The 72,089-nt window shown below is 40.9% G+C and overlaps 1 protein-coding gene across 1 annotated transcript; it reads left to right on the top strand.

Annotated features, from left to right (window-relative positions):
* Positions 1–24,547: 24,547 nt before the first annotated feature.
* Positions 24,548–54,367, top strand: LOC307167887 (uncharacterized protein; the record flags this gene model as incomplete). The annotated part of the gene is made up of 5 exons (XM_079887193.1): positions 24,548–24,853; positions 24,946–24,952; positions 28,255–29,198; positions 39,765–39,934; positions 53,338–54,367. The coding sequence occupies 5 exons, from the start codon at positions 24,548–24,550 to the stop codon at positions 54,365–54,367; spliced, it is 2,457 nt and encodes an 818-aa protein (XP_079743319.1).
* Between the last annotated feature and the right edge of the window lie 17,722 nt (positions 54,368–72,089).

Consider the following 72,089-nt stretch of genomic DNA (forward strand, 5'->3'; position numbering starts at 1 on the left):
AAAATTGTCTTCCCATACCGGGAGTCGAACCCAGGCAGCCTGGATGAAAACCAGGAATCCTAACCGCTAGACCATATGGGAGACGTTGATATTTCCCGCGGCAGATTTGAAAGGCTGCACTGCAGGGTACAATATAATGCAGGATCATAGTTATGCCGAGCCACAGGAGAAGTTTTAATTAAATTCAAATTTAATTTATCGGTATGTAAATAAATATCGGGATAGCTTTTCCCAGGTGGAAAGAGGGACGCAGTAGACACCTACTTTCTTCTCGACGGGTAAGTCAAAGGTACGGTCTATTGCTTGGTTGTGTAAATCATTATATAGAACGGTAGAACATGTACGGTAGAACATGTAAGTACATCATAACGGTAGAACATGTACAATTAAACTCGATGAAGCGCTATCAGAAGACATGTTGTCATAGATTCTTGACACATTTACCAAAGTTGAAAAAGCGATTAGATGGGAGAACCGCTAGAAAGCACTATTCGTTTAAATGCAAAATAGAATTTCACCGCTAGATGGGAATCTTTTTAAATCTTTAACAAAAAGGCCTGCAAAATCGAGGAGGTCAAAGGGCATGCTTCCTGCTATAGCTCCCCTACAAAGTCTGTTCATACGGCCACCATCAACAAATGCTAACATTTGAAACTTCTACATGTATTTTGAGTAGATGGCCGGTGGTATATTCTCAGTAAAGGGTTTCACCCTAGTTCGGGAGATACGAGTAAAAATGATCTTATACGATCTTATACTTATACTTTGAATTAAGACGATGTGTGATTTTTACTTTGATTTTCCAAATGATACAACTCTGTCTAAATAAGAGCAATGTAAAGTCCTAGGATTTCTTAAAAAAACATTGTGACAAACTTTGACAACATGTTTCATGTTGTATGTTTGTATGTAACAATCTAAAGTTTTTGGACAGACGCTGCTTAGTAACAATAATACATAAATCTTCTAAGAAGATATGATTTTAATAAAACTTTAAAGATTTGATTTAAACTTTTAAGGTTATGCTTTTAAATGAAATTAGTGTAAACTATGGATGTACTCTGAAACCCAGACTAGATTTACTGCGACATTGTTCGCCGAGACTCATTTTTTTATCTCAGAGTTTATCTCTGGAGGATTTTTGTTTTGTTTTGTTCTGTTTATGACAACTTAAACTATTTGCTTTTTTGGATCAGTGCATAAAGAACTACTTCGCCTCTCTGGAAATGTAAGGTGTTTTTATTTAGCTAAAACTTTGTTTACATTTTATTTATTACATTTTGAAAATGTAGTTTTCTGTGATGGTCGTGTTTAGGTGTGCGGGATAGCTATGGAAAGCCTCCCACCATAAAAATTGAAACCACCAGATGGACAAAAAATGCTGATTGAATCTTTTTCATATTAATGAGATTTAAGACGACCAAGTACAGTTTTTGAACAGACATTGTTTAATAACAATTATACTTTAGGTCACCGTTAAGCAAAAAAATAATTTATATCATACATAAGTACAGATAAATAGAAGATGAGTATGTATTGAAACTTTAAAGATTTAATTTAATCAATCTTTTAAAATATCTAATGCAAACTTTTTAAGGTTATACTTTTAAACGAGAGAGAGAACCACTCTGTTATTTTGTATTATATTATATTATTTTAGATTATATAATTTATATTATATAAATTATATAAAAGGATAGAATATAAAGAATATAATGTTTTATGTAAGATGGATTTTATTACTTTTGTTTATCTAAAACAATTGGTTTCAGCAGATATTTTTTATATACTTATAAAGAACAGAATGTTTTTTAACTTTAGTTAGTGTGAGATAGACTTCACAGTGTCACTGTTACCTCTGGAAATGGAAGGAGGGGATGTCAGAATGCAGCATAGACACAGAGACACACGCGCGCCGCCGTCGGCCTGCTGACAGACACGAGCGAGGGCCTATGTTTGAGAGACTTTTTTATTAAGACTTTTAATAATGTATTGAATTTAATTTAAAAAACATTTTATAAAGATATCATTTAAACTTTGAAATAAATTTAGCCCTAACACAATGTCTCATTCTGATCGCTGAATAAACCCTAGGAGTCAGAGACGCTGGTGTGAGAGAGAACCACTCTGTGATTTATAGCTCTCAACAGCTTCTTGAACACATAAGTTCAAGAGTCGTAACTCTCTAAACATGTGAGATGAATTTTATTCTTTTTACAAGCATTTCAGTAGATTTCTAGCAAGGTATTTATTTTATATTATTTTTGTGAAATTTAAAACATTATTATCACTTTCACCGTGCTCAGGAATGCGAAGGAGCAGAGTCAGGAAAAAAACAGTCTTTTCTATTACAACTGCAATCTCATTCATAGGATGTATGGACATCTATATGTTATGAAACAAATATTTTTTAAAAAGATATAATTTAAACTTTGAAATCAATTTAGCCCCAACACAGCATTCAAAATGCCTCATCCCATCACTGAATACAACCCTCTGAGTCAGAGACGCTGGTGTGAGAGAGAACCACTCTGTGATTTATGTTTAACACATGCACACACACACACACACACACACACACACACACACACACACAGAAACGCGCACAGCTCCTTTACTTTTTGGCCCCGTTTACACTGCCAGTGAAATGTGACCCAATTCCGATTTTTTGCTCACATGTGACACAGATCGGATGTGTTCTATGACAGTGTAAACAGGAAAAAAACGCATGCATTCGGATATTTCCAGATCGGTTTCAGGCCTCATTCATATGTGGAAATAAATCGGATATGTGCCAATGCGACTGTCATGTAAACAGGCAGATCGGATTTTCTGAGGCATTAGGCAACGTCTCCGCGGTTTAATGACGAGAGAAACCCCGACGCACATCTGCAAAGGGACGGATGGCCCGACGAAACGTGTCATCGTAGGAGAGGAATGTGGAGAGGGGCACGGGAAGTGTTTTCACATGATTGTAAATTTAACGAAAATTTTTGTTCATTTACATTTATTCATTTTAAGCAATTAATAATTTATTTGTAATAAACACTTTAAGTGGGCTATTTAAATTTAAAAAGTGCTAGGACTATTTACATTTTCAATTATATTTTTAAAACATGCGCGCAGATTGTGATGTAATATTGTGTGTGCATAGAAAGAATTTGTCCGCAGCCGCTCAAAAAAGAAAAAGAAAATTGTCCATAGCTGCTCTACTCCTGAGCGCAACTCCACTGTCAGTGTTGTGTAAGTAGTAAAGGCTCTAGACAGTTTTTTTGTGTTAATTTCTATTTCTTGTCGCTGTGCGGGCTCTTTATTGTATAACAGTGAACAGCCCTTAATGTATGTGCCGTAGATCGGTCCGTTGCATTACGAATGAAAGCAGTATCAGTAATCTCAAATATGTGATGTGCAGTCAAGTTCGGGTGTGTGTATGTTGTTTTAACGAGTGTTCTCACCGATACGCTTGTGATTCGTGGTAGTTTTATAGACATTGTTTCTTATTCAAAAGTGGTGTTTGGCAACTTTGCATATCGCAGAGCATGAAACATATTTTGTATTCGTCCATTTGTGCAAGAGAATTTAACCCTTTAAGCATGCGCGATATGTTTCAGATAGTAGCCTAGGCTACTAGCCATGGCAAGTGTAAACATATGAATCGGATATGGGTCACAATTTAAAGAACGTGTAAACAGACAGTCAAAAAAATCGGATTTAGGCAACAAATCAGAATTGGGCATCAAGACCTGCAGTGTAAACGAGGCCTTTGACACACATACATTAGACGCGCTATGTTTTGAGAGTGTGAGGTCATTCAGGAATGACTAGATGAATTCAGTTGTGTAAAACAATTTTGAACCCATTCATACATTGCATTTTTGTGGACATCCATGGTAGGACATACTTTAACTCTCTCTAACATGTAAGATGATTTTTATTTTTAGTAAGATATATTGTATAAGCATTTCATTATATACTTTTAAAGGATAGAATGTTTTTCAACCTTAGTTTAATTGTTTTAGATTATATCATTTATATTATATAAATGATAGAATATAAAGGATAGAATGTTTTATGTAATTTTTATCTAAAACTAAAACAATTGGTTTTAGTAAGCCTTTTTAAATGCTTTTAAAGAACAGTATGTTTTTCAACTTTAGTTTAATTTGCAAGATTTCATTTAAACACTTTTAAAGGATAGAATCTTTTTTCAACTTTAATTATTTTAGTGAGATATTATTGTATATTATTTTTATAAACATTTATATACTTTTAAAAAGAACAGAATGTTTTACATATGAATGTGAAATAACTGAATGTGACATATATGAAATAACTGACCCCATTTATATATACTGTTCAGGAATGTGAAGGCAGGAGGGACCTGCGACTCCGTTTCATACATTGCATTTTTATGGACATCCGTGGTATACTTTACCTCTAACATGTAAGATGATTTTTATTTTTAGCAAGCTTTTTTATTTTATATTCTTTTATTCATCTAAAACTAAAATAATTGGATCAATAAGATATTTATATTATACTTTTAAAGGCATGTTTTCAACTTGTTAGTCTGATATAGACTTCACCGTGTTTCAGATGTCAGAGCTCACAGGAATAGGGGGGCGCGCATAGACACACACACACACACACACACATACACACACAGACACGTGTGTTTTACTTTTTGACACACATACATTAGAAGCGCGCTCCTTATGTTTTGAGAGTGTGAGGTCATTCAGGAATGACTAAGTGAATTCAGTTGTGTAAAACAATTTTGAATCCATTCATACATTGCATTTTTTGTGGACATCAATGGTATACTTCAACTTTCTAAAATAAGGTAAGATGATTTTATTCATCTAAAACTAAAACAATTGGTTTTAGTAAGCTTTTTATTTTATATTCTTTTAAAGAATGTTTTTCAACCTTAGTTAAATTGCTTTAGATTATACACTTTTAAAAAGAACTTTAGCATGATAATTACTATATCATTTATATTATATAAATTATATAAAGGATAGAATATAAAGAGCAGTATGTTTTATGTAAGACGATTTTATTTTTATCTAAAACTAAAATAATTGTTTTTTAAACGCTTTTAAAGGTATGTTTTTCAACTTTAGGTTAATTATTTTTGTGGACATCAATGGTATGGACATTGATGTGTTAATTTTAACTAAAACTAAATCTAAAACTAACATAATTGGTTTTAGTAAGATTTTTATTTTTTATTCTTGTATTCATCTAAAATAATTGGATCAGTGAGATTATTTTGTGTGACATACGCTTCTCACTTTCACTGTGGAGGGGGCGCAGGCACAATAACCACGCACGCACACACATATAACTGGGACAAAGTTCAAACAAACGGCAAAAAACATCTGTTCTATTAATATAGGACAAAACTACCCGTCAAAATTATGATTCAGTCCTAGCTAGGTCATAGTTCAAAACTAACTGTCAAATAACATGATCGATAGGCTAGCAGGGTCAATAGGTTAATCCCATGACCTCATACCAGGAAGTTCACCCATCAATCATAAAGGTCACCGGAAGTTCAACCTGTCACAAAGGTCAAAGGTCAAAGTCGTAAATCATTTTGACACAAGCTGTCCCATAAGTACTACTCACACACATCCACTTCTCTGCTCATTATCTCTTACAGCTGTTTCCCCTTTTGTTCCCATCTCCTCACCTGTTCCTTTTTTCTCTTGGTTGTCTCAGCTTCTTATTCCCTCTTCCTAGCCCTGTCTTGTTGTCGGATTATCCAATGACCTCACGTGAGAAACGTCTGTTCTCAAGTCCTGTCCTGTCTTGTCTGTGGAAAGTGAAACCATTAATTCTGCTGTGAGTAATACTGCCATCAGACTGTGTATTATCCAGCTGTGCCTGTTTGCAGAGTACCTGTTCTGTGCCTGCTCACCCTTTCTGCTGTCTCGCAATCCCTGACTGGCTGTTTGCATCTCTGGGTCCCTGCCTCCGTCCTCGTGGAAGTTGATGCTGATTTTCTAAAGATCCAGTCGTCTGGCGGTTTCTGTTCTGGCTCTGATTAATGCCTGTGATTTGTGTTCTAATTATTCATTGATGACTATTTCCTTTATGCATTAAAGACTGTTAACTGCATCCCGCCCTGATCTTCCATCATTCTTACCATAACAATGACATACAATTATAGGTTTTGTTATCTCTGACAGGACTATTCTTTTAAAGCATTTTCTGTTTTTTCTCTTACCCTCATGATGGCGACACCAAGCCCATATTCACGGCCGGCACCGGTCGCTGCAGATGTGTGGCTGTAAACCGGACCATCTTCAGAACAGATGACGGAAAAATAACGACTTCATCAATTACAATCAGAACCACTAGTGCACTGAGTGACGGACAAGCTGTATATCTGTCGACAGCCAACAGTGGCACACCAGTGCAACACACTTCTTGAACAGTATAACCATAAACCACAAATATGGCCGGCAGAACACATATTTTAGCCGGTCGTCCTGTGAACTCAGGGCGGCTCCACTAGTGCTAACTTTAGGGTTAGGCCCTGTGTCCTCCATCTCAGTGCTCGGGCGATGAGGCGGACATCTTCTCAAGGGGTACTATCCGAGTCTGCAAGGGCGAGTGGACAGAGTTATTTTAATAACATTTAATAACAGACATTCGTCTCAGGCTATCCTTGCTCATAAACAATTTGACCATGTGGTTTGTGCTTTAATCTTCCTCTGCATCACAGTGGCTCTGGAGAGACCCAGAATCCACCAGGGCAGTCCGGTATGGCGTTATTTTCCTGTCAAATGTCGAGAGCGCATTATTGTAGCGCGAAAGTACATTAATATAATGGGCGAGCGCCAATCTCTCTGCTCGCGCGCAGAATGTAATGTGCCGAGTGCGAATACACGCTGCTCTTGTAAGAATTTCCTCTGGGCTCGCTCAGAGAATATGCCTGCACTTAAAACGTGTTCAGTGCAATCGCGAATCTCTCCTCTTCACTTAAAGCGTGCGTGTGCGTAGACTGTGTCCCGTGCGTTCGCGCATGCCTAAGTACTCCTCTCTTCAATTTCTTTTTATTTGTTTTATTAATGCCAAGGTATCAACAATATAACTTTTCCTCTTTCTGCGGTTAAAAACAACGATTGCTCGATATTATGGATGAGGGATATGTGGATATACATTTCGATAAGTTGTAGTGTATCTTTCAACATACCTATGGTTCATTCGTGTTTATTTAGGCTAATAAACTGAGATGATCGGTTCACATGCCGCTTGAACTGAGGCACGTCACATTTACAAACGCCAAAACGGTATTATTTATTGATTGAATTTCGAAATAAAATTGACAGAATCTGAGATTTAGTTTCATGTTAAAAGTAACCTGCTCTGTCTGTCCGTGTCCTCTTTGCTCTGTGATTTTTCTCTGCGTGAGAACATGTGTGGCGAGAAGGGCGTGTGAGTCTCAGTCTCAGTCGGCACTGGCAGCCCTGTTAACAGCAATAATACAAACGTAAATGATAGCTACATTAAAATTTTGCCTTCAGTTTTTAATGACGGTAATTCTGATGTGTCGCTCACTCATCCGCTCAACAGGCTTCTCTGTGATTGGCTACAGTGCTCAACAGTCTTCTCTGTGATTGGCTACAGTGCTCAACAGGCTTCTCTGTGATTGGCTACAGTGCTCAACAGTCTTCTCTGTGATTGGCTACAGTGCTCAACAGGCTTCTCTGTGATTGAGCGCTGCAAACAGGAACGCTGTAAACCTGGACCGTCTGAAGGCAGCCGTCTATCTGCGTGTGTCTAATGAAGTGTGTCTGTACTCAGCAAAACCAGTACTGCAGAAAGACTGGTTTCCTCACATTTACACAATTCTTCCTACTTCTCATGCACCCCCGTCCTACTAGTTCATCGAGGAAGAGATTCTCGGCCGGGACTTCGTGTGCATGCCTTGTTTCACCGTGAGTTTTGTGATTCACAGTGTCTATTGTTGGAGTGAACACGTGTGAATTCTTGAAGTGTTGTGGGAAATGCACGAGTGTTGGATTGGTCTTGTTGCTTTCCACTCGTAGTCTCAGCTGACAGACTCTCTGATTCCGCTGAGCCTTGTTCTAACTCGAACTTGAAGTGTGTTTGTGCAGAGAAATACCTCTCATCATCTGAAGTAAGCTCCTGTGCGATTACCCACCGTCTACTGCCTGAGTTCTCACCGAAGAGGAACTGCTGTGTAATTACTCACCTCTCATCATCTGAGAAGAAAAGGGCTTGTGCGATTACTCACAGCCCACTGACAGGGTTTTCACCGAAGAAGAAGCCATTTGCCTGTTGATTTAATAAGATTTACTTTTAACTCAATAAAAATAAACTTGTACATTTCATTCTTGTTGTCCAGCCTAGTTGTGTTCTGCGGTTGGCTCCTCGAGGTGGTACGTCAGTTAGGGCTGGTAGTTCGTTGGCTGGCACCCACACCACCCCGGCCTGTGACAGACGTTTCAAGATATTGGTATTAAATGCATTTTCTGAGAATTTATATTTCAAGTTTTGGCTGCAATGTCACGTTCATAATGCTGGAATTGCCCAATTTTAAAGAATTTATCCTCAACAATTTTTTTGGTGTTGGTCTACGTATTTTATTATGTAAACTTCAAATAATACTAACAGTAATTTAAAGATGTGATAGCCCTACATCTTACACATCACACTCCACTGTTATGGTGGCCATTTCAGTAGATTTACTCACTAACATTGATGTGGAAACACAATAAGCATGGAAACTAACATAAGGTAGTATCGCGCTACAGCGCTCATTCTATCAGCTGCAGTTCTGGCGCCTCAGTCCCAATACTGTAAAACTCAACGTACAGTCACATCACATGTTAATGTCAACGCGATCTCATGAAAATATGTATCTATTTGTACGTTTTATTTGCACATTGCAAATGTATTAGTGATGGGAAGTCCGGTTCTTTTCCGCAAACCGGTTCTTTCGGACAGTTCGTTTCAATGAACCGGTTCAAAAAACCGGTTCACCAGTTCTTTTACGTTATCACGTAATGACGTCAATTCTATCATCCCGGCGTATAAATATACATTAAAATAAAGGCATTTGTAATCATAACTTCAGTTAAATAATAGTACTCATTGTCATAATCATCTTGGATAGGTTTCTTACATTTACGTTTTGAAAATGAACCCTGTAGTAGGCCTAAGGCGATGCGCAAAATATCTTAAAGTGAATAAACTGGTCTTCATCAATTTTATTTTATTTGTAATTAAATAAACTTACATTTCGCCGAATTGGCCCCTCATTCAAGTCCTTGGTTCACCCGTGCTCATGTATCAGCACAGCACATAGTCATAAACAGTATATAAACACAGCATCAGTTGGCCAAAAGAAAGTTCGGTTCAGAGACGGTGCGATCACGCATGCGCAGTCTCTCCAGCTCATCGGTTCTCCGTATCGAACGTGTCCGAAAGAAACAGTTCTCGGTTCTGTGCTGGTGATCCGAGAACTGCTGCAGCAACCAGTTCTTGATTCGAGAACCGAACCGTAGCATATGCCTGTGTGTGAGCTGAAAACTACTGAAACCTTACTAGGCTAATTCAGTCGACAAAACTAAAAACTCGATGCATGTCTCCAGTATGTTTAATACGTTATGTTTTGATTAACACTTTATAAACATTTAATGCACCCTTTAAAACCTTGGCAAGAGTTTACATCAAAAATGTATATCACCTTACTTAGAAATTAAATTATATGTTCCTGAAAATAATGTTTTAGTATAATAATAAATGTTTAGTTTTATAATCCATTCATTGTTTCCAATCTTTAAAATAATACAGTGAAAAGGCAGTAGCCTATGTGAGAAACATGTTTCTAACATGTTTTATTTTGTTACACTTATTGATGTTCAATAAAATAAAACATGCATTTCGTCCCTCTGAAAGAATTGCACGCATGCTCAGCTCATCAGCTCATCGGTTCTCAGCATGTCGAACGTGTCCGAAATAAACAGTTCTCGGTTCTGTACTGGTGATCCGAGAACCGCTGTACCACGTTCGGTAGTGCGCGCATGCTCTGTATCAACTGCTCGTGCTCATCACTTCTCTCAGCACAACATGTCTCAGTTCGGTGAACTGTTGGATTTACTGGAGTACCATATATGCCTACTCCGGGATATTGGTTTATTTTGAGTCGAAGGGACTGTCAGGAGTCAGGATTCAGGCATGTCCGAAAGTGAGTAACTTAACTTGTGGATCAGCGCTGACGCAAGACGCGAACTGTTTCGAACGATTCAGTCCGATTTAGTGTACTGGTTCAACCAGTTCACTAAAAAGAACCGGTTCAAAAGAACGATTCGTTCACGAACCGGCCATCACTAAAATGTATGCATTTGACGTTTGAATAGACGACTATACGTACAATACACGTATGTGGGTTTTATAAACATATAATTCTAACTTATTTTCACAAAAATTACGTATAAATGCTTACCTATGGTCTATAATTTAAAGTGCATGGGGAGAGCATGGCAGGGAAAGGTCTGCATTTTATAATGAGTGGTTGACTACCAAATTAGGATGTTTCTCAATCTTTTGAAATAATAATTATTTTAATAATACATTAGGGCGTCCAAATTGGTCATTCACTTTCCTTTAACCCACATGCACCACGCCGTTTCGTTTTAGTTTTTTTTTTAACTAAAGTTCCATAAGTAACATTATATTACATTATAAACAGTATATTTTGGAAGATTATGCCGACTAATTCATGTCAAGTAATAGTGTTTGCAAATGATTCATAGTTTGGGTACAGGTAGTGAAAATACACTGTATCGTTAATATGATTCATATTGCATCATTGCATGTTATTTATTGTTATTATATTGAATAGGCTATACATTAGGGTGATTGCAATAACAACCGATTATTATTCTGCTTGTTTGGATACTTGCCACATAAGTACATTAAGTTATAGCATAACTGGTCAAGAAGATCCAGATGAGCGGATTTTGGTTGGCGGAAAACCATAGACTGTATAAAAATAAATTTAAAACACAAGTGTGATGTCGCGACTGACCATTCAGAATCAAGTAACTATTTCAGGGTGCCTAAATAAATTAAAAAAAGTGGTTGTCAGGGATCACAGAGGATGCAGACAAGATGGTAAGGTTATTAGTTTTATTGCAGATAAAGCGGACATGCAGACAGATGGTGAGTAATAGCAACACAGAATAACAGTGAATGCTTAGCTGGTTTGTAAAGTCTTTCTCTTTCGTTCTCTTTGCAGATGAAGACGGGCTGAGGGCTGAAGGCTGAACAGGAATGCAGGCAGGACGGACCGGAGAGAATAATCAGCAGGTAGGTGATCAGGTAAGTGTTCGGGAGTCTGTGGGTCATGTATTGACGAGACCAGACACTGAGTGAAGGGAGACTGTGGGTTTTATGGGGAGTGCTGGTGATGGGACACAGGTGACGGTGATCAGTAATCAGGGGAGAGTGAACGGGTGACTTAATGACTGGGCGGAGAGAGAGAACGAGTGGGCGGAGGTGAAGATGAGCGTGGTAGTGAAGATGGAATCCTGACAGTACCCCCCACTCCCGAGGCGTCTCCTGACGCCTGAGAAGAGCGCTGCCGGCGGCGAGGTCGACCCCGACCTCTGGGTGCTGGACGATCAGGATGGTCTTCGTGGAACTGGGATAACAGGGCAGGATCCAGGATGTCGTCACGAAGAACCCAAGAACGTTCCTCTGGCCCGTAGTCCTCCCAGTCCACCAGGTATTCCAGTCGGGGACCTCGCCGCCGGGAGTCCAGGATGGTGTGGACGCGGTAGACTCGTTCCTCTTCTACAGGAACGGGAGGAGGAGGTATGTCCGAGGAAGAGCCATCTGTGGGGACAGGAATGACAGGGTCAGTGAAGGGTTTGAGCAGGGAGACATGGAAAGAAGGGGAAATCCGATACTGAGGAGGAAGGTTGAGCCTGTAAGTGACTTCGTTCAACTGCCTCTGGATGGTGAATGGTCCAATGTATCGAGGACTCAGCTTACGGCAAGGCAGTCGGAGGCGGATGTCCCGGGTAGATAACCAAACCTTCTGTCCAGGCTGATACTGAGGTGCATCAAGATGACGACGGTCCGCATGTTCCTTGTGCCTCCGAACAGCCTGTTGGAGGTGCACGTGAGCTGAGTCCCATACCCTCTCGCTCTGATGGAACCAGAAGTCGACAGCTGGAACCTCCGAGGGCTCACCCGACCAGGGAAAGAGTGAAGGTTGATATCCGAGGATACATTGGAAGGGGGTGAGCCCGGTGGTGTTCTGCCGCAGGGAGCTCTGGGCGTATTCTGCCCAGGGGAGGTAGCGGCTCCAGCTGTCCTGGTACTGGTGGCAGTATGATCGCAGATATCTTCCTATCTCCTGGATCTTCCGCTCAGTCTGGCCGTTCGTCTGAGGGTTGTATCCAGAAGAGAGGCTGACAGTGACCCCGAGGAGCTTAAAGAAGGCATGCCATACCCGAGAGATGAATTGGGGTTCCCTGTCCAAGACGATGTCCTCAGGGATACCGAAATTCCTGAAGACATGATTGAAGAGGGCTTCGGCGGATTCCAAGGCTGTGGGAAGACCAGGTAGAGGAATTAGTTTACACCCCTTGGAGAACCGGTCCACAGCGACGAATACGCAGGTGAAGCCTTCAGAATTGGTTAGATCAGTCATGAAGTCTATACTTATATGAGACCATGGTCGCCGAGGAAGAGGTAATGGCACTAGTTTGCCTTCGGGAAGTCTCCTCGGGGTGTTGGTTATAGCACAGACTGAGCATCCGCGGACGAATCTGGATACATCCTGGGAGATGGATGGCCACCAGTACCGTTGACTGAGGAGCGAGAGGGTACACTTGCTACCCGGATGTCCAGAGCCCGGAACGGTGTGAGCTGAGTCCAGAAGGGGTGTCCGAAGATGTGGAGGTACGTAGAGGCGCCCTTCTGGACCTCCCGGCAGAGCGGGCTGGCGAGCTGCCTCTTGGGTGATCTGCTGGTCGATATCCCAGAGGATGGGACTAAGGATCATGGCTGGAGGGAGGACGGGTTCAGGATGAGGGTCGGCTTGAGATGCGTGATGGAGCCGGGATAGTGCGTCCGCCTTACAGTTCTTGCTTCCAGGTCGGTACGAAAAATACAAAATCACTACAAAATCAAACCGGGTAAAGAAGAGAGCCCAGCGGGCCTGACGAGGGTTCAGTCTTTTGGCTTTTCGGAGGTATTCGAGATTGCGATGGTCAGTTATTACCTCAAACTGGTGGTTAGCTCCCTCCAGCCAGTGTCTCCATTCCTCCAGAGCCAGTTCGATGGCCAGCAGCTCCCGGTTGCCGATGTCATAATTTTGCTCCACCGGGGACAGCTTTCTGGAGAAGAAGGCACATGGAAGGAGTTTACGTGACTCGCCCTGCCGCTGAGAGAGGACAGCTCCTACCCCAGTGGAAGAGGCGTCCACCTCTACCACGAATGGAAGATCTGGATCTGGGTGAACGAGGATAGGAGCTGTAGTGAAGGCTTCCTTCAGATGCTGGAATGCTTGAATGGCACCGGGGGATAAGGACAGAGACTTGGGCCGGCCTTTGAGAGCTGAGGTGAGAGGAGCACTGATCTGACTGTAGTTTTGGATGAATCGTCGATAGAAGTTCGCGAAGCCCAGGAATCTTTGAAGATCTTTAATTGTAGAAGGTTGTGGCCAGTTCTGGATGGTTTCCACCTTCCTCTGGTCCATTTGGATGCCGTTTTGGTTAATGATGTAACCCAGGAATTGAACGGTAGAGATATGGAATTCGCACTTCTCCAACTTCAAGTATAATCAGTGCTCTCTCAGTTTCTCCAGGACTTGAATGACGTGATGACGGTGCTCTGACATGGAAGAAGAGTAGATGAGTATGTCGTCGATGTAGACCACTACGAACCGGTTGAGAAACTCACGAAGGACCTCGTTCATATAGCCCTGGAATACCGCAGGAGCGTTGGACAGTTCGAAGGGCATAACCCGGTATTCGTAGTGGCCTGAGGGGGTCACGAAGGCGGTCATCCACTCAGGCCACTAGTCGAATACGAATCAAGTTATAAGCACTTCTGAGATCCAGTTTAGAAAAGATGCTCGCACCACGAAGCTGTTCCAGGGCGGCTGGGACCAGAGGAAGGGGATAACGGACCTTGATGGTCTGGGAGTTCAGTTGACGATAATCAATGCACGGCCGCAAGCCTCCGTCCTTCTTGGCCACGGAGAAGAAACTCGAAGCGGCAGGGGAGGTAGATGGTCGGATGAACTGCTGCTCCAGGGCTTCCTTGACGTACTCCTCCATGGCCTTCTGTTCCGGGATGGACAAAGGATAAATGCGGCCCTTGGGAAGGATGGCTCCGGGTAGCAAGTCGATTGCGCAGTCCCATGGCCGGTGAGGTGGTAGTTTCGTTGCCAGGACCTTACTGAAGACATCCTGGAACGCCCGGGACTCCACTGGGATCTCGACTTGAATAGGTGTCTCGGGGCTTTCCAACGAGGTTGAACAGACAGGGAAACTGAACTCACCCATGGATGACTTGGAACGGACTGAAGGTCGAGTTTTCCTGACAGAACTAAGACAGGATACGTGACAATCCTCACCCCAGCGAAGAACCTCTCCGGATTCCCAGTGGAGTGTTGGCTGATGTTGTACTAACCAAGGGCTTGGATAAACCATGGATTACTGGATTAGATTCTCTAATTCCATGCTGTCCTCATACACCACCAGCAGATGGCGGATGTTAGGGTTCAGGCCATGGAGAAACGCGGTGATCAGGGCGGTTTCGTTCCAACCACTGGATGCGGCAAGGGTTCTGAACTGTAAAGCAAATTAACTCACCTATGAATTTCCTTGACGAAGATTATACAGTTGATCGTGAACTGATAGTTCAGAAACAGTTTGTCCAAAGACCTCCTTGAAATGCCGTGTGAATTCAGTTATGGATTTTACCACTGTAGATTCTGAGTTCCAAAAGGACTGAGCCCACTGAAGTGCTTGGCCTGAGAGGAGAGAAATCATGAAGGCGACTCGGGCTGCATCGTTGCAAAACTGGTGTTCATTCATGGTGAAATATAGCGATGTTTGAAGAAGAAACCCACTGCAGTTCTCCGCCTCACCGGAGTAGGTCGCTGGCCGGGCCATGGGACGCGAATCGCGGAGGCAGTGAACGAAGTAGTGGGTGAATGCGGAAGTGGACGTGTTTACATGGAAGATATGGATGGAACAGAATCGGCTGGGAAATCTGTGTACAGGTCTTCAGAAGACTCCGCTTTCTGCATGTTGGGTCTGGTCTTCTGTCAGGGATCACAGAGGATGCAGACAAGATGGTAAGGTTATAGGTTTTATTGCAGGTAAAGCGGAGATGCAGACAGATGGTGAGTAATAGCAACACAGAATAACAGTGAATGCTTAGCTGGTTTGTAAAGTCCTTCTCTTTCGTTCTCTTTGCAGGTGCAGATGGGCTGAAGGCAGAACAGGAATGCAGGCAGGACGGACCGGAGAGAATAATCAGCAGGTAGGTGATCAGGTAAGTGTTCGGGAGTCTGTGGGTCATGTAATGACGAGACCAGACACTGAGTGAAGGGAACCAGTGGGTTATATGGAGAGTGCAGGTGATGGGACACAGGTGACGGTGATCAGTAATCAGGGGAGAGTGAACGGGTAACTTAATGACTGGGTGGAGAGAGAGAACGAGTGGGCGGAGGTGAAGGAGAGCATGGTGGTGATGATGGAATCCTGACACGTTCATTATAGGACAACCATACTCTTTTATTTCCTGACATTCTTTTAATCATACCCCATACTCTATCTAATGGTGTACTTCTTCCTAGAGATTCACAATACTTCCCCCAAAAGTTTTTCTTAACTATCTTCATTGTCTGCCTTACTATAGCCTGCTTCCTCTTATATTCAATTAAATTCTGAAAGTTATGTGTTCTTTTCAGGATTTTAACCTGTTAAGCTGCAACCCCACTTTTGAAAAATCCCCAGAAATGGCATACCCAAACTGAAACAGATACAGTTCATGAACCCTTTGTACTAAAAGCACAAGTATGATCTCATTTGAAAGCTGACACCTGGCAGTTTATTGTAAATGTAGAATTAATTATTGTCATAATGACAAAAATTGTTATAAATAGCTTCAAAGTTTTGTAAAGTTATTAGAAATTAATTTTTATGAAACATCCTCATGAAAATAAAATTGAAGTTGGCACTGTAGCAATCTAGAAATGCACTACAGCTAAAGCCACATGTGTAAACATTTTATGTTTAAAATCTGAAGATAATAAGTCCAAAACTCTGTATTTAGTTAAATGTTTTTCAAGACCATGTCAATGACTTTATTTTGATTTGACGCTAATATGCTTCTGATGTTCATTGTTATCTTCTAACCATCTATTCAGTCTTTTGTCTCTATTGTTTTGTGGTGCAGACGAGCCCCATTCAGTCTCAGTCTCCCCCTGCACACATTCACACCTCTCCAGCCTGGTTATGGCCCTAAATATGCATTTCTTATGTCTGCATTATAGCTACTAACGACTGGCTATTCACATGCTATTCATAGGGTTTCAGTCCCTAATTTCTTTTCTCAAAGTTCACTTCACCTTTAAAACTGTATCAAATGCATTTCTTGAATAAGGAAACATTTCAGAAAGCATTCAAAAAGTCATAAAAGTATAACTTTTAGGTTGCAGGTGCACCTAGGGCTAGCTAGCATGTTAGCTTAGCACACCATCAATACACGACAATTTATGATATTAAAACCATGTTTGTGCTTCAAACTTACTTTATAACACTTTATAAGTGTTTTAAATAATCTTCTGTGATCTAATTTGGCTTCAGATAAAAAAATCAGACAGAAAATATACTATTGTATGGTATTCTGCACAATGACAGTCTATATAGATTAGCATTACATTATAAATATAATCTTTTATTATGGAAATACCTGGCATGGCTTGAAAAACACAGGTAACTCAAATATCATTGCAATCATGTTTATAGTCTTCAAAACGTCTGTATCTGCATGTAACAGCGATCTCTGTAGCTTTGTGTGTATCAGTGACGTCCTGGAATGTCACATGATCATGGCTCTTCTTCATGTTCCATATATGGACTATTATTGTGCATAATAGCGCCCTCAGGCTATTGGTATGAATTGAAAACACAGTATCAGAGATTCTAAGCATTTATAATGATTACATTGACGCATTTGGGTATAAATTCAATAAATATTATTCCTGTCTATAGAAATCTGATGTAAATCTATGAGAATCTATCAATATTTCTCCAAATCTGCACATTTTTGAGCTAAAGCCCTGAAGGACGTTGTTTTGTGTATCGCTGTCATGACGACAGCACGGAGTTTTTTTTATGAATGAAAGCGGCTGACGCGCATAATTCATATTAAAGGTATCGACTCATTTTTTCATTTCATAACTCCTGACACAAATTAAGAAATAACTGTCGCTATAAGTTTCTCAGAATACAATAGTGGTCAAATACTGAAACTTGAGTCTTATATCTTTTTAATGATGTATAGTTTGTCAAGGTATAACATTAAATCTGATAGTAACTTTGAACTATATATAAAAAAAAACGCTTCAGTGCGCCCGCGCACTGGTGAGGCTTAACAAGTTAAATGCCTTATTTCTCTCTTTAATTACCTTTGTGCATTATTGCGTCCACCACGGAACTATTTTCTTTCTGTTACTGCCTCCTCTTTTTGGTATCGACTCTTTTGCTGCACCTAAAATAATACTACTTATTTATTCATTCAGATCTTCTATTCCCTGATTTATACTAATCTTCTTTAATTTTTCTTTGGACAATATTCTAAACTTTTTCCCATCTACTTCCTCAAATTTCCACCTACTTACTCTCTCTTTCTTTTGCATGTCCCTTTCTCTTCCAATTTCTGTAAATATAGGATAATGATCACTCCCTATAGTGCTTTCCTTATTTACTTCCCAACTACTTATCCCTACCAAAGACTGGGACACCAACATGATATCTATTGCGGATTCTGTACCCTTACTTAAGTTTATCCTTGTACCAGATCCATTATTTAGACATACTAATTCCCTTTCATCCATTATCTCTTCTAAAATTTCTCCATTCAAATCTTATTTTCCACCCCACACCTTACTATGTGCATTAAAATCCCCACACCAAATAATTTTTCTTCTCCACTCCTCCAGTATTGATTCTAGTTGTACTCTCTCTAATTTCTTACATGGGTTATAGAAGTTAATCACTTTAATCTTTTCTTTCTTGTTCCATATTTCAATAACTATTACCTCTAATTCTTGTATTGTTTTTAACCTCCTATATACTATACCATCTTTAATAAATATTGCACACCCTCCTCCAATTCCATTTCTTCTTAGCCTGGGAAAACCCAGACAACTTCCGGCAAATTCAGATTTGCTCGAGAAGTAAGTCTGGCAAAGAGCTCATTCAAGCCCATTTCCATGGCCTAGAAATCGCGGCACCAATCAGAAACGTTGAGGCGGGCTTTACACAATGACGATCTCTCTGATTGGTTTTAGGTCTATCCAATTGCACCCAGAGGCATTTGAGCAACGTCCGTTCAACTTTTAAATGCATTATTATATTCAAATTGCAAACACATGAGGACAGTCTCCATGAAAGACACAGATGAACGTGCTACTACATTTCTCTCCGAAACGGTAGGAAATTAAATTAGATTTAATAGAGGATTTTAACTGTGACACGATGATTGACAGGGCAGTTTGAGTGACAGGATGCACGCGACAGATCCGTCCGATAAAGATGACGAAGTAGTATGTCCCAAAGCTTGCCTACTTTTTTGCTACACATTCAAAAGTAAATACCTTTTCTTCACAAAAAGAGTTCATACTTTTATGGCGTAGCTAGTGTAGCTTAGGCGAATTGGGACGCAGCATATGGCTTTACACGATGACGATCGCTCTGATTGGTTTTAGGTCTGTCCAGAGGCATTTGAGCGACGTCCGTTGGTGACGCCCCTTTGGAAGTGATTTGTCTATGGAGCTTTGCCAGACCATAACTCAGTTACTACTGAGAATGGTCTGGTTTTAACCAGGCTAATTTCTTCTATCTTCACGTATGGTATTATATCCTTTAACCCTCTGGGGTCTGAGCTGTTTTCTGGGCCCTGGAGGTGTTCTGACATGCTCTGACATTTGTGATTATTTCTGTTACTTGTGACATTTTCATGGCTAAAGTCTAATTACAATGTATTCAGCACAAACTCTGCTACAATAATATATCAGCAGCATGTATGTAAAAGTTTGTAGTTTTGAGATAATGACATTTATGCGTGGTTTGTGAAAATACAAAAATAATTCTCACTGAAATAAGGCCATGAAACCCAGACTGATTATTTCTTCACAAGACTTTTGAAAATTGTATGACGTAGCCTAGAATATTTGCTCTAAAACTATGTGAAAATCAACCTGACTGCTCATTTAGAGAAGACAATATATTGATTTAAAAATGTTACGACGTGTTTTGTGTGAGAAAGCTTTATGCGGGAGGTCATTAATATGTAAGCCTTTCACACCTGAGAAAGACAAAGACCCTCCCCTAACGGCCCTATTAGGAGCTATCAGGCTCTGTCATTCTGAGCAACCTTGCACAAAGAATGAGGAGATTTAAAAAATAAAGGATTTTAGATTGTTTGGATTTATTTACAACACAACATAATCCAAAGATACACAACAAATGACAAAAGAGCACTTATTAAAAACAATGATCCAAAGACAGAGACATTTGTGCCATTCCTAAAAACATTGTACATATCTTTCATTTCCAAGGTGTTTGATTTTCACTTTACCATGTTCATGTACAGAGACTCGTGTGAATGTTGAAGTCAGCAGGACTTCAAAAAAGAAAGAAAAAAGTGAACATACTGATATCAAGAGAAAGGCCTGCACGATTTTTGGGAATAAATTTTAGATTTTTCTGGTTAAAATTGCTTTTTAAAATTCACAGAATACACACACACACACAAATGTTTCCAACAATATATAATATAATAAACACCAGGTTTGTTGTGCCTTGTAGGCATAGGCTATGCGCAGTGCTGGATAAAATAATAATAACAATAACCTATAGCAGCCTATAAATCTTCCAAAAGATTTCAGTAACAACTAAGCTAGAGAAAAAAATATATTGATTATCATGTTACTTCAAATGTTTCCATTCGTTATGATGATATGAAATGAGCTAATAGTAAAAACATGAAGCCATTTGGTGCGTTTTGCTTTTCAAACGCGATCGCGATCCAAAATATGATACATTCAAACGCGATCGCGCTCAAATATAAAACATTATGGTTACCATGGTTACATATCTACGTTTGAGCAGATATCCACAAACACAGTAACAGTAAACACGGGTCTAAATATTATAATATTCACCATATATCGAGCAACAGTTAAACTGCAATGTGAAATTTATGCAACAATAACAAACTAATATGTAAGAATTTCTTACCTTACATCTTTCTTGTCTTCAAATCGCGTTCTTCTTCTGAGGTAAATCCAATGTAAGCTCACGGTGCGCCTTTCAAACTCGACGAAAAGCAGAGACTTGTGAAGTGTTTTGGTGTTTTGTTTTTGAGGTAATAAGCGCGATCGCGTTCCATGTGGAGATTAGCATGTGAATCTCTTTTGCGCTCGTGGGCGTGGTCAAATAAAAAATAATTAGGAAGCATTTGAGAAGCTGGACATCTTGTTGGTTTTATACAAATTACTTAAACAGAGAATATTTGTTTTCAGTTTGAATCCAATCATTTAAAAGTACACACTTAAATGATTATAAAGGTATATGGCTCATAAATGTGTGACAAGTATTTGCTGAGTTTGCCGACCTCAGAGGGTTAATAATGAAATCCAGATTAGGTTTGAGCCATGTTTCCTGAATACATATGATATCCGGTTTATTTCCTAGTTTATCAACATATCCCTTAAACTCATATCCATTTGCTAACAAACTTCTAGCATTCCATTGAATTACCAACATTAAGTTATGCTTTGAGAAGCTGTATCTGCATTCCCTTCTCCATGGCTAAGGTCAGCATGTATCTTTTCCCATGACAAATCTTTCATGTTTAGGAACTTAGCTGCTGCCTTAACTATGATTTTAATCTTCTCTGTCTTTGTTTTTACTTGTTCTGAGCAGTTTATGACATATGCTACAAAAAGCACTATCCTGTCCATTGATATTTCTGTGTTTTCCTGTCCTGACCCCATTCCTTCTTTAGTCGTACTAATGACTTCTTTCCCTCTTTCATTATTACATATTTTCACAGCCTCTGCATATGTTACTTTCTGATTTGATTTCACTTTTTGAACTTCTACTGCCTTTTTTCTGACTTCACAGCCCCCATACGCTGCTGTATTGTTCCCTCCACAATTACAACACTTTATTGTAACATTGCTCCCACATTCTCCATAGCCTGTTTCCTGTTTGCATCAAAGTTGCAGGCAGGAAATCCGCAGACAGGAAGAGAAAGCGTAAACAGCGTACAGAATGCAAACTCAAACAGGGTGACGGAGCCAAAACATATTTTACACTGGCACAAATATCACATCACGGTAAGTCTTCAGGAATTAATCTTCAGGATTATAATGATATCGAGCTCTAGGGATTCTGCTTTTAGTTTAGATTAATTTACAGACTGTTTTCAATCTGAAATATACAGAGGTGGAAAGTAAACATGTAAATGTTCCACACTTCCACTCTTCTGTAAGGCTAGGCGTTGGTTCACAGATGATCAGCTTTAGTGAGAACATTAGATATTAATAAGCAGTTTATAAATACAGCAATAAATGCTTTGTTCTTGATTTATAAGCATATCTATGATGCGTTTAATAATTGTATTTTCATACTTTATTAATGATCAATTTATCATTTCTAAATGAAGTATTGGATTATTTACAAATCAGTTATTTAGGAGTTGTCAGTGGTTCATAAGATCACTTAGAAAGTGTAAGTAAATGATTAATAAATGGTTTAAATACATATTATTATTAAGACATATAGTAATAGTTACTTAGTGTGTTAATAAATGCTTTATTAACATGTATTTCTACTGTAATTAAGGGTTAATTCAGGAAGTTATAAAGCATTTAGTAGTGGTCTGTTAACTATGTTTGTGAGCTCATCTAAAGTGAGGACTAGTTATGCCTTGTAAAGCATTTACAAAGGAGATTTAAAGATGGTTAAATACTTTTATGTTCTGTATCACTGTGTGTTTGTTTCCTTTATCTGTTTAAAAGATTAATGAGCCTTTAAATCTCCTTTATAAATGTGTCACAACGCACACACAGGGAAAAGGTAAGATCCAATCGCAAGTAATTTATTAGGGTAATCCGTACTCACAAACTAGTCCAGGCAAGGGTCAAAATCCATACAAAAGCAGTCCAACAAACAAGAAACAAACAGGCATGGAACACAGAGGTGCAATGACATTAAACAAGGAATCCGCCACAATCACAGAACAGACAGGGTATAAATAGACAGGTACAAACAATGTGACGAGAAACAGCTGTAAGCAATGATGAGTGATAAGGGACAGCTGAGTGCAATGAAAAGACAAGAATCATGGGGAATGTAGTACGAGAGTGTGCTGGACACCGTGAGGAAGGAGGACATCTAGTGGTGACCCAAGGAACATAAACCAGACACTGTGACATAACCCCCCCTCTATGGAGTGGCTCCCAGACACTCCAAGACAAGACACGGAACAAAACAAGAGTTCAGGAGGGAGGTGGCACGGTGGAGGATCAGGGGGAGGGACGGGGGGCCAGGTCCATGAAGGGAAACAGAAACAGGGGGTAACAGACTCAAAGGGGGCCAGGGTGACACAGACAATACATCAGGGGAACAGGGCGAAGCAAACAGTCCATCCGGTGGCCGGGGCGAAACAAACAGTCCATCGGGCGGCCATGGCGGAGACTTTCCCTCGGGCGGCCAGGGCGGAGACAACAGTCCATCGGGCCGCCAGGGCGGAGACTTTCCCTCGGGCGGCCAGAGTGGAGATAACAGTCTATCGGGCGGCCAGGGAGGAGACTTTCCCTCGGGCGGCCAGGGCGGAGACTTTCCCTCGGGTGGCCAGGGCGGAGACTTTCCCTCGGGTGGCCAGGGCGGTGAAGACCCCTCGGGCGGCCACGGCGGTGAAGACCCCTCGGGTGGCCACGGCGCAGGAACTGGAACAGACACCAACGGCTCAGGCACTGGAACTGGCACCACCGACTCAGGCACTGGAACTGGCACCACCGACTCAGGCACTGGAACTGGCACCACCGACTCAGGCACTGGAACTGGCACCACCGACTCAGGCACTGGAACTGGCACCACCGGCTCAGGCACTGGAACTGGCACCACCGGCTCAGGAACAGACACCACCGGCCCAGGAACAGACACCACCGGCCCAGGAACAGACACCACCGGCCCAGGAACAGACACCACCGGCCCAGGAACAGACACCACCGGTCCAAGTGTGTGCGTAGCCCACACACACCACATGGCTGTGGCCATAATGGCCAGTGTCGCGGTCACTGAGGGCTCAGGAACAGACGCCCCCGGCTCAGGCTCAGGAACAGACACCACCGGCTCAGGAACAGACACAGAAACAGACACAAGCACAGGCACAGACTCAGGAACAGACACTGGCTCTGGCTCAGGAACAGACACTGGCTCCGGCTCAGGAACTGGAACAGACACAGACACTGGCTCCGGCTCAGGAACAGACACTGGCTCCGGCTCAGGAACAGACACTGGCTCCGGCTCAGGAACAGACACTAGCTCCGGCTCTGGAACAGACACTGGCTCCGACTCTGGAACAGACACTGGCTCCGGCTCAGGAACAGACACTGGCTCAGGCTCAGGAACAGACACTGGATCCGGCTCAGGAACAGACACTGGATCCGGCTCAGGAACAGACACTGGATCCGGCTCAGGAACAGACACTGGCTCCGGCTCAGGAACAGACACTGGCTCCGGCTCAGGAACAGACACAGGCTCGACGGCGGCCATCTTGTCAGGGAACACAGGCTCGGCAGACGTGACATGAACACTCTCGGCGGCGGCCATCTTGTCTGAAGATACAGACTTGGCAGACGTGACGTGAACACTCTCGGCGGCGGCCATCTTGTCTGAAGACATAGGCTCGGCAGACGTGACGTGAACAGTCTTGACACTCTCCAGGATTTGATATAACCTCTCGAAGTACTCCAACAGAGTTTCAGCTGCTCTGTCAATCTCTGACTGCACAGGGACCTCCGAGACTGGGACCACCAGAACTGGGACCACCGGACTCGGGATCACCGGAACTGGGACCACCGGAACTGGGACCACCGGACTCGGGACCACTGGAACTGGGACCACCGGCACTGGGACCACCGGCACTGGGACCACCGGAACTGGGACCACCGGACTCGGGACCACCGGGACAGGGACCACCGGGACAGGGACCACCGGGACGACAGTGGCCTGCTCGGATGGGACGGCCTCCGGGACGACAGCGGGCTGTTCCGAGGGGAAGGCCTCCGGGACGACCGCAGGCCATTTGTGGACGACCTCCAGGGAGACAGCGGGCTGTTCGGGAACGACCTCCAGGTCTTGAGGAACAGAGGACGCCTGCTTCCTCCTTCTCCTCCGCCTACGACGGCAAGATGGTGGTATCGAGTCCACCGCCTCTGGAGGCCCAACAATCTCCGCAGGCCTTCGCACACACATGGAAAAATACTCCAGCAGTGAAATATGAGACCCTGAATCTCCTCCAGATGGAAAAACCTCACTCCGCGGTATCCACATATTGGTCAGTCCATTCTCTAATTCCGCCGTACTTGCTGGATCTTTATATTGGCGGATTCCTTCTGTCACAACGCACACACAGGGAAAAGGTAAGATTCAATCGCAAGTAATTTATTAGGGTAATCCGTACTCACAAACTAGTCCAGGCAAGGGTCAAAATCCATACAAAAGCAGTCCAACAAACAAGAAACAAACAGGCATGGAACACAGAGGTGCAATGACATTAAACAAGGAATCCGCCACAATCACAGAACAGACAGGGTATAAATAGACAGGTACAAACAATGTGACGAGAAACAGCTGTAAGCAATGATGAGTGATAAGGGACAGCTGAGTGCAATGAAAAGACAAGAATCATGGGGAATGTAGTATGAGAGTGTGCTGGACACCGTGAGGAAGGAGGACAACTAGTGGTGACCCAAGGAACATAAACCAGACACTGTGACAAAATGATGTTTACAAGATTAATGAGCCTTTAAATCTCCTTTATAAATGCTTTACAAGTCATAACTAGTCCTCACTTTAGATGAGCTCACAAACATAGTTAACAGACCACTACTAAATGCTTTATAACTACCTGCATTTGCTACATTTACTTACACTTTCTAAGTGATCTTATTAATCAATGACAACACCTAGTTTGTAAATAATAGTATACTTCATTTAGAAATGATAAATTGATCATTAATAAAGTATGAAAATGCAATTATTAAGCACATTATAGATATGCTTATAAATCAAGAATAAAGCATTTATAGCTGTACTTATAAACTGCTTATTAATGTCTATTAATGCTTTAAAATTGATGAATTAATGGTTTAGAAATGCTTATCTAATGATTAATAGCATGCAGTTATTATAAAGTGTTTATTGATTTAAAAACGATTGTATTGCTTCCGCTAAAGAAAATAGTCCGTTCCGTGTCCATAGCAACGCTGTTTTTCATGGCAACGGTCTGTTATACTTCGCAGCGTCTGTTATCAAGAAATAACAGCATTCTACATTGGAATTCAACCAAGCCATGTAATAATGAATATTAATGCTTTATAAATTATTAATGAACTGTTCATGGATGCTTAACTAGTGATTACTAGCATGGAGTTATTATAAAGTTACCTTAACTATTTTTTTTTACTGTATTTTTATATTTTCAAAATAATAAAAAAGGAAAATTTGCATGAGGCAAAAGTTTGGGCACCCTGCATGGTCAGTAGTAGTAATGCCCCCTTTTGCATGCATCAAAGTTTGTAAACGCTTTTTGTAACCAGCTAAGAGTCTTTTAATTGTTGTCATTTCCTTCTCTCTGGGCCTCGAGTTGGTTCACGTAGTGGTTTAGCGCAGCGCTTCTGAGGCCAAAGAGAGAAGGAAATGAAAAGTGGAATAAAGTCATTCTTTTTTTATTTATTTTTTGCGCACAAAAAGTATTCTCGTCACTTTATAGCTATAAAGTATAGTTACTTTATTTTAACTTAAGATTGAGCAACTGTAGTCACTTGGACTATATTAACAATGTCTTTAATACATTTTCTGGGCCAGCAAGTTATAATGTCTTAGAAGCCTATGGAGGAGTGAGCCAGCTCTCAGATTTTAATAAAAAATATCTTAATTTGTGTTCCGAAGATGAACGAAGGTCTTACGGGGTTGGAACAACATGAGGGTGAGTAATTACTGACAGAATTTTCATTTTGGGGTGAACTAACCCTTGCCGTTTTTAAGAGGAGCAGCGCCACTTCTTCTCCTGTGTTCAAAACTCATTCACTTCTTGGAGGGAGCCCGGTCTACAGGGTGTCACGTGATTTTCGTGCATCTAACCTGAACATTGCCATTGCCAACATCAGACCGAAAATATGGCAAAATGATTTACTATGGTGATAAGCATATGGTGATTTTTCTTAAGTATTTAAGTATTTGAAATACTCTAAATACACTCCCTCAAAATATTTTGTTACAAACTACATTTTATTTTTTCCACACCTGCAAAATACAAATTACAAAATACACTAAAGTAATTAAATACGTATTTAAAATACATTTAATTGAAATACTGCCCATGTCTGTCACTTCACAATTCAGTCCACAAGAATATATCAGACGCTGAAGTTTGTGCTGTGGACAGAGAAAGGTTTTCTTCTCATATTTGTTGCATGTCGCTGCACAGTAGAACAGTCCAGCACTCCAGAGTCTGCTAAATCCTCTTGTAGGTCTTCTATGGTCAACTGGTGTTTTGATTTGCCTTTCTAGTAATACGTCTTCCAGACTTTAACTTGACATCCACTGTTTCTGTAAGTTAATTTCTTAATTATATTATGAACAGAGAAAAACACTTTTCTATATTCTTATAGCCTTCTCCTGCTTTGTGAGCATCAATTATTGTAATTTTCAGAGAGGAGCCCATGGCTGCAGATTGTTGGGACAGGATTTGTATTCCTATTTTCGGGTGGGATTCTCTCTGAAATTTGTCCGAGAACTCTCCCGGCCGTGATTAAAACATGTGAAGGACATTGTCTGAAGTCTGTCTGGTTATTATTGCTGTGCAGCAAGTTAGTTAGTGAAACAAGTTATTTAGCGAAACACTAGAGACCTTATTCCCAAGTGATAGTGTTCAATAGGGGGCGAGACGTCGTTCGACTCTTTGTGAGACTCTTAGGCGGGGTTAGATTGCAGTCAGGTAACTCTAGTTCTTGGTCATTTTATTTATGCGGTAAGAATAGCTACGCTTAGGCGTCAACCCGCGCATTCAGAGGCAACTCAACTGAGTATAATATTTTCAGGTGTCAAGGACACTCGGTTCAACTTAAGTCAGGTGCGTAGAGGAAAAATCTACCACAACACAAACCAAGTTTCGTCACAATCCATAAAAGCTTTGCTGAGAAACAGCCTTAAATCTATTTTTGTGTGCTGAAATAGTTATTTCAAGAACAGTTTGACGAATCAACTTGAATTCCAGAAATTTTTGTCAGCGGGGTCTGTAGATGATCGGATTCGATTTTGGTGAAAATCGGATAAACGGCTTATATTTTGCAATCAAATCGTCTTAAGACCAGATAAGAAGAGAAAAATGTGTTTCAAATTTAGTCTCTAGGGCTCATGGTTCAAAAGTTATTAGTCAAATATTGACCTGTTGGTGGTGCTAAGCGGATTGAGCAGGAGACTCCAGATTTGCTTTGTTATTGAGTTAGACAGTCCTCTTGTCTGTGTGCAATATTTCAAAATGTTCTCTTTTAGCACCTAGCCCTTTGTTGACCAGTGTGGGACATTAATACTGTATGAAAGTTAACCCACTCAGGCTTTGGTCTTCATCGGCAGAATAAGTTTGATCGGTCAATGCTCAATTATTAATTGAAGAATAAAGCGAAGTGTCTTCTCATCTGTCCTCTGTCTTCCTTCTCAGGTTTCTGCTCTCTGCTCAGAGGATCAGGAGGACACAGAGGACCCATCATGGCCATCGCTGACCAGCTGGTAGAGCTGATTTTCTCCTGGATCGAGGAGAAGGAGTGCGTTGCAGACGAGCTGGTGAAACTGGCTAAGAAGCTGGAGTCACTCAGGGAAAAATGCAATGCCAGTAAATGTGTTGGCAGCACATTGACGGTGATAGGAGGTGCAAGTATGATCGGGGCCGGTGTGGCCACTTTTTTTACAGGTGGAGCAGCTGCTCCACTTATGAGCTTGGCAGCTGCATATACAAGCATAGGTACCACTATTTCTGTAACGACTAAAATCACTGAGGGCTTCTTATCCAGCAGAACCATGAAGAAGGTGCAGAATAAAGAACAGAAGAGCATCCAAATTGTAAGAAAAATATCGCAACTGTTCCAGAAACTGAAGTCCGAGATGAGGGAGGAGTTAAACTCCTTTGCAGAACCAGATGAATTAGAGTATCACATCATGGCTGACATTCTGAGAGCTATTGCGAGACGGAGTGGTCTGAATGATGAAATCATCAATGACTCAATCCTCAATGACATGCTCAAGCTCAAGCTTCACAAGTTTCCTCTGGAGATGATCAGTGATATGCACAGTTGCGGGGCTGGAGCGGTACGACGTTCATGGGCGGAACAACGATCAGGGGCGGGGCGACGATCAGGGGCGGGACACTCTGGAGATTGGTCGGGCACTTTTGACTCAAAGGGCTCAAGCCCACAGAGCACCCAAGAGATGGAGTTCAGCCGTGAACCTAAAATGCTGCCAACATATGCGTGTGCGGTCCTAACCGTAACCCTTTCCGTTTTCAGTTTGAGTCGTTCTAAACCAGGGATGGAATCTAAATTGTTTGAAATAGGTTTAAGGTTAATCTCTACACCTGGATTTAAAACAGCCCTGCGAGGAGGTGCCATGGTAAGATCCTGTACACATGTAGACATTAGATCACACATATAATTGCATTTTTTGTGAATATCATTGATTATTAGTGATTATTGGGTAACACTTTATATTAAGGTCCTTCTAATAAGCATAAGTTAATAGGTAATAAGGCCCTGTAAGAAAAAATGATGTGGACGTCGAAGATCTCAAAAATGAAGTTTATTACAGCATAGCAGTGGCAAGTTACACAAAGCACCTTGGGTTCACCGGCGTCAGAATGAACCCAGAACATACCCAATCCTAAACCCTTTATCCTGGTCTTAATGTAAATGAAGTTGCTCTTCTTGCAACAGCTGTGGTCTGTATGTTAATGAAATTGAGACACCCCATGGTCCCTAGTGTCCCACAGAAGGCTCTCTGTTGTTCTTTCAAATAAGAACAGTCAAAGGTTAAAGTGATAAGATTGTTTGAAGTCCCTTTAATCAAGATGTTTCTCGATTGCCCTCTGTCACTCCCAAACTATAGGTGACACCTGTGCCTCTGTGATACTATTTTCATATTACTGAGATTGGATGTAATCGTCTCTATATGATAATTAAGCTCTTTTAAATGTGAAAGGAACATTTGATATATATATATATATATATATATATATATATATTGGAGAGGAAGTTGTTGGGAACAGAACAGAATTTCTTATAGCCCTTATAGGATGTTTAATAACAGATTTGAAAACACATGTATTGTTAGATAATAAGACGTTCATAAGGACTTTTAAGAAACTTGTTAACAGTTTAGACTGTTTAAGAATGTTTAAAAAAGCCTTATGAGTTTCTTATAAATGTTTATATTACTATTAGAAACACATTTAAGGTTAACCTAGGCTTTCTTTGTTGTTATTAAGAGTGATGTATTAGGTACTACATGTGGTCAAGTTTGCTAAAATGTAATTTTGTGGTGGAGCACAAAAACACTTTAAGAAAGCTCTTAAAAAGTCTTTTCTACTTTCCATTATTTTGACCTAAATCAATTTTCTATGAAGGGGCCTCAAACATTTATTGTAATTTATTGTTATTCTTTCAATATTGAGGTAAATTGTATATTGAACAACATTCTTTCACAATCAACATAATAAAAAAAGTGCATTTATAACATAAAAATGTAGGTCTTAAAAAAATCATTAAACAATGTTTAAACATTTATTTTGATATATTTATAATATGTCAACGTCTAGCAACCGCTGTTTTGCACATATCTCTTTCAGCATTCACATCACCAAATATATTGACTAACAATCATTACTTTCTACATTCATTTGATTTATATTTTAAATGATTTCCCTTATTTTAGTGTATTGGTCACAAACGAAAATGTACAGATGTGTGTATGTACAGATGTGGCCATTAAGAATGCGCATCACAGCATTGCCTGCCGTGGCCCTGGTCAAGTTCTCTGGCACATGCCGTACATCACCAGTAGGGGGCAGTCCTGTTTCTTTCTCAGTTATAGCGTGTACTGAAGACAATAATATGCAACGAATGTGATAACTTCTTTCAGGCGCGCATTGACAGCAAGTGACAGAGCTCATAAACGAGTGAGAACCAAATTAAAAATACTTAAACTTAAAAAGTATATTGTTGATGTACAGCTCAAATAGAAATTAAATATTAATAAAATATTTAATATAAAATATTAATCATTCGGTTATTAATGGTTTTTACATGCATATCATGGGCATTGCAACGAGTATGAGTAAAAGAGTGTTACAATAGAGGGCACAACAATGGGCCGAAAGGTGGCTTGGCGGTAACACTTTATTTTGATAGTCCGTTTGTTGAGACTTTACTAGTTATTAGTAGCCATTCAGTAGCTTGTCAACAGTGCATCAGTTGACATTCAACAACACTGTTTCAACAGACAAGTAACATACGTTCAACTGACTGCCTATAGACTATAAGGTACAATTCAAGTGTTAATCTACAGATTTTACGAAAAAAGTGCCTGTTGACTGTCGATGTTATTTTGCAACAGGTTATTAACCAATTGTCGACTAACTTTCAATTGTCAACTAACTTTCTGTAGATTGAGTACCAACAACTCAAGATCAATCTGTCAGTTAAATGTCAACAGTCATGTCAGCATATGAAGTACATGATACTGTATATCCTACTCAATGGGTCTCATGTGCAACAAATTAATGATTATTTTAGCTGATTTAAAACTGTTTTTAAAAAATTGTTAACCATTTGTAGATCTGTTGATAGTCAACTAAAGATTAGATCTGTTGCTTGTCAACAAATAAATTGTTTATGATCAGTAGACTATTAATAGACATTCTCAACTAAGCGTTAGTAGATATATTTTAGGACTATCTAATTAAAGTGAAAGACAGTTGATATCAGTAGAACGTCTATAACCTATCAACAGATTGCATACCTAACCTGACTGAAGTAGAACAAACATGGCCAGCACATCAGAGGAAAAAAAAAATCACTTTTATTAAATAAAAAAATAAAAATAATACAACCCATTATTTACTAGGATATCACGATCACATCTGAACCATCTGATTATGTGAAAAAAATGATATTGAGCATTCCAAATGAGAAAACTCTCAATAGTCTACATCATTTCAAATGCCGAGGCCAAGATCAAAAGTTATAAACAACAAATAACAATAATTATTAACTAATACATTTAGCCTTAAGTTTTACAGAAAATCGCATTTATTAAATGCAGTTTAACGTTATAACAGTTACTCATTTAAGAAATAATCTCTGTTCCTGCTGCAAACTCGCTTCGGAGGATTAACAGACAAGACCATAGTTTAAACCCTTAACAATACCTTCTTTAATCGTTTAACCATTTTGTAACATTTAGTTTATTTAACATTACGGTGAGACGCAAAAGGTGTTTTCTCCTATAGAACCATAATACACCAAAACACAATATAAATTAACAAAATACATCATTTTTATTAGCTAACGTAACGTTAGATGTAATCCAAATCTTTATAATCCATACGCAAGCAAGAAACAGATCCAAATTCAGCCCTTCATCCACACCCAGCGATCTCCATCTCGTAAATGTCAAAGCCCGCGCTCGTGATGAATTTAAATTCAAAAATTGCGCCCTCGAGAAGCGTTACGACATGTTTTTACGGCAGTGATATCAAACGCTCATTGGCTCTCGCCTGCTTCGTCACAGATTGCAGCATGCCGTGTTTCAGTTGAAACAACATTGAAATGCAGAAGCGTCTTCACGCAGAGGGAAGCTCGGTTAACATTTTCATGGATTAATAACTTAAATTCTGCTCTGTCCCTTATACAAAACTATTATATACTGCCAGAGAGGACTGCAACACATCGTCATTTGAGCGACTTTTGGTACCGATTTACATTTTCGCAATAAATTATTATGATTACACATCTGTTGTTTTTCTTCATAATTTTAGCCTGCATAGTTTTAAGAAATGGTTATGGGTAGGTTTAGGGGCAGAAGTAGGATTAATAGTGGCTTAAAATATATTTTAATGCTATTAATAAAACTGGCATTTCCCTACACATCTCTGTCCATAAAGTGTTGTATTCTTTTTATATTCTGTATAAAATGAGTAATTTATATTTAGGTTTGGGAGTAGGGTTAAGGGAAGTTACATTTATCTATAAAACAGTATAAGGGAAATGATACAGATATCTTTATGATTCGTAAACGTTTTGTAGCTGTGAATTCGTAATAATTCTACGTTGCAGACATGTCTGTATCATACGTTTCAGCATCTATCCAAAAAAAGTATGTTTACGATATGTTGATAGGTTATAGACTTTCTACTGATATAAACTGTTTTTCACTTTAATTAGATAGTCCTAAAATATATCTACTAACGCTTAGTTGAGAATGTCTATTAATAGTCTACTGATCATAAACAATTTCTTTGTTGACAAGCAACAGATCTAATCTTTAGTTGACTATCAACAGACTATCTACAAATGGTTAACAATTTTTTAAAAACAGTTTTAAATCAGCTAAAATAATCATTAATTTGTTGCACATGAGACCCCTTGAGTAGGATATACAGTATCATATACTTCATATGCTGACATGACTGTTGACTTTTAACTGACAGATTGATCTTGAGTTGTTGGTACTCAATCTACAGAAAGTTAGTTGACAATTGAAAGTTAGTCGACAATTGGTTAATAACCTGTTGCAAAATAACATCGACAGTCAACAGACACTTTTTCGTAAAATCTGTAGATTAACACGTGAATTGTACCTTATAGTCTAAAGGCAGTCAGTTGAACGTATGTTACTTGTCTGTTGAAACAGTGTTGTTGAATGTCAACTGATGCACTGTTGACAAGCTACTGAATGGCTACTAATAACTAGTAAAGTCTCAACAAACGGACTATCAAAATAAAGTGTTACCGGCTTGGCTTCTCCGTATGATGCAGCACAGGCCGGTGTGGTGTAGAGATGAGCATAGATATCATATATAAAGGCTAGATGTCTCGTGCGCGCTGCTGGCCAATGGAGGTCGACGTCCGCACATGGCGGCCATCTTGCCACAGTGTTCTCGCTCACTTGTTTAATGCTGCATGTACTTTTAAATAACCATAACTTGCTCAATTTTCTACCGATTTTCAAACGGTTTGGTTTGTTATAAACGTCAGAGATGTAGTTATGACACTTTATACATATACTGCATACACATGAAAAATTATAACATACATGTTCAAGCATTCGGAATTATAGCCACGTTAATAACGTTTGGAAGAAATCAAACCGTTTGTAAATCTGTCAAGATTTCAGCGAGATATGAGGATTTGTGTGCGTGCTGATCATTCACCTTAATTCACAGCTTCACTGAGACAAGATGGCCGAACGGTGATGCCGGAAGTGACTGCGCCATAAGACATCTAGCGTTTATATGATATCTATGGAGATGAGTCCCAGCTTAGGACCGCATTAGTATGCCTGTTCTAAATCTGTTCTCACGCTAACTTGTTGTAGCTAACGTGAGCTGTTTTAGCGTTATGTGGTAGCTTTATGTAGAATGCTATATCCCGCTGCTATGAAGGCCTACAGCAGTATGTACAAGATAAGATAAAAATAACCGATAAAGGCAATTTTGAGCCATCAAGTAAAACATTATTTGTAAAGCGGTTTTCATAGTAGGTACACACACGAGAAATGTTTAATTTCACAATATATAGCTTCGGTTATATACTAGTATATGAAACATATAAGTTAACGGACATTAATGGTCATATAATATAGTTCAAACAACTTATATAATAAAGTGATTTTGTCTGATTTGTAACCAGGAACTAAAGCGATTACCCATAAAACATTCACCACACCGCTCAATTTTCGTTCAGTTTCAAGCCAAAAATTATCACCCCTCAACAGATAAAAAACTAAGATATTACCACAAATATTTAATATTTGATATAGTAATAATAATTAGTAAAATGGTAGTAAAATGTTTTTGTGTTTGGGGAAATTGCAAGCCATATTCTGGCTACACAAATAAAACAATCTTATAACCATTTATTTGTTATTTTAATGCATTTTACGCATTAGACTTCACATAATCTTATCAGCATGATGAATAAATTATTAACATAAACTGCAGAAAGGGAGCAGAGAATGTGACCGATCTAACTCTCACAAACACTCCTGTTAAAATCACAGAAGCTGACGACACTGCGACATGAATCTCTTACATGCGTAGAGCTTACATCTCAAACAATGCGTTTCAGCGATGACTAATCTGAACGCTGAACGCTCACCGCTGCAAAAGGATATCTGACTGAATGCCGCAGATGGATGGATCGAATGAACATTAAGTATTGTAGTTTGTTAAACCAATACTACCACTTTCTGTCTGTGTTTATTTTTCCAAACCTTTTCCAGGCCTGGAAATTGCTATTTAAAAATTCCATGACTTTCCCATGTTTTTCATGACCGTACAAACCCTGTATCTATGCATCTCATCTCATTATTATAAACTGAATTTTATAAAGCGCATTTCCCAAAATTCATCATGCAAGATTTATTGTAAAATACGTGATTTACCGATACACTGCCGTTCAAAGGTTTTTGATCGGTACGATTTTTAATGTTTTTAAGTCTCTTCTGCTCACCAAGGTTGCATTTATTTGATTAAAAATACAATACAAAAAAAAAAAACAGTAATATTGAGAAATATTATTTCAATGTAAATCAGCTGTTTTCTATGTGAATATACAGTAAAGTGTAATTTATTCCTGTGATCAAAGCTGAATGTTCAGCATCATTACTCCAGTCTTCAGTGTCACATGATCCTTCAGAAATCACTCTAATATGATGATCTGATGATCAAGAAACATTTATGATTATAATCAGTGTTAAAACGGTTATTTACATTTTTATTTCAGGATTATTTGATGAATAGAAAATTCAAAAGAACAGCATTTATCTTAAGTAGAAAGCATTTAATTGCACATTGCAATTGTAATTGCAAGATAAACTAGAATGTATTTCCGGAGGAACTGCGAAGTGTGCTTGCTTGGGTGCGGTTCACTAACGTTAGCAGGTTAAGGGTGCGTTGAAGTTTGCTTGATCTGAGAATTTCAACAATAGTACTTTTTTCAAGATTGTGCAAAAAGGTGAAAAGTTATGTGCATTAAGAGACATGTCTGCAATGTAGACTAGTGCCAATGGCCTTGTTTATGTGGCTTGGTGGTTGGTTTTGAAATAATTGGTTATGAATATACAGCAGAGAGTGGGAGTGTTTTGGGTGATGAAATAGTATTGAAAAGAAGTTGACAGTCTTCATTTACTGTATCCAATAAGCCAATACAAAACTCACCCAGCTGTTCTGTGGTTGAGTGTTCCCTTTGATTAGGAACAAATTTACTATCTCAAATTAAGGTCTACCATAATTAGCGATGCTTTGATTGCTGCTGTCAAGATGGTTGTCATCACCTACACAGAAATGTTGATTTTTATAGCCTACCGTCAGTCCTCATATTGTAATTAAATGAAAAACGCTATCAGTTTCACTATTAGCTTACTCTAACGATGCAATCGCAAAAACATGGATAACACTGTTTGGCCTTGCCTAACTTTATATGACATATGCGCCAAAATGCTAGAGTTACACATCCCGCTGCCATTTCAGGGCTTGAATTTGGGTGCGGGAATGTGGGGATTGCGCATAATTTAAACCATTCCCACAAGGTGAGCTTTTATAGTGCGAGAAATTCACGCACAAATATAATTGCTTCATCTCAGAACAAATGATTAAAAAATAAATTCACAGATGCGTGAAAAAATATGTCAAACTGTCTTTTATTTTCGAATTTATTTCCTCAATCAGCGCTGGACCGGCATTTTCTGTCTTCCGCTGAGCCCTGGCCGTAGACAGATCATGTTTCACGCTGTCAATGCAGTGGTCTGCGTTGTGCTGATCTTATTCACACTATCGAGTGTAGGTGCAGCATTCTAACATTGAGTCATAATGAGCTGTTTGTGAAGCTTCCAAATTATGTCATTTTAATCACGAAATTGAAACATTAAAAACCATTTTGCTCTTTATGGTGTGCGAGTGATAGAGCGCGGCAGCAACGAACCAACTGATCAGCTTGCAGGGTAACAACATTTAATGCTCGGCCGAACAGCTGATCATAGCTGTACAGGCGCCTTATTATTTTACATCTCCTTAAATATATATAGTAGTAAAGCTAATGCAAGGGCTAGAAATCAATTAATCTTTTGCTGATACGTCCTTGTCATCATGGAGAGCGCAGTTCATGGTTGCATAGCAACGACAGACGCCACGGGAGAGCAAGCTTGTGGAAAGGAGAGAGCGGCGCGCCCGCGCTTTCCACTTGTTTTTACCATAGACTGTAAAAGATAGGTTTTTACACATCTAGAGCAACGTTGTTGATTGTTTGAGCATGTGACTGCGCGTTTCTCCTTGTTTTCTATTGTTATGCGCAGCATATTTCCCGCACGCACAAACACAGCCACAGACAATTAATTGTTCGGTTAGCGAAGAAGAGCATGATCATGATGATGTATTTTGTATAAAGTTTTTTTTGTTGTAGTTATTAACTGTTTTGAGAACTGGAAATGCACAATTCATGCATACAAATCTGTAGATATTAATAAATGAAGATGATTAAATTAGACCGATGCATCACGAGTTACCCCCCCCCCCCCCCATAATCTTTAGATCCCCCCGTGACCCATGTAAGCGGTGGAATTCCCTCCCAGTTTAAAAAACGAAATTCAGGCCCTGCATTTATTAAGACAAACCTAGTAAAAACGAATGCAGTCTATTCACTGACTTGGCAGCTCTGTGAAATGTAATACAACTTTACAACAAGACCTACTGTCTAAATGCATTAACATTAAAAGTGTGAGGTGAAACTCTTTGGATAGACATAGGTAAATGGGTTTGTCAATTAGCCTGAAAAAAAAAAAAAAAAAAATTCAGATCTTGTGCATCCTCACATTGGAGTCCCCAGTTCATGTACAAAGTTTGGTTTTGATACGTGACAGCGTTCCTGAGATATGAACTACTTCCTGTTTTGGCGACTACGCCGCTGATTTCGTTTGGCTGTGACGGGCAAACGCTTCCGAAAATCAAAAATCCTTCTAGTAACTTTTGTGAGGCTTGGTCCAAGGATCAAGTATGTCCAGTTTCGTGAAGTTCGGACCAAATTTGTGACCTGTGAAAAGGTTGTGGGAAGCCGTGGGAAAAATGCTCATTCTTAATGGCCACATCTGTACATGCGCTGCCATTTTTTTTTCTCTCTTTTCGTTTTTTTAAACAATTGTTGCCCAGTTTCTTACACTTCCTTTACTCCTCTGACAGGTATACCCTGTCTCTTTGCATACTGTATATATCTATAGTTCATTGTCCTATTTGGTTTCAGTTATAATCATTAACTCATTTTCCAAGAGAAAAGGCCTTTACACAGAGACACAAAGAAAGACTACAAGCCAAGCTGTTTTCAAACTAAGTAAATATTCAGACTAAAATATTACATCAATAAAATAATGATTAAATATGTAACATATTGAATAACATTGATAATGCAGTTTATCATAATATGCTGAAACAACAACAGGAAATGTATTAAAGATAAATAAATAAAATAAAAACTCAAGGGAAAACCAGGAGGGCAATCCAGCACAGTCGGGGAATTAATGGAAGAAAACTAGAAGAAGGGCACAGCTAACTAACTCAGGCAATATGGATATGGAGGAAACAGACAATACACAACACCAGACACTAGAGGTAATGTCTTGATTAGAAAGACATAAAATTTTTAGGATGTCTTGTTCACAATTCAATTTACCTCAATGTTGAAAGATACTGTAATTGTCCTAATAATTGTCCTTTTATTTTCGAAGGGCATTCTTGAGGCTGTGTTTTACAGAACGTTCGGTTTGTGGTCGTATTCAGTGAAAATGATACAAGGGCATTGCTTCCATGTCTCACAGCGGGTGTCAAATGTCCTAGTTCAAAATAAAGAGGAACGATGCTTTTATGAAATGTAGTGGCGTAAAAGTACAATATTATGCTTTGAAATGGAGTGAAGTAAAAGTTTCTCGAGATAAACATATTTTGTACAGATATAGATACATTTACATTTGTCACCAGAAACAAAATATAAAGACTTAAGGCCATTGCACACTGAGTCTGAAATTCGCATCCGAAATTTTCGCACGTTAAAAAATAAATACGACCTCACGTTATGTCAATCACGCTTGCACACTGTCTCCGAAACTTTCGCCGTTTTTCGCATCCGTAGCAAGCATTTTGAATGGTGTTTTGACAATTCAGAGCCACCGTACAAGCGAACGACAAAACCCATGTATTATTTGGGTATAAAATATAACCTGTATACTGTTCTGTCTGCCCAGCGCTTCCGCCGGCCGTGTGTGTGTATGTGTGTGTGTGTGTGTGTGTATGTGTGTGTGTGTGTTTGTTTGTTTGTGTGTGTGTGCGCCAGTCTCTGTTCAGGATCAATTGGTTCACGGAAATTGGTGGTCTTTGTTTTAATATGTGGTTCCAGTATCGCTAGCAAAGCATCAAACTGTTCCACTGACATTCTGAGGTAAATTTTTAATCGCTCGGGATAATTTTACAACTTGATAAGGAGGTGAAACTCTCCTTCCTCTCGGCGCAATCTCAGGATTGGATGGACCCAATATTTCCTCTTTCTTTTTCTCTTTTTAGAAGGAGGGCAACAAAATCATCCTCACTGCTTGACGAATCCATTTTGTATTTTTTGCGTTTTTTCCGCAAAAGTTTAATAAATACGCATCGGACTCAGTGTGCAAGGTTTCTGTGCGTGACGAATTTTAAGGCTGACGAACATGAAAAAACACATTACTTAGTGTGCAATGGCCTTTAATGTGTGCTAGTCATAATGAAAATAAATGTGTTTATAAACAACTATTAGAAACTCATAAGGCTTTTAACCTTTCTTAAGCAATCCATAAGCTGTTAAGTTTCTTATAAGTGCTTATGACTGTCTGACAGTCTAATAATAATGAAAATGAATCCTGTAATGATTGGTTCTTATTGAACATCAGGTTGTTGGAGGATATGGTGTATTAACATTGGAACTTCCTGAAATGATTGACAACTGGACCAAACTGATCGAGGAGAACCATGTGACTGAAGCCAGCCAATCACTGAGAGACACAGCCGAACAAATCCAGAAGACCACTCAGACAATGAAGGAACAGATCAAATACATCAAGTATGTTTTTAATTTAATATAAATAAAAATTGAGATTCTGTCACAGGTCGGGGATACGGTGGCACCGCGCCAACCGACCTCCCCGTTAACCCCTTGGCAGTGCCCTTCCGAGGAGCCCACAGCCCAGAGACGACAGACAACAGAGTAACAATTTAAAAGACTTTATTATTTGAATGATTCTAAAACTGGAGGCTGCATTATAGGCATCCATGCTTATAGGCATCCATGCAACAGCATAAAGAGAGGAGACATTCAGAACGTTCAGTATAACTTCAAGAAAGAGTACTCACAATGGGCGTTCAGCTGTGGTGACTCGGCATAGAAGACAGCGCTTTAGACGGTGGCTCAGCATATAGGTATCAATGCAACAGCATGAAGAGAGGAAACATCCAGAACGTTCAGTATAACTTCAAGAGAGAGTACTCACAATGGGCATTCAGCTGCGGTGGCTCAGCATAGAAGACAGCGCTTTAGACTGTGGTGGCTCAGCATAGAAGACAGCGCTTTAGACTGTGGTGGCTCAGCATATAGGCATCAATGCAACAGCATAAGGCGAGGAGACATTCAGAACGTTCAGTGTAGCTTCAAGAGAGAGTACTCACAATGGGCGTTCAGCTGTGGTGACTCGGCATAGAAGACAGCGCTTTAGACGGTGGCTCAGCATATAGGCATCAATGCAACAGCATGAAGAAGAGGAAACATTCAGAACGTTCAGTGTAACTTCAAGAGAGAGTACTCACAATGGGCGTTCAGCTGTGGTGGCTCAGCATAGTAGACAGCGCTTTAGACGGTGGCTCAGCATATAGGTATCAATTAGTGGTGGGCCGTTATCGGCGTTAACGCACTGCGCGCGCGATAAAAAACTCTTATCGCGCGATAAAAAAAATATCGCCGTTAATCTATTCTCCAAGTTGGGTTGGGAGCTGGCTCAAGCTACACAAGCTATGATGACGCAATCTACCCGCGGCCGAGAGGAACACCCGGCTGCAACGCATCATATTCGTCGTCATCTTAAGTAAACACGGCTGAAAGTGAAAGCTGGTGTAAAAGATCGGTGCAACATCCATTATTTGGACTTGGTTCGGATTTAAGCCGTCCGACGTAGACTGTGTGGTGTAACAATTCGGTAAGTTAACACACGATCCAGTGTGATCCGTTCTACCACCTCAAATTCAAAACGAAACACATCACTGAATACCAGCGCGCGCGTATTATTCCCCAATATATCTTAGTGAGTGGTGTAGCACATAATCTCTTTTTATTAAAAGCGCCCGATTTTAAGAATCGTTGTTGTGTTTCTTTTTAACTGAAAAGCCATCAGTTAGACAATATTCTAATTTTAAATTTGGGGTTTCATAAGCTCCAAGCCATAATAAACGTTAGACCTACTTAAGTCTCTGCAGCTAGTGTACTTAAATTTTATTTATCTGCAAAATTATGTTGTATACTTACAGTTTTGCACAATATATGTTCTCAAAACTACATACACCCTTTAAAAAAAAAAAAAAAAAAAAAAAACACACAAAAAAAAAACATTTAACAGGGTCTGTGTAACCTGTTCTGAAATGGTTTTATTATAATATCGTTATCGCAAGAGGCTGCAATGTATATCACAATATGGATTTTAGGCCATATCGCCCATCCCTAATTGATAGCCTATAGTAGTTGATAATAACATAGGCCTACCTAATGTTGCCTACGTACGGTAACAGTACAGTAGTAACCTTTTAAAGTCTATGAGTAGAACAGCTTTCTCAAGCAGTTTGTGATGCATTGTGGAAACAGGAGATGAGCCCCTGGTCTAATGTGCCACCTGGCTTGAGAAACCCGTTCTCAAAGACTTACTTTTATAGTCATTATTTGGGTAGCACACATATTCTGAATGCCTTCGGCAGAATTCAAATGAGCCATTTTAATCTAGATTAATTTCAAAATTAATCTAGATTAATCTAGATTAAAAAAATTAATCTATGCCCACCTCTAGTATCAATGCAACAGCATGAAGAAGAGGAAACATTCAGAACGTTCAGTGTAACTTCAAGAGAGAGTACTCACAATGGGCGTTCAGCTGTGGTGGCTCAGCATAGAAGACAGCGCTTTAGACTGTGGTGGCTCAGTATAGAAGACAGCATGAAGAGAGGAAACATTCAGAACGTTCAGTGTAACTTCAAGAGAGAGTACTCACAATGGGCGGTCAGCTGTGGTGGCTCAGCATAGAAGACAGCGCTTTAAACTGTGGTGACTTAGCATATAAATATCAATGCAACAGCATGAAGAGAGGAAACATTTAGAACGTTCAGTGTAACTTCAAGAGAGAGTACTCACAATGGGCTTTCAGCTGTGGTGGCTCAGCATAGAAGACAGCGCTTTAAACTGTGGTGACTCAGCATATAGATATCAATGCAACAGCATGAAGAGAGGAAACATTTAGAACGTTTAATGTAACTTCAAGAGAGAGTACTCACAATGGGCGTTCAGCTGTGGTGGCTCAGCATAGAAGACAGCGCTTTAAACTGTGGTGACTCAGCATATAGATATCAATGCAACAGCATGAAGAGAGGAAACATTCAGAACGTTCAGTGTAACTTCAAGAGAGAGGACTCACAATGGGCGTTCAGCTGTGGTTGCGTTCAACTCAGATGCTTGGATCCTCCGTCCATCGACACGTTGTTGTTGCACTTTTTCCCTCGCTGCAAACACTGTACTCCGCCCCACACGTGCAATCACCGCAATATCACTCTAATTAATCGTGCAAAGTTCAGCAGACACCGCAGTATCACTCCAATTCCCCAAAACTAGAACAATGCTCAAGTCCAGCGAGATATTTCCATGCCGGTCGATGGCGGACATCTAGTGAAACAACACAAAGTGGAACACTTATCTTTCTAGTGGTAGCTCCGATGTATAATCCTTCCCTCCTCAACTCCACAGCTGATAATTCATCACCACATGCACGGATTCACTGGAAGAAACTGGCCAGATGAACTGAGCACGTCCTCTCAACACTGCACTTGTCGATTTTTCCCAAAAAAAGCTCACGCCACAAATTATCAACGTCATAGCTTACATACCCACACTCCTGTAGAACGCTGCTTTTATATCCTTCTCTCGCATATCACTCGCGTCTTTGTTCTCTCCCACAGGTGCGGCCAATCTCTCATAATCAATGTGAGCTGTCTCGAGTTCATGCGCACTAGCCACCGGAATCAGACTCGGGGTTTCCGGAAAGACGTCCGGGGGGGGAGGGGGAACAACAAAAGAAAAGTTCCGGCTTTTAGTCACCCCGTGACATCCCCCCCTACCAATGGGTTCTAGTCCCTAGAACCCCGGACCAGACGTCCATTCGCCATACCTCGCCGGCGGTTGTCCCCGATTGTCGCGCTGTGAGCGTCGGGGTGGTGATGGCGGGAGTGGTAAAGGTCCACGGTCCGCTACGGGTTCTGGTTCCTCAGGAATCACCCCCCAGCCTATTCCTAGGGGTTCAGGCATCTCAGGGGGCGTCGGGACCGTCCTTACGGGTCCCGGATAGTTGGGACAGGGCCGAAGCAAGTTACGGTGTAACACTCTTTCGGGGCCCAGCCTCCCCTCGGGGCGGAGGACGTATACCGGCTGATTTGGATCTTTTTGCCGGTCCACCACGTAAGGCGTAGCCTCCCAACGGTCACTCAACTTCCCTTTTCCTTGACGTCGATTATCCCTCACTACTACTCGCTCTCCCGGCAACAACGGGGCCTCTTTGGCAGTACGATCGTACAGTCTCTTACTCTTAGTTGCGGCCCTGCTTAGGTGTTCGGTGACTCTCTCGTAGGCAGCGTGTAGCTGTTGGTGATGCCGACTCACCCACTCAGTAGTGCTCGGGAACACGGCTCTCCAGAGGGCTGCAGCTGTAGTAGTAGCCGTCTGGTCCGGAGTGGGAATGGCCCAAGAATACTTAGTAAATAAGTCTGTGACTACCAAGATGTTCTGAAATGGGTCAGCCGGCCGGCTCAACGTCAAGAAGTCTACCCCCACCATATGTAACGGTGCCCGTGGTCGTACTGGGACAAGGGGGGCTTTCACTTCTTTTCGGGCCTTAAACAGCAGACAGCGGGGACAATCTCGGACAAACTCACCCACCGTCGCTCCCATCCTAGCCCAGAAGAAATGTCTCCTCAATAGCGACAAAGTCCTATCCTGGCCTTGATGGCCCATCTGGGTATGGTAGGCGTGGAGTAACGGCTGTACCTGCCCTGCCGGTACTACCACCTGTTACACCGGCTCACGGGTAACAGGATCCTGGAACGCTCGGCAGATCACCCCCTCCTTTAAACAGAGCCTCTCCCATTGCCCACGAAGCAACCTCACCGTCTCCGTCTGTCTCGCGGCATCCCACAATAGGGAGCCCTTCTCCAACCACTTCCAAACGACCATCAAATCAGCATCCCTCCCCTGCAGCTCCTTCCAACGCTTAGGGTCCCAGCCCCAACTCTCGGGAACATCGCTGTTACCTGCTCCGGGGGCTTCCACTATTCCCACCAGGAATTCCTCTTGGTCCTCCCTCGGAGGGGCCTCGCCTAGGTTCTCCCCATGGTGCACCGGGAGCCTGGACAGTACGTCCGCGTTAGCATGTTCTCGCCCTGGCCGATACTGGATCTGATAGTCATAGTTAGCCAACTGAGCCACCCAGTGTTGCTCGACTGCGCCCAACTTTGCTGTATGCAAGTGTACCAAGGGATTATTATCCGTCACCACCTGTACCTTAGCTCCCCACAGATAGTCCTTGAACTTTTCGCTCATGGCCCACTTCATCGCCAGTAGCTCGATTTTAAAGGAACTATAATTGGAGTCGTTCCGTTCCGCCGGGTGGAGGCTCCGACTGGCATAGGCGATCACTCGTTCCTCGCCTTGTTGTCGTTGCGCCAGTACGGCACCCAACCCCAAGTTACTTGCATCGGTATACAGGACGAATGGGAGCGAGAAGTCGGCATATGCCAGGATTGGGGCCCGTAGCAGTTGTTGTTGGAGACTTCGGAAGGCTATTTTGCATGCGTCGCTCCAGATCACAGAAGGGGAGCCGCGACCCCGCAACCGTGCCGTGCCCACAAGCAGTTGATTTAATGGCTTGGCTATCTTGGAGAAGTCTCGAATAAAGCGCCGATAATAGCCCACAAACCCCAGGAATGACCGCACCTGTCGAACCGTCTTCGGAGGCTCCCATCCCTGTACAGCCCTCACTTTCTCTGGATCGGGAGAGACTCCTGCCGCACTGACGCAATGGCCCAGGAACTTGACCTCCCGCCTAAACAGCTGGCACTTGTCCGGCCGCAGCTTCAGCCCGTATTTTTCCATAGCCTGGAACACTTGCTCCAGGTGGAGTAGCTGGCTAGCAAAGTCTGGGGAGAAGACGATTACGTCGTCCAGATATACCAACGTGGAGTCCACCAACTGACCTCCCAGACTCATCAGCCTCTGGAAGGTGGCGGGGGCGTTGCAAAGGCCGAACGGCATCCGTTCCCACTCGAAGAGACCAAAGGGGGTCGTAAACGCGGTCTTCTCCCGATCCCCCTCCTCTACCTGGACCTGCCAGTACCCACTGGCAAGATCCAACGTGAAGTACCAGGCAGCTTTGGTTAAACTAGTCAACGAGTCTTCGATCCGGGGCAGGGGGAAGGCGTCCTTCTTGGTCACACTATTCAGTTTCCTGTAATCTACACAGAATCTCCACGCTCCGCTCTTCTTTTGGACCAGGACAATCGGGGCCGCCCAAGGGCTACTGCTTTCGCGAACGATGCCTCTCTCTAGCATCCCCTGTAACAGGGTACGAACTTCGGAATATAAGGTTGGTGGGACCGGTCGATAGCGCTCCCGGCTGGGTGCAGCGTCCCCCGTAGGGATCTGGTGCCTCACAATGCCCGTGCATCCATAGTCCTCTTCATGGGTGGAGAATATATGCCGCCATTTGTTCAACAAAGCTTGGAGCTGACGCTGTTGTTCCTCCTCCAGCCCCTCTCCCTGTAGAGCTTCGCTGGTCAGATGGTCAGGCACTTCACGGTCGCTCAGACCCGTTCGCTGGCCCTCAGGTGCAATAGCCACCTCCACCACTGCTGCATCCACTCGGCTGAAGCATATGTCTCGGCTTTCCCGTACCTGTTGAGGCTCCACTGCCGTTACTCGAGCCAGTTGTTGATGTCGATAGAGACTGACGGGATAAGGACTGCTGTTCCTGACTTTGACAATTACTCTGCCTCGGCAGACGGCGGCGAGCCCTCGGGCGACTTCGACGGCCCGGCACGCCCCGTGTGGTTCCACAAGAACCCAGCCATCCGGCCTACTTGACCGTACTGGCAAACGAGCCCAGACGAAAGCCTCGCTCCTAGCCGGAACGGAAAGGGCATACCTGCAGGCCACTCGTCCGGTTTCCTCCCAGTCCCACTGTGCTCGAGCACTATAAATCCGTTGACAATCTGCGATTATACCTTCCCACTCCCTTGCTTCTTTTGATGGGGGCCTCGGAGCGGGCCGACTCCGGAACAACTCCTCCCAACACTCCGATATCACATTCATGCCCAGAAGGGCTCGGTGGGCTCCCAGACACTGATCCCGGACGATGACAATGCCCTTCTGTTGGACTCCAACCCCTCTGATCTGGAAGTCAGCCACTATGTATCCGATATACGGGATGTCAAGTCCATTCGCCCCTCTAAGGGTGAGCCAGGGTGCTTCGGTCCCCGGGCTGCGACATTCACGGAAGAGTTCTCGAGACAAGTTTTCTGCGAACAAGGTGACTTGTGAACCGGTATCGACCAGACACTGAAGTTTGATGCCGTTGACTTGGATTTCAACCGTCGGACAACGTCCAACTAACTGGTCTCTAGGAACAGGCAAGGAAGGGGGGTCGATTGTGGGGGTCCCGACCACTTGACCCACAGTGGCCGGTAACCTTAAAAAACCCCTTGCGACCCACGCCGTGAATCACACTGGCGACTCATGTGTCCCGCCTCTCTACAGTGATTACAAATTGGCCGTCCTTGATCATCCCACTGGAACCGAGCTGGGCCCGGTCTTCCCGGTCGGCGTCCCATCTCCCGACTTCCCTCGGAGTAAGACCGCTCCCGCAGCAAAGGCACCCCACTAGGCCGGCTTCGTTGGAGCTCACCGATCAAGGTCTTAGAGAGTTCAGCCATCTGTTCCTTAACGTTTTTCATGAGCTCTGCTCGTAGCTCCTGCTTCCAATCGACCACAGTCGGAGCAGTAGGGGGACAGGTCCCGCTCGCGGCCATGCAAGCGGGCGGATCAGGTGTCTCGGCGTGATCAGCTTCTTGGGCCAAAGCCTCGCGGCGAAGGGCTTCGAAAGTCAACGTGGGGTCCTGGCGAAGTTGCAACCGTAAGCTCTGACGAATCGGTCCGTCACGAAGCCCCAACAGGAATTGATCTCGTAATAAGGTATCTTCTTCTCCCAAGCCATGATCCGCTCGTTCCTTCAGGCGGGTATACTGCTCTCGGAGACGCAAGGAATAAGCACGGAGGTTCTGTCGGGGGCCTTGTCGGAAATTGAAGAACTGGGCCCGGAGCGCAGCGACTGGAGTGGTGTCCCCATATAGTTCAGTAAGAACGTCGTAAACTGTCTTGGCGGTGGCTCTGACAGCTCTGGGTGCGGCCTGGACCTCTCTCTTGGCTTCCCCCTCGAGGGACCCCAGTACAAACTGCAGTTTCTGTGGTTCACTCAGCCCTTGTAACCCGGCCAAGTATTCGGTCGAGTCTTCCACTCGTATAAGTTCAATTCCGAACCAGGCCCCCCAAATCGCTGCGCCCACGGTGCTCCCATGAAAACGGGCATAACTTGGGGTCTAGCGGCCAGTCCCTCTTCATCCGCCATCTCCTAGCTACGGGTGCTCAACTCAGAAGGGCTATCCTGCCGACTACGCCAGATGTCACAGGTCGGGGATACGATGGCACCGCGCCAACCGACCTCCCCGTTAACCCCTTGGCAGTGCCCTTCCGAGGAGCTACCCCACAGCCCAGAGACGACAGACAACAGAGTAACAATTTAAAAGACTTTATTATTTGAATGATTCTAAAACTGGAGGCTGCTCTAAATGTGGACGGGGGGTAAGTATCTGGACACCAAGGTCAGGCCCGTGGTGGGCGAGTATGGCACTGGGGGAAAGACTCTCGAACACAGGGGGCGCAGATCCTCACTCCTTGTGGCCGTTCTGTCTCTTACAAAGGGGTGGGCACAGGGAACTCGATGGGGGTACTCTTTATCGTTGTTTTCTACCTCACAGAATCGGGATTCGGCTAGCCAAGCGAGGCACCACTACAGGAGGTGGGAACTCTTCCGAGGACGGGCCGGAACCAGCAAGGGAAGGACAGGAAAGTGGCAGTACTAATTCCACAGCAGCAGTTGGATGAGAGTAAATGCACTAACGTTGAGCATCTGTTCCACAGGGTCAGCCTGGACCACGGCCGGGAAGGATCGTCGACTTGGACAGAAACGGCACTACAGGAGGTTCGGGACGACGTCAATGTGGGTAAGTAGCTATATCCTCTATTCTTCGGCTTTTGTGTTTCAGGATCAATGCGCCACCGGAACGGCTCTAGACTCGGGTTGTACACCTCTTCGAGGGCTGCGTGGAGCCGCCACTCTGGCCTCGGGAGATCTGAATCGAACTCGGGTAATCAGGTCAAGCCGTCAATGGTGGTGCTTCAACGTAGGGGACAAGGCTCTTGGAGGTAGTGGCGCGAGACTGCGGCTTCAAAGCATACAGCTTACGAGGAAGGACCTTCAGGCTGCTCGGTATAACTTCAAGAGAGAGTACTCACAAGGGGCGTTCAGCTGTGATGGCTCAGCATGGAAGGCAGCGCTTTAGACTGTGATGACTCCGCTTATAGGCATCCATGCAACAGCATAAAGAGAGGAGACATTCAGAACGTTCAGTATAACTTCAAGAAAGAGTACTCACAATGGGCGTTCAGCTGTGATGGCTCAGCATGGAAGGCAGCGCTTTAGACTGTGATGACTCCGCTTATAGGCATCCATGCAACAGCATAAAGAGAGGAGACATTCAGAACGTTCAGTATAACTTCAAGAAAGAGTACTCACAATGGGCGTTCAGCTGTGGTGACTCGGCATAGAAGACAGCGCTTTAGACGGTGGCTCAGCATATAGGTATCAATGCAACAGCATGAAGAGAGGAAACATCCAGAACGTTCAGTATAACTTCAAGAGAGAGTACTCACAATGGGCATTCAGCTGCGGTGGCTCAGCATAGAAGACAGCGCTTTAGACTGTGGTGGCTCAGCATAGAAGACAACGCTTTAGACTGTGGTGGCTCAGCATATAGGCATCAATGCAACAGCATAAGGCGAGGAGACATTCAGAACGTTCAGTGTAGCTTCAAGAGAGAGTACTCACAATGGGCGTTCAGCTGTGGTGACTCGGCATAGAAGACAGCGCTTTAGACGGTGGCTCAGCATATAGGCATCAATGCAACAGCATGAAGAAGAGGAAACATTCAGAACGTTCAGTGTAACTTCAAGAGAGCGTACTCACAATGGGCGTTCAGCTGTGGTGGCTCAGCATAGAAGACAGCGCTTTAGACTGTGGTGGCTCAGTATTGAAGACAGCATGAAGAGAGGAAACATTCAGAACGTTCAGTGTAACTTCAAGAGAGAGTACTCACAATGGGCGGTCAGCTGTGGTGGCTCAGCATAGAAGACAGCGCTTTAAACTGTGGTGACTTAGCATATAAATATCAATGCAACAGCATGAAGAGAGGAAACATTTAGAACGTTCAGTGTAACTTCAAGAGAGAGTACTCACAATGGGCGTTCAGCTGTGGTGGCTCAGCATAGAAGACAGCGCTTTAGACTGTGGTGACTCAGCATATAAATATCAATGCAACAGCATGAAGAGAGGAAACATTTAGAACGTTTAGTGTAACTTCAAGAGAGAGTACTCACAATGGGCGTTCAGCTGTGGTGGCTCAGCATAGAAGACAGCGCTTTAAACTGTGGTGACTCAGCATATAGATATCAATGTAACAGCATGAAGAGAGGAAACATTCAGAACGTTCAGTGTAACTTCAAGAGAGAGGACTCACAATGGGCGTTCAGCTGTGGTTGCGTTCAACTCAGATGCTTGGATCCTCCGTCCATCGACACGTTGTTGTTGCACTTTTTCCCTCGCTGCAAACACTGTACTCCGCCCCACAAGTGCAATCACCGCAATATCACTCTCATTAATCGTGCAAAGTTCAGCAGACACCGCAGTATCACTCCAATTCCCCAAAACTAGAACAATGCTCAAGTCCAGCGAGATATTTCCATGCCGGTCGATGGCGGACATCTAGTGAAACAACACAAAGTGGAACACTTATCTTTCTAGTGGTAGCTCCGATGTATAATCCTTCCCTCCTCAACTCCACAGCTGATAATTCATCACCACATGCACGGATTCACTGGAAGAAACTGGCCAGATGAACTGAGCACGTCCTCTCAACACTGCACTTGTCGATTTTTCCCAAAAAAAGCTCACGCCACAAATTATCAACGTCACAGCTTACATACCCACACTCCTGTAGAACGCTGCTTTTATATCCTTCTCTCGCATATCACTCGCGTCTTTGTTCTCTCCCACAGGTGCGGCCAATCTCTCATAATCAATGTGAGCTGTCTCGAGTTCATGCGCACTAGCCACCGGAATCAGACTCGGGGTTTCCGGAAAGACGTCCGGGGGGAGGGGGAACAACAAAAGAAAAGTTCCGGCTTTTAGTCACCCCGTGACAATTCTACCTCCTGTAGGTGTGTAAAGAGTTTACATTTCTTATCTGAGACAGCAGCAGTTTGATTCATGTCAGATGAAAGTGGACCCTTGCAACTTAATTAGTCGTCAGTTCTCAGATGTTTTGTCAATTTGAGACACAATTTGCCCACAGCATCTCCAGGGCAAACCCCAGCATCCTCCGTATTTACCCCTCATGATCATTTTGCAGCCCATTTGGGATCCTTCCTTCTTAGCCACAGCCAGCCTGTCTGTCGGCCTGGCCTCCAACTCCTAAGGGATTCAGTAGTGGCTACAAAACCTCTACAACCAACCTCTAGTGGGAGCATCTGGGTTCGCCAGCCCCGTTGTACTGCTTCGGCTGCTAGTTCTTAGTACTTCAGCTTTTTACCTTCATTCACTTCACCCATTGTATCCCCATTCAATGGCACAGTTAATTTCATGATGAACAGGGACTTTTGCAGGGTTGACCACAAGATCAGGTCAGGCCTAAGGTTAGCTGTAATTATCTCAGGTGGAAAGCTGAGCTTCTTGTCTAGATCAACCTGCATTGTCCAGTCTCGGGCAGCACCAAGTAGGGATGATCCCATGTTCTTAGTTGGCTTCACTGGAAGCTGTCCTGCTCTTATGAAGACGGGTTTTTGAAAATCCAGGCTCTGGGAGATTGAGGACATTGGTGGTGATTATAGGGATGGGTACTGATGCGTCTGTTCTGCTTTCAGTACCAGAGAAAATAAGAAAATACACTTCCTATTTTATTATTGCTAAATAAACATTATCTTGCACCTTTTATCTCACCAACCATTTCTAATTTGCGATAATATTAAGACATTCGTCAATTTCGTCTAGTTTTTTTGTTATTCACAAGAAGTGAGATCTCTTGTGTGCAGAGTCTGTCTGTCTCGCGCTACAACATGAAAGGTCCCGCTTAATCATAGAGCGATGATGGCGGAGGGAACCAAACGCTGTCGTGGAAATTACTTTCATGACTTTAAATAATAATTGGAAGACAGCTGGAAATTTCAAAAGTTATAAAGATCTTTATTTCTTGCAAGAAAGGCTGTTCACACATCAGTCAGAGTCTGATATGAGAAGCGCAAGGGGTTAGTTCCCTTTGCCATTGTTATATACCCCTAACACATCCTGGGTAGGCTACATCAGGTCTTGTTTACCTTAAAAGGAAACATCTTTGTTCAAGATTTCTCGTCTAACATAAATTCTATCTAGACAGAACAATACCTTGTCTGCTAAAGGTTCCTGTTGTTTAGCTGCTGCTCAAATTCACACATTTTGCCTATCTTTAGTTTGATCCAAGCTGCGCACACATTTTTCACACTTGAAGTACAACAATAGGTCACTTTGAGTACACAGTCTCTTTGCTACTAAGTCGTCTATCACCCAGAACATTTCGTTCCTGTAAGCTTGTCTTAACTTATGCATTTCTAAAACTTGGTTACATATCTTTAATAATGTGCTTTTAGCTTATATGATTATATTTCTTTAAATGCTTATGAGTAAAAAAATGAATGTTCAACGTTAACACAAGTTACCTAGAAGTAAAAACACATCTCAAAGTAAAAGAACACATCTAAATGTAAAATTTCCATTACAACGCTCAAAAGTGTGGTTACACTTCTAGAGCTGATGCAGAAAACTCTACACTGGTTTACACTGGCAGAGTCTCAATCTGCGAGTCCTGGTCAGACTCAACCTGCTGTGCCGAATCTCCCTAAATAAGGCTTGATCTCGAGTTCATTCAGATGAAAGTAGTGACGGGTCCTTCATGAACTGTATGAAATGAAATGTATGCGTCTGTCACGTGGACTCGGAAGTTAAAGTAATTATTTATGTTCCCTGTAAATTATTTTTGACTGCATTATAATGATTTCTTAATTCAGAACATGATAAAGATTGAGTAGGTGGATGTGTTCAGGGAATTTGCCTGTTAAAAGTATAACATTTAAAGCCCCTTAAATGAACGAAATGACTTGAAAAAAGATTTGTTCTTTTTGATGAACGAGATCGAACAAGAGATTCAGTGAAATGATCCGAACTTCCCATCACTGGATGAATGATCAAGTTTACCCCCTTTAACTTATGAACTGTTTGCTGAAATAAAATGAACAACAACACTGAAGTAAGAGAATGAGTTATATCTGTCAATCTAATGTGCGCAGGGAAGATTTGTTCATTACAATAGCAACAGCAGCTCCTGTGAGTTTGGGGACCAACACAATATTAGGTGGTCATAATGGTATGCCCGATCGGTGTGTGTATATAGCACATTATATACTTGTATACTTATAGACTTGACTTGACTATTGTGTGATAGTCCATTTTATTGCCTTTATGTACTTTTTCTACACTGAAAGCTCCTCTCACCAACACAAATTCCTTGTGTGTCTGTAATCATACTTGGCAATAAAGCTTATTCTGATTCTGATTCTGAATACAGGGGGAAACATTTTTCATTTTTAAAATCTTGTAAAAAAAGATTGATCAAACAAATAATCTAACTTTTTTTAATGAATTAATTAAAATCAGACAATATTTAATAAAATATTTTAAATTTTTTTTGACATCTGGATACCACTGGTAGACTAAATCATCCTAATGGTACATTTACTTGTTTTATTCACAGGAAAATGTTACAAGAGATTATTGAGCAGAAGTTACAAGAGACTAAGCAGGAGTTACAAGAGCATGAGCAGAAGTTACAAGAGCTTGAGCAGGAGTTACAAAAGCTTGAGCAGGAGTTACAAGAGCATGAGCAGGAGTTACAAGAGCATGAGCAGAAGTTACAAGAGCATGAGCAGGAGTTACAAGAGCATGAGCAGAAGTTACAAGAGCTTGAGCAGAAGTTACAAGAGATTGAGCAGAAGTCAAAAAAGACTGAACAGAAGTCAAAAAAGACTGAACAGAAGTCAAAAGAGATTGAACAGAAGGAAGACAGCGATGAAGAGACTGAGGGTCCTCCTGCAGTGAATGTGGGGTTGCTCAATATTCGTTCAATCAAAAGTGACAAGGCACAAAAGACAAAAAGAGTCAAGATAAAAGACATCATAACAGATAATAACCTGAAGGTCTTTCTCACAACAGAGACATGGTTAGATAATGACACTGCAGATGAAGCCCTTAGGGAAGCTTCACCGCCAAACTTCACGTTCCATCATGAGCCCAGGGAGGGTAGAGGGGGAGGTGTTGCCATTCAGTTTTCACCGGTGTTGCGAGGTCAAAGAATTACTTTTGGCTTTAGAACAACCTTTGAATATGTAGCCACAGCTCTGCAACATGACAACTGGAACGAAGCTGTTCTGTTCATAAATGTGTATCGCCCACCGAGACATAGCAGATCTGAGTTTAACGCTTTCGTTGATGAGTTTAACATGCTCTTGAAGGAGGCTTCCACATGCTACAACAGTATCATTGTGGCTGGTGATTTTAATGTCCATGTCGAGGAATCCCATACGCTGAGAACATTTATGTTTGAAACGAGCTATATGATCTCTGACTTTGCACAGCATGTACAGGAACCAACACACGAATCAGGTGGCATCCTGGATCTGGTTTTCAGCAGAAATGTTGAAGTCTCTGATGTCCGTGTCCGTGATGATGAGATTTCGGATCATTACACCATATATTTTAGCATTAGGCCAACTTTGCCAAAGTGAAAAGATACAAAAACTCAAGCAAATCAATTAAAACCGTAAGAATAATGATTTGTAAATATGTGCAGTCAAGTTGAGTCATATTTAATTATATATAGCGCTTTTCAAAATACACATTATTTAAAAGCAGTTTTAAACAAAATAATAATAAATATAAATAAATAATTAAATATTAAATAATGTTTTAATGCTTTACATTGGGAGAGTACATCTCATACAGTGATCAAATAATTATGTGACTATGTTGAGCAATATAAATACCTAATATAATTATAATATAATTTAAAAGCAATATACTTTAATTTTGACGAACCCTAACATAATTTAACATAGTTTAATTAACCCTAACCCTAACTTCTAGTTATAGAGACAAATCTTATTTCACACAACATTATTATGTCACGGTATGTGTATCATAACTGTGATTCGAAATGACTCTTATTGCAGTTTAAGATTATACACTCACCTAAAGGATTATTAGGAACACCATACTAATACTGTGTTTGACCCCCTTTCGCCTTCAGAACTGCCTTAATTCTACGTGGCATTGATTCAACAAGGTGCTGAAAGCATTCTTTAGAAATGTTGGCCCATATTGATAGGATAGCATCTTGCAGTTGATGGAGATTTGTGGGATGCACATCCAGGGCACGAAGCTCCCGTTCCACCACATCCCAAAGATGCTCTATTGGGTTGAGATCTGGTGACTGTGGGGGCCATTTTAGTACAGTGAACTCATTGTCATGTTCAAGAAACCAATTTGAAATGATTCGAGCTTTGTGACATGGTGCATTATCCTGCTGGAAGTAGCCATCAGAGGATGGGTACATGGTGGTCATAAAGGGATGGACATGGTCAGAAACAATGCTCAGGTAGGCCGTGGCATTTAAACGATGCCCAATTGGCACTAAGGGGCCTAAAGTGTGCCAAGAAAACATCCCCCACACCATTACACCACCACCACCAGCCTGCACAGTGGTAACAAGGCATGATGGATCCATGTTCTCATTCTGTTTACGCCAAATTCTGACTCTACCATCTGAATGTCTCAACAGAAATCGAGACTCATCAGACCAGGCAACATTTTTCCAGTCTTCAACTGTCCAATTTTGGTGAGCTCGTGCAAATTGTAGCCTCTTTTTCCTATTTGTAGTGGAGATGAGTGGTACCCGGTGGGGTCATCTGCTGTTGTAGCCCATCCGCCTCAAGGTTGTGCGTGTTGTGGCTTCACAAATGCTTTGCTGCATACCTCGGTTGTAACGAGTGGTTATTTCAGTCAAAGTTGCTCTTCTATCAGCTTGAATCAGTCGGCCCATTCTCCTCTGACCTCTAGCATCAACAAGGCATTTTCGCCCACAGGACTGCCGCATACTGGATGTTTTTCCCTTTTCACACCATTCTTTGTAAACCCTAGAAATGGTTGTGCGTGAAAATCCCAGTAACTGAGCAGATTGTGAAATACTCAGACCGGCCCGTCTGGCACCAACAACCATGCCACGCTCAAAATTGCTTAAATCACCTTTCTTTCCCATTCTGACATTCAGTTTGGAGTTCAGGAGATTGTCTTGACCAGGACCACACCCCCAAATGCATTGAAGCAACTGCCATGTGATTGGTTGATTAGATAATTGCATTAATGAGAAATTGAACAGGTGTTCCTAATAATCCTTTAGGTGAGTGTAGTTATATCGCACTCATATTCATTTAATCAGAAGGCTACTAAAAAGTAATTACTTATAGAGATATTTACTCAAAGTAAAAGTAATAATCTAATAGTTACTCGAGTAAGTAAAGTAAAAAAGTATCCAATAAAAAAAATACAAGTAGCTACAGTATAGTCACCATTTACTACGGATCAAATATATATATATATATATATATATATATATATATATATATATATATATATATATATATATATATATATTGTTGGGTGAAACATGCAATTCATTCTGTTATAATTAATGCCTCATAATATATAAGCTTCTAATAGGGTATTAAGAATAATTGTAAGAAAAGTGTTGTATAAGAAAAACACTTTCATAAGGTTTTTATAAGAAACCTTATTATATGGAAACAATATTAAAGGTTTTTATAAGAAACCTTATTGTTAAGAAAAACACTGTAAAGAGTTTTTATAAGAAACCCTTGAATCTGGTTCATTAGAAAAGACACTGAGACTTGGTTTTATAAACGTTTATTAAGAAATTGTCATTAAGAAAAGACACCACAACTGTTGTTTGTAAAGTCATTTATTGAGAAGATGGTTTATAAAAAAGAGACACTGCAATTGGTGATGTAAAATCATTTATTGAGAAGATGGTTTATAAAGAAAAACAGACCACACTGAATGTTGTAAGCATTTATTAAGCATATGGCAGAGTATAGAGAAATTGAAAATGTATTAGAAAGAGCTTTACCAAAGAAAGAAGAAAAATGCAAACATTACCGTCTATGTGTTGCGGACGAGACACAGAAGATACAGCGATGAAGAAAAGGTCCAGAAGAAAGAGGACGGAGAGACAAAGGCTTTATAACCAAGGCCTAGGGGGTTTCCAGGAGAGGATGACCAATGAACAAGTTTTAGGGAGTTTCCAGGAGGAGATTTCTGAAGATGTCCAAAAGTTGATGGACTTTAAAAAGAGCTGGAATGACATGTCCAGTCAGATGCTGATTCACCAAGGACGGCCTCTCCGGTGTTAGATGCCTTGCCATTGCGCCTCATGAAGATAAAAGCTTGTAAATTATTTGGTTTGGATTTGCTTTTATTTTTATTTTATATATTAGTACTGTTTATGTAAACTATTTAACCTGTATTTAATAAAAAATACATATAATTTAAATTAAGAAGCTCGCCTGCCTTAAGTCTCTGTTTTACCAAATATTGAGCTGAACTAAACCACGGAGCAGTCTTTCGACTGAATTGTAAGTATGGAAATTTATATACTTATTGTTTAGAACGAATTCGACTGACTTTACCTAACATGAGAATAAACAAAATAAGGTAGAAGGTGTCTATATTTAAGACCCAAACAAGGGGTTAAATTAAGCACCATAAAACATGGCGCCCAACTTGAAAGGGGCAGATTGATCGTTGATCCCTGGCCAAGACCGATGACCAATTGCTCAAAAAACTAAGACTGTCGTGTAAATTACATGATGAGCTTAGGTAGGATTAAGGAAAAATCCTAAAGACAATAATTAAAAACAAATTATTGTAAGAAACCCAAAGGAAGGGTTATAGAAAAAAAAGTAGTGTTATTATCTCAAAAGAATGAGATAGGTCTAAAAAGGAGAAGAAAATCCTATAGACGGAAATAATAATTCACCGTAGAATTATTAAAATAACCTGGTCAGGGTTATAAGTGCATGCACAACACTACTATCTCTACAGTGTTAAGTTTAAATAGAGAAAAAAAACTTAATAGAGAAAATAATTCAAGAATGAATTATTAAAGCAACCTAAAGGAAAGGTTGGATACGCATGAGTTGTAGAGATTAGCTAAGTCTGAAGAAGAAAAGGACTTGGTGTGAGCTGTATAACTGTTCAGTGGGGGACGCTTCACTGGATGGCCACGACAGCACAGACCCACATAAAACTATACATTTGGAGTGATCTTAGTGTATTTGTGTGGGAAAAGAAAGCTTTAAGAACAAATAGATCGGCGATGGAAATAGAGTCAGATCTATTAGTGCGTTGGTTTTCATCCAGAGACCACTTGAAAATAGGAACATTTTATGAGACAGAAGTAGCCTTAGCAGTAATGCAGTGGGCACACGAGATAGAGACTGCCAGAGACAGTTCTGTATACAGTGTAATGATACAGAAGTTGAAAGTATATTGTCAGAAAGTCCAGAAGAGAGAACAATAACAATATATGATAATAAACTAGACAGAATGCCAGGTGAATAGGCAGAAGAGGAAAAAATTAAGAAATATGAGGAAGAAATAATTAATTTTGGAAATACTAAAAAGAGCTTTTCCAAGCTGAGATAGAATAAGAGAACAATTAATGATCAATGAAAGAACAAAAAATAATAATTACAAATTATTGAAAGTAAAAATAACAATGTTATGATCTAAAGTTAAGGCTATATAGAGAATGGTTGTTTTTAATAGAAATAAACAAATGATAATTGTTGGGACTGCAGTGCAGTTTTTAACATGTTAGAAATACAGGCGTTAAAGAGATAAAAGATGTAAAAGGGAGATTAAAAGTCTAATCCAGTAAGAATAACTTGGAATTGAGTAGCATAAGCTATGATGGCAGATTGTAACACTATGGTGTACTTCTAAATGCTTTGAGTAAAAAGCTGAAATAATAATATTGTCCTTAATTCAAAAGGAAATAAGTGGAAAGGTTATAATAATGAATTTAACCTTAATAGAGACAGGACCGATTGGAAATTAAGTAACAAATGTGATTAATGGAAGAATAATAGAGAATTCAGAAGAAGAATCTCTTAACATAGACATGTTGAATAATAGAAATGAAGAGGAGTTTAAACAAATGTATGATAAGATAGAAGTAGCAGCAATGATTGCCGTAACAGCAGTCTCTAAGTTCCAGGGAGACAGACACAGGTCCAGGGACTTCTGAGAATAGCTCAGACGGAGAGCAGGAGAATTATGAATTGTATTCATCAATAAATAATACAGAAAGTGAAAATACTGAAACAAAGTTAGGAATATGACAAAACTATGAAAAAATATATTGCAGTATATTGCAGTTGAAAAGAATAACTAAACAATTTGAGGAATACGTTAAAGGGATTAAATAGAAATCCTAGCAGTGAAAAAAGCGCTGATAAGAAACGGGGAAATCCTGATAGAGACTTGACTTATGGGCAAGAGAAACAGCCGAATACCTCCGGCTTCAAAAAATAGTTAAAGAAAAGGGATTGTGAAAGTCAGGAGAACAGAATAATATGATATAATTATGTTTTAAGTTTTGAATTTAACAGAAGAATAGTGAGAGAAATGTAAAGAGTTATAAAAACATTAAAACATCTGAAATAAAGAGACTAAAGAGAATGCTGGAAACAATAAAAAAGGTCCGCAAGCTATAAAGCTCTTAAACTTAGAGATATCTGAGAACTAAAAGAGTATAGACGCAAAGCAGAGGAAGGATGATAGAAGAGGACCTTTGACCTCTGATAGGAGAGGAATCCAGTCAGACAACTGGAATTCAACAACCCAAAGAAATGTGTAGGAGAAAAGTTTTTGAAGCTGTAGTTAAAAGATGCGGTCAGAAAACAGATAGAATTAAAATGTTTAAGAGAAGACCACAACGCTAATACAGATTGTTAAATTGTTTAAGAGTAGAAGATATAACACTGATTAAGTCAATATAGCTATAACAAAAGCAAGAAGCTATTGACAAAATAAGAAGTTTACCAGGGACAGAAGTGAAATATAGGCAATGAGAGGAGATGTTAGTTAATGCATCTAAAGACCACATTACACTATTAAGTGTATGGTTATCAAAGAGGATGAAATACGTATAACAGATAAAGTAAGATAAATAAGAGAAGTAGTTCAGGAAATATTAAATAGATACAAATTAGTAACAATTTTGAATACTGTAACTGAAAAACAAATAGAGGAAAATATAGCTGAGTATGATTTAAGCTCTCAGCATGTGAGAATAGTGAAGAAAAAGCAGCCTCCAAATAAATGAATATAGAAACAACACAAAAAGTAGATCCTCTGATAGCACAAGATGTTATATAAATAAAGATGACTTGAATTAATACAGAAGAATAGAATACAAGAGCCTGGCAGAAAATAATACAGGAATTTGTGAGGATGAAAATAAAAATGGTATACAATAGACAAGTTATATCTAATGATAAATGGAAAGAGATAACCCTAGAACAAAGAAGATAGGTGATGAGTAAAATACAAAAATCAAGTATGAAAAGACTTGAACAGAATAAATTATATAATAATTTATACAAATGGATAAAAAGAAGGATAGGATACATTGAAAATATTTAGGCTGTTAAAATGGAACGGGTGTGACCAAAGAGTGTAATAAAAATAAAAACTGTTTTGTTAATTAAATAGGTTAAATAAATTTAATTTATATTAGACAAAGCTGCTCAGGTGTCCTCAACAGCAGAGCTAATTCTATTTACAGATGAAAATTTTTATTCAATGAAAGAATAGAAAGTGAATAAGTAGGAGAAGAATTCGGCATTAAAATTATAGAAAGTGCAGACAATTTACATGGAGGAAGAGACTTAAAGAAAGTCTTGAGATTAAAAGTAAATATTGAATAAGAATAAAAATGGAGTGGCAAAATGGCATATACATAAAATATGGAGTAAAATTATAGAATGGAGAAAAAAAAGAATTACTATGAGTTTTACGAGAAATTCCTTAAAATATAAAAACGATTCTGGAGTAAAAACTAATTGGTGAAGAATATGCTCATAAAAAACTCAGTGAGATACATAAACTACCACGATAATATCCAATTAGTATAATGGATGCAAAAGAAGTAAATAAGGCAATACAAGAGTTATTAGAGCAAGGAGTTAAGGAAATTACTTATGCAATAACAAAAAGTCCTGTACAATAAACACCAAAATAAGATGAGACTTTTACAAGTAACAAATTATAAAGCACTAATTAGAGTAATAAAGTCAAATAGGCATTATGGTATTAATGCTAGTAATATGGTTGAACAATTGAGGGAAGGTTAATTTCTCTTAAAATTGGATTTGGCTAATGGCTTTTGGTCAATTCCATTAGCAGAGCTAGGTTAGTCAAGAAAAGACTTCTTATACTGTAAATAACCAACATTACGTACTGTATATCAGAATATACATATTACCAAAGGGATATGTAAATTCCTCAGCAGTATTTCTATTAAAGAATTACCTGTGGAAGTTTATATTGATGATATATTAGTTATAAAGAAGGAAAAAGAGCATATTGAAACCGTGAAAAAAAGGCTTTAAGTTAATTGGCTTACCAGGGCTGGATTAAAATTAAATAAATAAATAAACAAAGTGTAGTAATGGCAGATATGGTTAATTTAGGATATTGGGTATCTGTAGGAAACAAAAGAATTAAGCAATCCATGAAAGAGCGGATAGCAGATCTAAAAACCCCAGAGAGTGTTAGAAAGATACAAAAAGAGGAAAGGGGCTCATGAATCATATGAGAAATATAATTCCTGAATTTATTCAGAAAGATAGACAAATAAATTATACAATAAAAGGCAATACGTTGTATTGTAGTGAAGAGGCAGAATAAATATTTCTAGAGTGAAAAAAGCTATTTTTAGCTCCTAGAAGGGAGAGATGAGGAGAGGTTGATCTATATAGATAGATTTAACTGCTTATTAATTTATAGCAAAGAATAAGAAAACCAATATACCAATATGTATATTAGAGTGTGTTAAAGTGTTAATTGTTTAAGCTGGGAAAATCCCCAAAATACATTTCTTTCTGTAGAGAAGAAATTAGTAAAATATGCAGAATTACGAGATCTTGCAAGAGAAAATAAAATAAATAAATAAATAAAGGAATAGACTAAAATAAAATAGAACTAGAATAGACTACCGATAAAATAATGAAGGGGCATTAAACTAAAGATAAGTATAAAATACAAAAACCCAAAATTATTTGAGCAAGTATAGGATAATACACTCTTAAATCCAAATTTGAAGATATTAAATAAAGAGCGTAAGCTGTGACAGAAGAAATATAAAAGAAATTAAAGGCAAGATAGATAAATTAAAAACTCTTAAGAAATATAATGCTCGTATATAAATTAAAACATAAAAAAGAGTGAAGAAATAAGAGACCAGGGAATAGTCCTGGGTACAGGATGTAGAAGTTACAGCTGTATTAATTTAAGAGCACTTCTCCCGGGGGAATGTTGTCCCTGGACAGTCTGTCTGGACCGACATTCAGGTGGCCCGGCACGTGCGCGGCTCTCAGCGAGCGCAGCGAGCGGTAAGCCCACACGAGAAGGCGTTCTGTCAGCCTGCACAGATTCCTGGATCTGACACCGCCCTGTCGGTTCACATAGGATACCACGGACATGTTGTCCGAGCGGACTAGCACATGGTGATCCTGTATGAATGGGAGCAAACAGTTTATGTGGAGGCATTTTTCCTGGTCTGACCACAGGCCAAAAACCGGTTTGCCCTCGAAAAGAGCGCCCCAACCTGAGGTGGAAGCGTCCGTCCATTTGTCCGGCCATACAACCCAGCAACCTCTGAAATATTTTGAGAGGTGCGGTGCTGCCCGGCCGGAAGGACGCGGCCAGGCGTCGAATGCAGCGCGCGCGCTGTGTCGACAGGCGGGCCGTCATTGCCACAGTGTCCAGATCCAAACCCAGAAAAGAGGTTGATTGACTGGGCACTAGCGAGCTCTTGATCCAGTTGACCGTAAGCCCCAGGCTGTCCAAGTGGCTTAGAAACACTGTTCTGTGGGCAATGAGTTCGGCCTCTGACTGTGCTAGAATCAGCCAATCGTCCAAGTAGTTCAGAATTCGCATTCCCCGACCCCTCAAGGGAGCGAGAGCCGTGTCCATGCACTTCGTAAATGTACGGGGTGCCAATGACAGGCCGAACGGCAGGACGGTGTACTGATATACCTGACCGTCGAAGGCGAATCTCAAGAATGGCCTGTGACGGGGTATTATCTGGATCTGAAAGTACACGTCTTTTAGATCGAGAGATATAAACCAGTTCCTCGGGCGAATTTGCGCGAGAATTTGTCTGGTTGTGAGCATTTTGAACGGTCTTCTCATAAGAGCCTTGTTCAAACGTCTCAGATCCAAAATCGGTCTGAGAGCTCCGTCCTTCTTGGCAACGAGGAAATAACGGCTGTAAAAGCCCGACTCGCTCATGGAAGGGGAAACCGGTTCTATAGCCCTTTTGCACAGAAGTGTAGCTATTTCTGCTCGAAGTAGATGTGCTACTTCCCCATTCACTCTGGTCTCGATACGCGCTTGAAAGCGCGGAGGGCGGCGAGCGAACTGCAGAGTATAGCCCTGTTTTACTGTGCTCAGCACCCATTCTGACGCGCCTGGAATAGCTTCCCACGCTTTCGCGTGTGCAGCCAGGGGCAGAATGGCCTCCGGGCTCTGATCGCGGGCTCGAGAGCTCGAAACGGAGGGGCGCGCGCGGCGTCCCGGTGGCTTTGGACGGGGAACATAGTGTGAGGCACGACGCTTGAAAGCGGCGTCGGGGGCGAAGTATTCGAGAGGATGTGTGAGCGCGTGGGAGCGGGCACAGCATCTGTATTTAAAACATGACCGGTCATGAGGGGTTGTGTAACAGAGCGGGCAGTGAGTAGGTGTGGGCACAGCGGGGTGGACACGTGACCTACTTTTAACGCTCGAGCGGCTTCTGCCTGCTTTATGCGAGCGGGCTCTGTGAGAAACACGGGGTTTATGGTGCTTGTGTGCAGAGGTGAACACAGATAAGTGGGCACATATACTGCATTTGAAACACATACAGCGCGAGTCGCGCGACCAGGCATTTGAGAGTGGGCTCTGTGAGAGACACGGGATTTATAGTGCTTGTGTGCAGGGGTGAACACGGAAACGTGGGCACATTCACTGCATTTGAAACACATACGGCGTGAGCCGTGCAACCGGACATTATGCTCATTTGAGATTTCTCTGAGAGCCGGCGGTTGAGCGGCCGGGAGGGGGGGTGGAGAGAGCGAGAGAGAAGCTCGAGGGAGAGGTTCTGGCGAGCTCCTCAGTCACAACAGTCTCCGGTGGTCACTGCGAGCGGCGCTTCCTATTGCGCGGTCCGGCAGGGACAGGCGGAGCGACAGCTTGGTCGAAAATTTCAAGTCGAGCCCGCAGGGTCGACATTGAAAGTTCTTAGCACTCGGGGCAGCCGCCCGTAGAGAGTGCGGTGGCGGCGTGCTCGCGGCCCAGGCAGAGAGCGCAGAAGAGGTGGCGGTCTCCGTTGCTGAGCGGGGCACGAGCCGCAGGAAAAAAACGAGGCGTTTTGACAAAAACGCCTCATGCTCTTTTAGAACAGTGAGAGATAGTGTGTGTCGCAGGGCGAGCCTGTGAGCACTGGTTTACAGATATTTAGCCTGTGAGCACTGGTTATATACACGCTGGCCACACCCATTCTGACGGTTAGAAGGGTGTGGAGGGCGCGAAGCGCCCTCATTGGAGGCCACGTTTCAGAGTGCTCACTGATAGGCTTAAGCAGTTGCCGCCAAGCAGCCAATGAGCACGCTCATACAGCCTGCCATGGTCTGCCGGCTGCCGCACTGCGTTGACAATGAGTACAAAATTAAGGATAATATTTGGCTTCAGATCTCGAAGAAAGAAGACTTTCCCGATGCGTAAGCAACTTACGCAATACGAGAGAACCTCTCGTAAGAGAACCCTGGCTACTCACACCTTTCTTAAACCCAGTCAGTGTGCCTCAAACTCGGTACAACACAGCCCACGCCAAAACAAGAAATGTTACTGAAAGGTGTTTTGCAGTCCTGAAACGAAGATTTCATTGGGCACGTTTCCATTAAAGATTTGCATAAAACTTTTGCGATTTTTTTCTAAATATCGTCAAAAAACTATTGCGAAATGACAGCGTTTCCATTAACCGATGTTATGCGACTAAAACATAATTTTTTCCTCTCGCGAGAAGTCATTCCAAAAATCATGGCAACGGACGTTGGTAAGTTTATATATATCAGTCACGTACCGCACTAGACATTATTATTACGTAGGCGTGCTATCCAAGCATTAATGGCAAGGAAAGACCCTTAAACTGTGAGCGGCACATATGAGGTGTTTCTGGGTGTTTCTCACTCACTTCTGCTTCAAGCTCTTGATTGTGGCATGAGGTTTAGAATCCAGTATTTCTGTCATTCTTTCTTTTCAAGAACTGTCTCATCTTCTGTCCAAACACACCGCGCCTTCTACGTCAGGTGACTGTAAATGCGCAAAAACTGTTTCCATTGCAGATTTGCGAAATATTCCTTTTTCGAATTGCCTGAAAAACCTCCTCATGCGAGTAGTGCAGCAGATTAATGGCATATTTCAAGAGAATCGTTCAAATTGGTATAAAAGCATGAAATTTGGCACAGATACTCTCTAAGGGTCACTTTTTGGGAAAAAGGCATTGGCCACCCAAAAATTCAACATGGCGGCCGTTTTTTCAAGATGGCCGCTATTTCTGTCAAATGCTCATTATGTCAATCGTTCAAACAGTGGTGTAGGCATAACATTTTGCGAAAATACTCTCTTCAAAAACTTTTTTGCGATAAATGCGCGTTTTCACAAATTTTACATGTTTCTATTGGGCGTATTTTCAATTCGCAATTTTAACATGTGCAATTTGAAGGGTAATGGAAACGCGGCTATTGTCTGAATGCAGAGCTCAAAATGAAACCAGAAAGAGTCTGCAACATAATCTGTGCATGTGTTGTTTTGCACAACATGGCAAGGTAATAAATATGTTTTTAACTGTAATTAAAACTCCTAGCTACATATTCCCCAATGATTTTAAATTAAATGAGTAAAATATTTCCCTCCCTCATCCGGAAAGCAGAATCCCTGACAACATTCAAAAGACAGCTGAAAACCCATCTCTTCCGTGAGCACTTAACCTCTTAAAAAAAAAAAAAAAAAAAAAAATTCCTTTCCCTTTGAAACATCACTTATCAGGCTTATGCTACTCTGAATAATGTCTGAACTTCGTATTTTGAGCACTCCTTGCGTTGTTGTTGTTTTTGCCTCTTTTAGATGACTCGCTTATTTAGTCCTAATTTGTAAGTCGCTTTGGATAAAAGCGTCTGCTAAATGACTAAATGTAAATGTAAATGTAAATATCACTTTCCATTTAATAGAGATCTTGCACTCCCAGACTTGGAGGATGACCAAATTTGTGAAGAACCCACTTTGGAGATTACTGAGGCAGGAGGTGAAGATGGATCTGGCCGTTACATTCGACAAGTGATTGTAGAAAACATTTTCAAAATGAAAGAATTTATACTTTCAAATGAATTGGACATATTATAATTTATTCATTGAGACAATACTTACAAAATATTTGATGCACAGTATCAGTAAAATCAGCTGAAATATGATATAACCTTCAAATCACAAACACATTAACTTACACTAAAATTCTTCAAATCTCTTAAATATATCTAAAGATTCTGTATGTAAATATTACATATGTAAATTCAAAATTAAATACCAGGAATTATTAAATACAATTGTTTGATTAGTTTTTGGACAATGGTCGATGAGATCTATAGTTCATGTCCAAGTTTTTGTAGCTGTAACTTTAAATTTTTTTAACTTTAGCTTAGTTTTCTCTAATTCTAGTTTTTGTATTTCTAATTTTAGTTTAGTTTGTTAATATTTTATATTGTTTTTCAAGTATATTGTTCATGGTTATCTTGCTTGGAGTGTCTTTCTGTGTCTCGGTGTCTGAGCCACTTCCCACAGGTGCCATTTGGTGCTGTCCAAATCATCATCTTTAAAAATAAATTAAAAAAGAACAAGAACAACATTAGCAAAATTAGAAAGGGAAAGGCACGGTATTTTTTGTTGTACATTTTTTTTCTGCTAAAATGCACTACATGCTACTTCACCCTCGTGTAGTTAATTCATTTTAGACAAAAACACACACAAAACATTTACTTAGCTATGTAAACGGGGACACTGCATAGACTTCTAGTTTTTTTATATACAGATAGTTGAACATTTTATATTAACTATATAACCCACTCCCTAAACCTACCCATCACAGAAAGCTTAATACAATTTTAATACAAAACTTTATTTTTATACCAGTTTTTAAAATGGACATCAAACGTTCGTTTTTGTAGATTTTGTCAGGTTTTGCTCACTTCTGGGTATATTTATTTGTGTGTGTGTGTGTGTGTGTGTGTGTGTGTGTGTGGCACAGGCTATGTGAACACAAAAAAATTAGTGAACTAGTCAACTAGAAGATAATAAGCGTTACTCAATCTAAAACAGCAGTAGCCTACAGTGTTTAAAATGAAGCAAAGACAATCACCATCAAAACATTATTACTCACGAGACTGTCCAAGCAGAGTTGATGTGACAGCGGTATGAGGCTGTGTATCTTCCCCCGCTGAGGGTAACGTCCGCCCGGATACTCCGCTCTCCCTCCCCCCGGGGATTCCCCAAAACATCGGAGATTCGTCTCTGTATATTTCAATGATCATTTCCGTTGTCCTTTTCAATTTAGGAGATTGTCCTCCCCCCGTTGCTGGGTTTTTTCGCTTAAAATTTTTTAAAAATTCCTTTTTTGCCTCTTGAACCATATTTTTAAACCGTTTTTGAACATCTTTGACGGATCGTGAGACAGATGGGTTGACACTGTTCACTCTTTCCGTTATTGTGGTCCAAGCTTTGTGTTTTTTGCTATTGTCGTTGTAATCGTTAAATGTGTACAATAAAGTTGATTTAGCAGCATTGTATTTCCTCTAATATACAAATATTTTCCGCAAAGGAAAACTGTGACGAGCGCATACTGTCGGCCATTTTGTTTAAGTTGTTCAACGTCTTATTTCTCCCACAAATCAATGTGATTTAGACTGTCTTGATAAAGATAGATGTGAGCTTATTTTATGCAATGGTCTTTCTTCAGTGACTTTAGTCAAGTCAAGTCAAGTCAAGTCATCTTCATTTATATAGCGCTTTTAACAATGTAGATTGTTTCAAAGCAGCTTTACAGAGATAAGCGTATAATTTAAGGTAACAGAGATTGTTTCGGCTTTACAGCAGAGTTAAGTTATTTCCATCTAAAGTTAGTTTTGATTGATTCGCTTCCGTCGCAACGATCATTTGTTATTAAATTAGGGGCCGCTAAGACGACACCATTCCCTCTACACAGACTTTAAACGTGAACCTGTGAGAAACACTGATGGCGTTCACATGAGCATTTAGAATGGGTTCTATAGTTATGTGCGTTTGAATATATGCAGGTTTGGAATTCCCTACAAGCCAAGCCTAAACAAAGTACTTGTCTTTCCCTATAAATTTTGATAAAGAATTTTATTTTATTTTGTTGCTTTGGGGTAGGAACGCGAAACGAATTTCCCGACAACGCCTTATCTGTAGAGTGGTAGTGGGATCCTCCATAGGGAGAGACTAGTTGGCACTTCAGCACTGCGTTGTCATCGGTCCAGGCGAAGGTCCTTCGTCAGATCTGGATACGGCCTGGATCCGGCAGGCTACAGGAAAACCTCGGGATAAACACAGACACTAAAATTAGCGTAGATGCCATTCTTCTCATGATGTAACGAGTACATCAGGATTTTTGGGAAGTGTTCCCGGTTCCGGCTGACCTAATCTATGCAGCCTAACATTAAATTATAGAAGTCTATAATGTATTATGTGAAAGCTAGGTCAAAGAGATGTGTCTTTAATCTGGCTTTGAACTGACAGAGTGTGTCTGCTTCCCGGACAATGGTAGGAAGACTGTTCCAGAGTTTTGGTGCTAAATAGGAAAAGGATCTACCGCCAGCAGTCGATTTTGATATTCTAGGTATTATCAACTGGCCGGAATTTTGAGATCGCAATAGACGTGACGGACTATAATGCGTTAAGAGCTCGCTCAAGTACTGCGGAGCTAAACCATTTAGTACTTTGTAAGTGATCAGCAATATTTTAAAATTGATGCGATGTTTAATAGGGAGCCAGTGCAGTTTTGACAGAACCGGGCTAATATGGTCATACTTCCTGGTTCTGGTAAGAACTCGAGCTGCTGCGTTTTGAACCAGCTGTAGTTTGTTTATTAAGCGTGCAGGGCAACCACCCAGTAGAGCATTACAATAATCTAACCTTGAGGTCATGAACGCATGAACTAATTGTTCCGCATTTGTCAATGAGAGCATATGGCGTAATTTAGATATATTTTTAAGATGAAAAAATGCAGTTTTACAGATACTAGACACGTGACTTTCAAATGAAAGATTGGTATCAAAGAGCACACCCAGGTTCCTAACCGACGACGAAGACTTAACAGAGCAGCCATCGAGTGTTAGACAGTATTCTAGATTATTACGTGAGGAAGTTTTTTGTCCAATAATTAGAAACTCTGTTTTTTCAGAATTTAGAAGTAGGAAATTACAAGTCATCCAATTTTTTATATCCGCTATGCATTCCGTTAATTTTGTGAATTGATAAGTTTCGTTAGGTTTTGAAGAAATATAGAGCTGAGTATCATCGGCATAACAGTGAAAGCTAATGCCATGTTTCCTAATGATATCTCCTAATGGTAGCATGTACAGAGTGAACAGCAGCGGTCCTAGTACTGAGCCTTGTGGTACGCCATACTGAACTTGTGATTGATAAGTCATCTCATCATTTACTGCTACAAACTGATGACGGTCAGATAAGTATGATTTAAACCATGCTAGTGCAATTCCCGTAATGCCAACATAATGTTCTAATCTATTTAAAAGAACGTTGTGGTCAATGGTGTCAAATGCAGCACTAAGATCGAGTAACACTAATAGAGAGATACAACCACGATCGGATGATAAGAGCAAATCATTTGTGACTCTAACGAGAGCTGTCTCGGTACTATGGTACGGTCTAAATCCGGACTGGAAATCCTCGCAGATATCATTTCTTTCAAGAAAGGAACACAGTTGTGAGGATACTGCCTTTTCTAATATCTTTGACAGAAAAGGTAGATTCGAGATCGGCCTGTAATAGAATAATTCTGTAGGATCAAGTTGCGTTTTTTTAACAAGCGGTTTAATCATAGCCAGCTTAAAGTTTTTTGGTACGTATCCTAGAGACAAAGATGAATTAATGATATTAAGAAGAGGATCTATGACCTCTGGAAGTATTTCTTTCAGTAGCTTAGTCGGTATAGGGTCTAACATACATGTTGTAGATTTAGATGATTTAATGAGTTTAGTAAATTCTTCCTCTCCTATAGCAACGAATGAATCAATTTTTTCCTCAGGGAGACTACAATGCACTGCCTGATGCGATACTGTAGTAGACGGTTGCATAGTTATAATTTTGTCCCTGATATTATCAATCTTATAATTGAAGAAGTTCATAAAGTCATTACTGCTGTGTTGCTTGGAAACTTCTGGGCTTGAAGCTTTATTTTTCGTTAGTTTAGCCACCGTTTCAAATAAATACCTAGGATTATGTTTATTTTCTTCTAATAGGGTTGAAAAATAAGCAGATCTAGCAGCTTTTAAAGCCTCTCTGTAAGCAATAGAGCTCTCCTTCCATGAAATGCGAAATACCTCTAGTTTTGTTTTCTTCCAGTTGCGCTCCATTTTTCTGGCTGCTCTCTTAAGTGCCTGAGTGTGCTCGTTGTACCACGGCGTTGGACTATTTTCTTTAATCTTCTTTAAGCGCAACGGAGCAACTGTGTCTAAAGTGCTGGAAAAGAGAGAGTTAAACGTTTCTGTTGTAATATCTAGTTCTACCAGAAAGACTCGGGAGAATAAATACTGTGACAATTATCCATTTATTAACAACCCAGCAAGCAATAAAGTACTTTGGCATAGGCCCCGTCCGTAGCTCGCAATCTGAGGGTCCGGACTCTGCATATCCTGCCTGAAGATGAAGGCAGAGGCGCAGCCGACCCCCGTGAAGTATGGAAGGGACCATCCTGGTGGTGGTGATGGGGAGGATGGAGGGAAGAATTAGACTTGGAGGTGGTGGGGAGGATGGTGGTGAATTGGAGCGTCAGCATCTGCGAACTCAAACATGAGTAAGTACCGATCTTTTATACCACGAGTGTGATAATGTGATTGGATAGATGAAAGGTAAAGTGACGTAACAATTAAGTCTTCCCGGCAGAACTTTATGCTAAAGCTTTCATTTCTTCTAAGCTATCTGAGATGCTGAGATGATGAAACTGATTAGGAAGATTATTAATAAAGCAATCTTTAGTAGCAGAAGTGATAGGTCTCACATATTTGAAACACGGAGTCGGCTTTGCAGCCTTGGCTAAATGCAAATTACACAAGACTAGGTAATGATCTGAGATGTCATCGCTCTGCTGCAGAATTTCAACGGCATCAACATCTATTCCGTGTGATAATATTAGATCTAGAGTATGATTACGACGATGAGTAGGTCCTGACACGTGTTGTCTAACTCCAATTGAATTTACAATGTCTTTAAATGCCAATCCCAATGCATCTTTTTCATTATCGATGTGTATATTAAAATCACCAACAATTAGTACTTTATCTGCAGTCAATATTAATTCTGATAGAAAGTCCGCAAATTCTTTGATAAAGTCTGTATGGTGCCCTGGTGGCCTGTATACAGTAGCCAACACAAATCTCAAACGTGATTTATCGTTTACACTATATATTTTTACATTAAGCACCAATGCTTCAAAAGAATTATATTTAAAACTTGATTTCTTAGTGGTTTTCAAACTATTACTATAAATTACAGCAACACCACCCCCTTTGCGTTTCGGACGAGGCTCATGTTTATAACAGTAATCTTGCGGGGTTGATTCATTTAAAGTAATGTAATCGTTTGGTTTTAGCCAGGTTTCTGTCAAACACAGCAAATCTAGGTTATTATCTGAAATCATATCGTTAACAACGAGTGCTTTTGAAGTAAGCGATCGAATATTCAGCAACCCAAGCTTTAGCATTTGCTCATCTGTAATATAGCTGTTTTTTATTTGTTGAACATCAATTAAATTTTTAACCTTAGATGGGTTTAAACGTTTTTTTGGATTTCCAAATT

The sequence above is a fragment of the Squalius cephalus genome, assembly GCF_949319135.1.
Source record: "Squalius cephalus genome assembly, chromosome: 11".
Lineage (NCBI taxonomy): Eukaryota > Metazoa > Chordata > Actinopteri > Cypriniformes > Leuciscidae > Squalius > Squalius cephalus.